Here is a 72089-nt window from a genome sequence, read left to right on the forward strand (position 1 = left end):
TTAACCAAACAAGAAAAATTCACAATTCTACAAAATAAAATTATATCATTCTCTCATTCAAACACAGGGTAAGTTTTTATCACCATTTGTATATTTTTTATTTTTCATTGCTTACTATTTACCTCTTGGGCTTCTACAATTTTTTATGATTCTTTCTATTGTGTAGTGTTTTAAAAAATTAGCCTCGAGGCATGACTAAGACTGCCTTGGAGGCAGGGCAGCTGAGTTTTCACCTCTATTTTGTGGGGTTGGCGTAAGGCAGTGTCGGGAAATGCCTAGGCGGCTGAGGCTACCCAGGCGTTCACTTGGGCCTTTTTTTTCTTTAAAATCCAAGTCTGTTTCTGCCTTTCCTCTGTTTGTGCGGTTCTAGTTTCAACGAAGAAGAAAGAGAATTTATCTCTCCAAATCCTATTGGCAAAGTCTAAGCCTAAATCTTTTTTATTGTTTTTGTTTTTTTTTAATTAATTATTGCCCATTCATATTCTGCCACTTAGCATTTCGATTAGCAAAGATGAAATTCCCTATAAATGCTCCACTCAACCTTTTTCCTTTAAATTTCCTATAATAATTGCTCCACTCAATCTTTATTTCATTTAAATTCCTTATAATTACTCCACTTAGCCTTTATTTCCTTTTGAATTGCCTATAATTGGGAGATTCAGCCTTTATTTCTCTTGAAACTTCCTATAACTGTGGCCACTCAACCTTATTTCTCTTGAAGTTCACTATAATTACTTACAATAAAATAAATAAATAATTACAACATTTTAAGACTATATGACATAGTTTACAAGTACAACTAGACTTAGTAATGAAAAAGAAGATATTATCTTTGATTTAGTTATAATTATATTTGTTTTACAAAGTATTATAGTTTATAAATATAAATATATAATATATATATATATATATATATATTAAAACTTTAGGTCCCATGAGTAGGGATGTGCAACGGTTATGGCAGGCGGATAACCGCGGTTATTTACCCATAACCGTTTATGCTCATACCCACATAACCGTTTACCCGTTGGGTAATTGCCTAAACGGTTATACCCATACCCATAACCGTTTATAAACGGTTAACCATACCTATAATTGCATACCTATTTAACCGTAACCGTTTAATACCCATTTACCCATTTATCCTTTTTAACCCGTTTACCTTTTTTTTTTTTTACCATTATCCCTTTTTCACCCGTCTACATGTTTTTTAACAACTTGAAAATTAAAAAAAATTATGATAATTTTTTTTTAACAATTAAACACCGTTACAAGTACATTCATCATACATTTCCATATTTTAATTTTTTTTATGTCCTTATACCATTCCAATAATTGAAACAATAGTTTACAGACAATATTTTTAACTGTTACCAATGAAGGTAAATATAATATTTGCTAAGTATTATTGGGTTACAAAAATTGTTTAGAAGACATTTTTTTCAAAGTATTTTTGTCAATTTCACTGTTACCCGCAAGAAATTTAAATTAATTTGGCCAATTCCTTGATGATGAGAATCATCATTTATGTAGCAGTGTCATTGAGAGAATGACCGATGAATTCCTTGCTAATTTATTGGGTGCTAAGTATTATTAGAACGAGAACATGGTTTGTGTTAGTTTTACATATATAAAATAAATGGATAAACGGTTACTCATTTATAACCACGGTTAATACCCATAACCGCTTATTTAAATTTAGTGGGTAAACGGTTATACTCATAATTGTTTATTTATCTAAATGATTACCCATAACCGTAACCGTTTAATTTAAATGAGCGGCTAACCGCAGTTACCTATAACCAATGGGTATTTGCCCATCCCTACCCATGAGGCTTTTCCTCATGCGTCAAGGCTTTCGCCTAGGCAAGGTTATCCATGAAGTGCCTTGCCTACGCCTTGTGTAGAGAGTTAAGGTAGCTTGCGTAGAGTAAAGCCTTGTTTTGTTTATTTTTGCATATATTGAGTAAGAGTTTTTTATGACGATGACAAGATTATTATGCCATGATTTAAAAGTTAAAAAATATTAAACTCGTATAAATTTAAATTTAATATATACTAAAACTCAAAACTAACTGATTCACTGTTCATAAGCATAGCGTGCTTCCTGTTTTGTCCCTGTTAAGTTTGTGTTATTACTTCTCTGCCACTGTCTGAGAAAGTGTATATATGGTTTTTTTTTCCTTTTCTCTTCCCCCTCTCGCTCTAAGCCCCGACTTCACCTCAGCGTTCGAATGAGAAACCCAAAAATCACCACCTTTAGACGTTTTCCGGTTGCGGCTGGCCTGCAACCACAACTATTCGACTCATGAGAGTCCCAAATACAACATTCAAGCTTTGCATGATCAAAACTACCCCTCAATTTAAGAGTTCCATAAGCCCAGCTTGAGGTGTTGCTTCTTTCGATGAAGATCTAAGTTTTTTTTCCGTCCAATTTCAGGCCTTTCTGACCTTTTTTGGGTCCAGAGAAGGTAATATTTTTACCATCCAATTTTTTTACAAATACCACTTTTCTCAATTCTTTTCTTGGTTTCTTGATTTTTGCATACCCCTTTGGCAATTGAACTGAAGCATAGCATTAGAAAAAAATATGTAATTATTAGGTTGTTTTGGGTAATTTTTCCTATTTTGGGATGGTGTTTGTGTACCGTTGCAGGTGATTACCAAAGAATCTCTTCTAACTGCACAGGTATGGAAATAATTGTCCTGACATCATTGATATAAATCCTCACTAATTTGTCGTCACGATTAAGTTAATGTTTCAATTGGGTTGTGTTTTTCGCATAAGAAGGGATTTCCGGGAGGAATTGGCATAAATTCATTAAACCAATCTTTGGTGGAATTGGATGTTAGGAGCAAAACTATTTTTCATTGGAGTGAACAATGTTGAATGCTATCATTTTTCATATGTTGTCATTGTCTTCATCAAGGTTCTAAAAAACGCTAGGCGCTAGTCGGGCGGCGGGTTAACGCCTAATGCCTAGGCGGTTAGGCGGGGGTCTAGGCAGATTTTGGTAAATTTCTTGTGTACCTTGTAAATAAGTGCATATTGTCACTTACAAAAAATTATACTTGTATGAAATCCATGGATAAGATAATAATAGAATGATAAAATGTAAAAAGAGTATCCAACAAGTCCAAAATTTAAAAACACATTAAGCATTTATGCCATATAACCATAGTGAGGAGTATTGTAATGTAGGAATACACATGTACAACAAGTTCACAATTTAAAACAACATTAAATGCAAAATAGGAGGAAAATAAGAAAATATAGTAATGTAAGTTACTTAATCTAGTGAGGAGTATTTTTTATTTTTTAAATTTCAAAAAAAAAAAAAAGGCCCAGCCGCCTAGCACCGCCTAGAGCCACCCCAATTTTTCCAGCCCTTTTGAACGAAATCGCCTCAGTTCCAACCCACACAGCGCCTGGGCCGTTTTTTAGAACATTGGTCTTCATTACCTCGGTTTAGGAATGGAAGTACAAGAGAGAATAGTGTTGATTTCTGTTAATTAGCAATTCTTTCATCCAAACACAATGTTAATCTTTTGTCACGCCACGACCCGCGAATAAAGACTATTCACGAGCCAGGGTGTGAGCCATATCTTAGCTATAGTAATAAATTCTACAACCAAGATATGGTGGAAAAATAAAATTATATTATAACGATTACACCATACATCATATAACAAACCTTACATAATAAAAGCTTGAGTTTACTACATAAGATTTATTGAATACACAGCATAAATAAAATATTTGTATACAAAATTAATTCATAACAAAAGTACCAACTAAAATAATAATTGAAATGAGTAGCTCTTGCAAATACATAAAATGTCTGCAATGAGATGCATGAATGTACTCACTCCCTTCGATCCAAGCCTACAGGTCCCATACCATACTTATACCATTTGGCTCCTTAGAATATGAGTTCACTCCTGTTCATCCCTTAAACCCAATTTCTGTAATTAAACTCTCAATGGAACACAGGCACTTCCCTTGATGCCTAATTATATATTCAAGCCCTTCCCCCGACGCCTAACGTATACAAGGTTCATTATTTTATATTCAAGGCAAACTTCAGCCCTTGAATATTCTCACAACTCAAACACTTTACACCAGTGAGCACTTGACACAACACAACTATTTTTCTTGCTTTGCAATGTATATGTATGTGTCATGTTCACATAGATATTAATAATCACATTTTCTTTAACAAGCTTGTAAGCTTCAACATAAATCAAATTAATTAGTAACAATAGTAATATAATCATAATATTAACAACAAAGTAATAATCTTTAACATCAACATAAATGATAAACAATACGTTACCATTTCCTCATTTTTTTAATTGATTCAATTTCATTTCCTCCCTCTTGTTCTGTTTCTTCCTTCACTACTTCCCCTTCCTCTTCTTTAATATAGCTGAAATTCTACATATGTAATAGGAGTCCGATTGCTGAAAAAACTACCATGAAAGTGAGCGAAAGAGACTAGAGATGTTGACCATGCAAAGAGGTTGGCAGAGAAGGCTAGCTCAACCGAACATCAGCTGTTCAAACTAGGGTACAAGTCAGCACATAGATTGGATTGTCGTAGTTTTTTTATATGTTATAGAGGAGATGATAAGGAACAACTTTTGTGAAGGAAGTGTTTGATCGGAGATACGAAAAATGGGGTTTTGGTACTCATAACATGGCTGTCCAGTTTTCTGTGGGATTAGAGACTGAGTTGGTATTTCAAACATATTGGACGATCGCACCGTTGGATTTTCCTAAAATTTGGATATATCATGGTAGAGAGACAGATGAACAATCTCATGAAGAAAGTACTATGATTTAATCTATGGATGTTGGTGATTTGGTCTGTTAGATAGGAGGGACGAATTTCTAGTTTTTGGATATCTTTCTTTTGCTAGATTAAAATGACCATGAGTTTGGTTTGTTGGGTAAGATCTCATGTATTTTTCTGGGATTTGTCTCACACTTTTTGTACATCATTCTCAAGGGAAATAAATGGAGATTTTCGATGGTTTGGTGGAAGTGCTTCTCATGGCAATGATCTAAAAATGTAAATGCATAAACAACACAAGATTTAAGTGGTTCGCCAAATTGACTACATCCATTGGGGTTTGCTTTCATTGTATTTCACTATATATGAGAGACTTACAAATACAATGAAAGATGGCTTAAAGCCTTAACAATATGTAAAAGAAAGATAAGAGGTAATATGAAAGGGAGAATGGTTTTTTTGTTGGAGTTGTTCTCTTTTTCTTTCTTTTTTTCTTCTTCTTCCTCTCTCTTTTCTCCATGTTCCTTCCGTTGGTTCTTACGTCTTCCTTTATAAGGATTGAATAACCTCTTTGTTCCCATCTAGTTTGAGGAGAAAGCTTCCAAGTGTGCCAATAGAAAGAAACCAAGTATTTTGATAATCATTACCATGAAATGTGTTCCAATAACAAGGAAACAAGTGTTGTCCTAATCATTAAGAATGATATGTGTTCCAATGGAAAAACAACAAGTGTTAAGTTAATCATGAACTAATGAATATAATGCAAGATGTTCCTTGCATCAAAGGTCACGTGAAATGTTCTAACCACAATAAGTTCTCATCTTCCTCTCCAAAAACCTCCACAAGTGTGCCAATAGAAAGAAAACAAATGTTAAGCTAATCATTAGCCCTAATATGTGTTCCAATAGAAACACACCAAATGTGAAGTTAATCATTGACAATAGGATGTGTTGATATGACAAAGCAACATGTGTTAAGTTAGTCATAAACAAAAATTATCATGCAAAGTGGACAAATACCCAAAGGCCACATCCATACTCTATAAGATATAGAATCCCACCTCAACCTATCTAGAGTAGTGACTAACCCCTCCTCTTTATTCTCTAATGGTTGGCAAAACGCTACTTAGCCTTTGTGAGAAAAATAAAGCCAAACTCATCATAATCTCCTTCTCCAAGTCAAACTAAAAATATCTCTAAGTACACATGAAATCATACTAATTAGTTTTTGAAATAATCTTGTAGCAAAAATGAACTTACGTTGACACTAGTGTACATATCAAAAGTTTAAGTTCTTGTACACATAGCGTATAAAAAGAAATCAATTAAAATTATGACATAAAAATAACTTCGCACATACAAACACACATATATAATATTTTTTTTTTTAAATACGGGGTATTACATCTTTCTTTTTCAATTGTTTGAGTTTTAGTCCAACTATACCTAGAGCATGAGTTCAGTCATAGTAATAGACTTTGTCTTTTGTATTTACCAAAATAGATGATGATGGGTGGTAATGGATGGGTTTATGGAACACGATAAAATGGATTATTGGGAATTGGTCGTCTTACTTATCACCCTACGCACCATATACTAAAACTAATTTGAATGATTTGTTCAATTGTCTGTCCACTCCCAATTAATCCATAACACTTATATTTTTTTGCAATTTTACAATTTATTTCTTTGAAATATAGTTCAGCTAAAGATTTTCTTAGAATGCTCTCATGACATGAAAACATAAATATTGACGAGAATTGCGTGTATGAAAATTTGGCCATTTGTATGGAATTTGAATTGTGTGATTGAAAATTTATTATATTTTGTTCAATTTCCAACTTTGAATTCACAGAAACAAGTAGTTGTCATCATTAAAATTCAATTTCAAATTGTATTTCTGAGCCCATTGTTTCGTCGTGGTCAGGTATGGCTCAAGATAATAGTAATATCAGTTTTTAAATAACCCCTTTTGTTCAATTTGATTATTTGCATATTTGATTTTGGTATTGTATAAATTTAGGATTTTTAACTTTGGTCTTGAGTAGGACTTTGATTGATTGTGCATTATGGGAGGAAATGTAGATTGAAGGTGTCTGCTTACTGTGTAAAAACCATGATAACTTTTTCGACATTTGAAGTAGAATACTTTAGGAAAGCAACATGTTTATGAGAATGGCAATAAATTAAAACATGCAAGTCTATCATTAGTAATGCTTTTATGGTTTTCTTTTATGTTGAGAAAATTGGGACTCCTTTTAACAGACTTTATTGCTCATATGATTAGGGAATACTTACAGAAACTACAGCAAAGCTGGCAACTTCGCTTTCTTTATCAGTCACTAGAAGAATAATGGAAGCAGATGAATTTATGAGGGCTAGCATATAGATGGATGGCTTGCTAATATGTATGACTATCATGTTTACTGATACTATTCAGGTTAGTCCAAAACTTGCTAAAAAAGCAGATTGTCAATGATTTAAGCTAGTTGTAAACAATATCACCTCTTTGTAAATAACACTTTAAAATCATCTCTCTCAATGTAAACATATTATATGTAAAATAATATCATCCTAAACGGTCTTAAAACCCACAACATTGCACGGGAGGCTCAATTGCTAGTGGGATCATATTTATGAGAAATCTCATATGAACAACGTTGGTCGGCACCTGTACACAAGTTTATTTCAAGAAGAGCACAACAAAAGAGAACAAAACTTTATCTCAATATTCACCTTTTGCATTATAAGCATAGGGAATCTCATATGGGACTCCAAACTTCCTATAATTAGAAAGAAAAATACACTCTCAATGAGTGTACAATGAGATTTTTGTAGTGCCAATAATAGTTTCCTAAGCATATTAGCAAACGCTTTAGCTACTCTGTAGAGGTTAATAAATTCTACCCCAAGCAAAGCTGGTTAATAAATTCTGAAGATTTTGTTAGAATAAGGTTGAGAATTTGATAGAAAAATGACTTTGAGGCACGTTAATACGTTTTCCTTAAAGTGATATTTGCCCCCACTCTAATATGAGTTTGCTAACGGGTCTAAAGCAAATCACTTCCAGGATACAACAAAGTTTGGAATTTTAGTTTAGCAAGAACTGAAATTCCTTTAAAATCTTCTAAAAGGAAAATGTATGATTTTGATGGAGAGAAAGAGGATAAGAAACTATTGTTTTAAGAATTGTATATCCAAATATACAACCAACATGGGCTATTTATAGATATTATGGAACCCTTTGAAGATGGATCAAAGTGTGCATATAAAAGGTCATGATTTCCTGCATCATTGCCACCGAATGGATGCATCTTTTAATCAAAAACACAACCTGCTGATAGGAACATATTTATGCGACTTAGTTAGCTTGTTCTTATGCATTTGTGTTGTTATTTCTTAGTTAATTATGTATTTTAAGCTATTTTCGTGTGTTTGTAGGTCATAATAACAAAGTTGGCAAGAAAGTGCATTTTGGAGCATTTTAGAGCATTTTTGAGCCAAGATTGGATAGTGCAAGCATGGAGACATGAGGATGGACGTTTTTGAAGATTTGAAGACTAGAAATCAACATATGTGTGTGCAAGTGTGTTGACCTACAACTCCAAACATCCATCCACTACACCCATTACATCCACTCATTACCAAACATCCACCCACTACACCCATTACATCACCAAACATCCACCCACTACACCCATTACATCCACTCATTACCAAACATCCACCCACTACACCCATTACATCCACCCACTACACCCATTACATCCACTCATTACCACAACACTCACCCATTACACCCATTACATCCACTCAATACAACTCCATACACTCCTCTCCCTAGCCTATAAATACATTCACCCTTCACCATAATTTAAGGGGCCATCATCCAAAGACACCACATCATCTACACAACTCTCCACCCTTCACCATAACTCACCTATATCCATCCACCACCACAAGAGACCATCCATTCACCACTCACACCTTGGTGCCGCATATTTGCAAGGAAGGAGGATTGCTTGGAGTTGTGCTAGTCATTCAATTTGGAATGCTGGAGCATTCTAGGTGTATTCTACTTTGGTTTTCAATGTTTAATTTCAATTGTTTCTGTTTAATTGCAAGTATGAGGAACTAAACCTCTTTTGGCTAGAGGAGAATTCGAAACCATGAATATATTTGCAATATGAATTGATTTCTTCCAATTGTGATTTGATAAGTTGTGATTGCAATTCAATTATCTATTTTATTCATAACGGATTTGTGTATGTTTATTAAGGATGCATACTTAGTTTTCATGCATGAATTTGATGCTAGGATATAAATAAGTTTCACCTAATCGTTACAAGTTTATATTCATGAGTAGTGAAGGTTGCTTGTCACAATCGCGTTAATTGAATTCTTGACAAACGTATCATGCATTCATAGTTACAATTGCCTCGTCAACGCTTATGATTTTCATGGAACTTAATGATCTTTAATTGTATCTCTATTATGCAGTCATATAGGGGACTTTTAGAGAATGATTTGGGTTGTCGCATGCATTCATCCAATTCAATGAGTAAAGGAAAATCTGAGGGTTAATTTGTGCATCACGGTTAATCTGGGGTGTTGAGCATCATAGTTTATTGAAAAGCAATTGGAGATTGATTTGTATGCAAGTGTGTCATATGTGGAGAAAGACCTTCTAGCTTGCCCATCATCCATCCAAAACAACCAATTTCGTGCAAATCTGTTTAGTTCTAGTTTCTATTTTGTTTTACTTTATTTTCGTCCAAAACCCAATGCCCCTTTACTTTAGTGTGTCTAATTAGTTAGAATCTGTTTTAGTTTGTGTTTTTAAGTGTTTTGAGTCTATAGAGTCTAGTTAAGTGTTTTTAAGTTTCTTTTTGTAAGTCAGTTTAGTTTAGATTAGCAATCCCTCATAATCCCCGGTCCAGAACGATCTCTACTTATACATATACTACAATTGTCAAAAGAGGGTTTAATTTGAGTGCTTAACTCTCATTGCATCAAATTTTGGCGCCGTTGCTGGGGATTAGCAACTTTGCTAATCCCCCATTGTTTCTTTTTCATGTCTTTTGTTTTAGTTACTGACTTTGTTTCTGTTTGTGTCTTTTATTTTTACTTATGATATTTGATTTAGTTTTGTTTCCTTGATTTTAGGGACTAGAGAAGTAAGACATGGATTTTGCTACCATTCAAGCTTAATTGGCAAAACTTACTTCTCAATTGTCACAATATGCCGAAAGGACCACAATGCAAAGTGTCCCTACATGTGGTGTGTCCTATGGGCAAGGATATCCAACTCATCAATATTCTCAATTCACTGCGAATGAAGATGCTTGGGGTTATCAAAGCCATAGCCAATCATGTGACAACATATTTTCCAACGCTTACAATTTGGATTGGAGAGATTATTCAGATTACATGTGTGGAGAACCGCAACAATTCCAACAAGATGGATATTGGCAGCAAGAAGAGGAGTTCTATCACTAGCCATATGAACCATCACAGCCACCACAAAAATCTGCCAAATTCAATTCAGGTACATCTTTAGATAATGATATGTTTAATAAGTTACTCACCTCTTTGAACCAGGATGTAGAAAACCGAAACAAAGATGTGCAAATTCAAGCCAAGAAGACGGGCGAATTGGAAAAGCAATTTGGGCAGATTATGGAGTTCACGGCACAAATTCAAGAGCAAAGTGAATTCTCCAACTCAACCGTTGAAAATTTGAAGGAAGATTTTGAAATCCATGATGCTATCACTTTGGGAAGTGTTATGGAGGTTGGAGGTGAACCCAAGACATCCAAACCAAGCCAAAACATGGATGAACAGCTGTTGCTCGAAGAAGAGGAGAATAACAAGGCCACGGTAAGGGAAGAACCACCTTTTCCGCAACCCCATATGCCTTCTATGTCGTCCACTACAACCAAGGTAAGCCTAAATTCAATTTGTCCTGACCCCGTTTCACCAAATGTCCTTATTCCTTGCAGGATCATGCAATCCAAGGAAGAAGAGGGTGAGAAAGACATCTTCGAAACCTTTCCAAAGAATCAAGAGCAAGAAGTGGATGGGGAATGTCTAGAATTCATCAAAGAAGATACATTTGAGATGAAAATTCCCAAAGAAGTTGGATTTTATGACACAGGACAAGTCATAACTCTCAAAACACCAAATCTGGCCAAGTCCCATATCCCTGCAACCTTCAAAGATATGGTGTTCGTAATTGAGTTTGTGTTGGAGCAAGCAAGTAAGCCATCTTCTCCAACTTCGATTTTATTATATACTAACTTGCTGATTTTGATGATTCAGACACCTACACTAGAATTTAAACTATTGCCGGATCACGTCAAGTATCATCGTCCATTCAAGAATCAATTCCATGCTATGGGCCCTATCCAAGTTTAGAAGAAAGTTTTGTCTGGCTAGAAGACATTAAAGCAAGCGCTTCTTGGGAGGCAACCCATGTATTCAAATAAGGAAGATTTTTGAATCGCTCCACAATCAGTTTTGCGTTTCTAAAAACCTTCCCTTTTCTGCAGTTGTATTTTGCCAAGATTGTAATTTTTTTTATTGCTTGTTTAATTGTTTTTGGTGTGGGTTTATTTTTGAAACACTGACAGATATGCAAGGTATTTTTACATTCATTTTCATGAAAAAAATGAACATTAAGCAGAAAAATACAAAAGGGAGCCTTCACAAAGGCTGCTTAGGAGAAGTCTCAGTAGTCGGTGGAGCCTCAGCAGTCGACGGAGCCCCAGAAGGAGGCTGCATCAGAGGTTGATCATTTGGAGCTTCATTACGCGGTACAACCCCAGAAGATGAAGGCAAATGTTGTTGGAACAAACCCACAAACCTCTGATGATCAAGTAAAATCTGACCATCAGAATCCTGCATCTGGTCAATCTTCCTCTTCATGTTTGTAGCATAGTTATGTGCGAGCCTGTGCAACTGTTTATTCTTATGTTTGAGCCATCTAATCTCCTGTTTGAGACTCATCACTTCAGCCGCCAATGATTCAACTTGACGGGTTTAGGCAAATAGGTGTTGGGCCATATTAGACACGGAACCTGCGCACTGCACACTGAGAGCCAGAGAATCTTTAACAGCCAACTCATCAGACCGTTTGGCAAGTAGTCTGTTATCTTTGGGAGTGACAAGGTTCCTGGCCACCACCGCAGCTGTCATATCATCCTTCATCACCGAATCCCTAACGGTAAGGGGACCAGTAGGGGATATGAAGGATGGGAGCCATATGTTGTCTGGAGAAGGCGGGACTGCCTCTTCACCAAGGTTCAAGTCAAAACGACGGTCGGAAGGGCCAGACATTTTCAGAGGTGTTAAAGAAAGAAGAGGTCAGACAAGTCAAGATCATAGAAGTGCAAGAAGGGAGTTTTTACAGGCAGAAATTCAAGTGTGGTTTGAACGTCTTGCGTACCTCTATAAAAATCAGCACTCGATGGGATTTCAGAGATCGAAGAGGCGAGCTCAGAAATCGAAGAGGCCAACTCAAAATCAAAGAGGTGCTAACTTTCTCAAAAGCTGGGCTTGCTCAGAAACCACGACCAATATTCTTTTCCAGATTTGTCCGCACTTGTCACATGCAACCTCTGCACTCGACGGGATTTCAGAGATCGAAGAGGCAAGCTCAGAAATCAGAGAGGCATTTGCTTTTCCAGACGTGTCAACATCTGTCACATGCAGAGTCAGCTTTGCGAAAATCACGGGTAGTTTGTCGAAGCATTTTTCCAGACGTATCAGCATCTGTCACATGCAAAGTCAGCTTTGCGGAAATCACGGGCAGTTTGTTGAAGCGCCGATTCTAGATATCGAAGAGGCACTTGTTTTTTCAGATTTGTCCGCACTTGTCACATGCACACTCAGCCATGCGAAAATTACGGGCAATCTGTTGAAGATCTCTTGTAAAGTAGAAAGCACATGAAGTTTACTATTAAATCATCCAACGGTTGCTGACAAGAATGAAAGAACATACATAACCCTTCTTCTTCTCCGAGAATGTCTTTCCAACAAACCCTCTCGAGTCACTCAGTGTTCCTTATTCCTTGGGGTACTTCTGCAAACAACTCATCCAAAGCAAAAATATTTCATATCATGAAGGTTGAAAGCAAGAGTATCTCATATCATGCTTTCTCCCTGTCTTTCTCCTTGTCGTTGTTTTGGGACAAGAAGAAAGAGATCAATCAGCCGACACTTAGTATCAATCTTCCGATCTGAAACCGACTGCCTGGAACCCCTTCCTGATTACTTACCTAGCCTTGCTCTCGAGTACTCATCTTCATCATTTTATGCTTCCTCTTCGTCTACCATATCTGCCTGGGGAACAGATAAAGGAAGTGAAAATGATACCTCGAAGCATGTGGAGACAATTTGCCTATTCATCCTCAGCTAGAGACAAGGAGAAAGAAAGCAAGAGGTGGGCACTTGGAAAGATTAAAGAAAGAAACAGACCAACACCTCTACCTCGTGCCTGCCTGCCGTGCAGAAGAAACAAGCAGAGAAGAATGCAGACTGCACAATCAAATCAACCCGGCAGAAGGAGTCTGATTTCAAACCAAGGAACTCTCATATTCCTCGCTCAGAATTCCGAACCAGTTCGAGATCAAAGCTGTGGAAAGATAACAAGATCATCTATCTCCAAAACCAGATTTGCGTTCTTAAACTCTACTCTGTCTAATTTTTACTTTGCCATACTTGTCATGTTTATTCGTTGTTTGTTTATTTGCTTGTTTTTGTGTGAGTATATGCTTGAAACATTGAGGACAATGTTTGATTTAAGTGTGAGGGGGTAACCAAGTTGTTTTGTGTGAGTATATGCTTGAAACATTGAGGACAATGTTTGATTCGTAGGAGTTTATCACCCATTACTTCTAGTGTTGTTCCTTGCTGTTTTAAAGTGTTTTTAAGCTGTTTTGGAGTGTTTTAGTGTGTGTTGACATAAAAATCCGAAAATCTCATAAAAATTTGAAAAATTGTTTTGAAAAAAAAACCCAAAAAGAGTTGTTTTTGTGTGTTTATTTGTGTCTTAGGGTACCTTCCAACACAATCATGAGGATTTGGTTTTTAATTACATGACTATTAAAGAGAGTTATAAACATGGATGAAAATTTGATTTACTCTTTGATGTATGCTTGGTTGTGGTTATAATTTAAGAATTCACATGCAATCATAAAAGGAAAAATCAGTTTTTTTTGTAACATGCTTGAAAGAAGGAACTCAAACTAACGTTACATCATTGAGAGACTTGGGCCTAAACGTTTATTCGGAGAGTTATTAATCTGTGCAATTTTTTTGTTTTCTAAAGTCGTTGCATGATCTCATTATTCTTTGCTTGGTTGCTACTTAGAAGGCGTTTCATCATTTAGTTCCAAATGCTAGAACTGATGCTTATTTCATTCAAAGCATGTTATTGATTTGCATAACACATATTCAAGATGAAGTTGTTTAGTGAGCCAAGAGCCAAAAAGCCTATCCCGTTCATTATGTGTTTAAGTTTAACCCCGTTGAGTCTTGTGTTGCCTATGTTCTTTGTTACCCACACTATCCTCACCTAGCCTAGATTAGGACCATCCATACCCTTGTTCTTGAAGCATAGTAAAGCATAATTTAGAAGGAATTCCTTTTGTTGAACTCTTACAGAAAAACAAGTGTGGGGGAAGTGATTCTTGTGTGTGTGTGTGCCAAAGTCCTTCATAAGGCATGGGTAGAAAAGGAAAAGAAAAAGAAAAATTCGTGGAAAATAGAATGAAAAGAAGAAAAGTTGTGAAAAGAGTTGAAAAATTTATGAGAAAGAGCTCTAAAGTGTTGTTTGTTGAAGAAAGGGTCCAAAGCATTGAATTCGACCCTAAGTGTTGCATGAATCTTCCCTTTATGTTTAAAAGTTGATTTTTGCATTCTAAAGTAAATTTCAAGTGTCGATTCCATTACTTTGCTTGCTATCGCTTTAAGAACGTTTGTTATTCCTATCCTTTCTTTGTTAGCCATTACCCCCAAGCCTTGTTACAACCCTTGACTTCAATCTTGAGTGTTGTGTGTTTCAATTTGTGGAGTTTGAAATTGATATGAGCATATGGTGTCACTGGTTCTCGCATCTAAGTAGTAGCATTCCTTTCATGAAATCATATATATACATGAATTAATAATTCCAGAAATTGCTTCTTTGTTGAAAAACATATGTGAGTACTAGTTTTCATGTTTACATCAATCTTCTCACATATACCTAATATTGGGAGTGTAGTCAGAAATTCTTGTGTGAAAATAAGAGTGTATCTAGTAAGGAATTGAGGAAATTCTCTAAGGCATGTTACTATATTCAAAATGTTGTTTTAATTGATTAAATGTGAGCTAGTGAATGGTGACTATGATTAAGTATGCTCGAGGGTAAGGAATGCTTAAATCTAAGTAAGTGGTGATCTTTGGCATGTCATGTTTCATTGAAAATCCCTGACGCAAATGTTGGAAGGTTAGGTTGTGTTTTGTTTGTTTTGTTTGTTTTGTTTCGTTCTGTTTCTTTTGTTTTGCTCGAGGACTAGCAAAAGCTAAGTGTGGGGGAATTTGATAGGAACATATTTATGCGACTTAGTTAGCTTGTTCTTATGCATTTGTGTTGTTATTTCTTAGTTAATTATGTATTTTAAGCTATTTTCGTGTGTTTGTAGGTCATAATAACAAAGTTGGCAAGAAAGTGCATTTTAGAGCATTTTTGAGCCAAGATTGGATAGTGCAAGCATGGAGACATGAGGATGGACGTTTTTGAAGATTTAAAGGTTAGAAATCAACATGTGTGTGTGCAAGTGTGTTGACCTACAACTCCAAACATCCATCCACTACACCCATTACATCCACTCATTACCAAACACTCATCCACTACACCTATTACATCCACTCATTACCAAACATCCACCCACTACACCCATTACATCCACTCATTACCACAACACTCACCCATTACATCCACTCATTACCACAACACTCACCCATTACATCCACTCATTACCAAACACTCATCCACTACACCCATTACATCTACTCATTACTAAACATCCACCCACTACACCCATTACATCCACTCATTACCACAACACTCACCCATTACACCCATTACATCCACTCATTACAACTCCATACACTCCTCTCCCTAGCCTATAAATACATCCACCCTTCACCATAATTTAAGGGGCCATCATCCAAAGATACCACATCATCTACACAACTCTCCACCCTTCACCATAACTCACCTATATCCATCCACCACCACAAGAGACCATCCATTCACCACTCACACCTTGGTGCCGCATATTTGCAAGGAAGGAGGATTGCTTGGAGTTGTGCTAGTCATTCAATTTGGAATGCTGGAGCATTCTAGGTGTATTCTACTTTGGTTTTCAATGTTTAATTTCAATTGTTTCTGTTTAATTGCAAGTATGAGGAACTAAACCTCTTTTGGCTAGAGGAGAATTCGAAACCATGAATATATTTGCAATATGAATTGATTTCTTCCAATTGTGATTTGATAAGTTGCGATTGCAATTCAATTATCTATTTTATTCATAATGGATTTGTGTATGTTTATTAAGGATGCATACTTAGTTTTCATGCATGAATTTGATGCTAGGATATAAATAAGTTTCACCTAATCGTTACAAGTTTATATTCATGAGTAGTGAAGGTTGCTTGTCACAATCGCGTTAATTGAATTCTTGGCAAACGTATCATGCATTCATAGTTACAATTGCCTCGTCAACGCTTATGATTTTCATGGAACTTAATGATCTTTAATTATATCTCTATTATGCATTCATATAGGGGACTTTTAGAGAATGATTTGGGTTGTCGCATGCATTCATCCAATTCAATGAGTAAAGGAAAATCTGAGGGTTAATTTGTGCATCACGGTTAATCTGGGGTGTTGAGCATCATAGTTTATTGAAAAACAATTGGAGATTGATTTGTATGCAAGTGTGTCATGTGTGGAGAAAGACCTTCTAGCTATCCCATCATCCATCCAAAACAACCAATTTCGTGCAAATCTGTTTAGTTCTAGTTTCTGTTTTGTTTTACTTTATTTTCGTCCAAAACCCAATCTCCCTTTACTTTAGTGTGTCTAATTAGTTAGAATCTGTTTTAGTTTGTGTTTTTAAGTGTTTTGAGTCTATAGAGTCTAGTTAAGTGCTTTTAAGTTTCTTTTTGTAAGTCAGTTTAGTTTAGATTAGGAATCCCTCCTAATCCCCGGTCCAGAACGATCTCTACTTATACATATACTACAATTGTCAAAAGAGGGTTTAATTTGAGTGCTTAACTCTCATCGCATCACTTGCTGCATCTTTTCATTTTCTGAAAAGAGAACCTGCTGCATCCTTTCATTTTTTTCAAAAAGATGCAATCCTATTGCTACACAACAACTGCAGTCATGCTTCTTCAATCTAAGAGACACGCCAAATGGAAAAAAAAGGCACAACATCGCAACCAAAAGGCACATCACTGCAACCTCCCATTATACACGCAAGCAAAACCTTATATATATATATATATATATATTAATGAAATACACCTACAATCCTTCCCTCTTTCAGTAATATATATGCTCATATACTTGGAAACATCTAACAATTCTCTTCTATCTCAAAATATATAAAACTAGAAATATTATAATGAATCAATCTTTCTATCATGAATTTTAATCATACTTATATGTTCATGCATACAAAAAGGTATCTTTCGATTTTAACCTTCAATTAGTGTATCTCAAGGTTCTTACATATACAATAGTGGCCTTTCCATACCTTAAACTATGTATTTATCAGTCAAAACTGGAAAATGCTACACATATGATCATATTATAGCTTCCTTGGAGAAAATTTTGTATCTAGTTAGCACTATTATGGCCCTATGCTACATCCTGGTTTCATAAACATTTACAAGAGAAAACCCAAAAAACCCTTGGTAGAAGTGGCACCACTCCTTATGTTTATATAGGTGAGGTTACTTGTATATGTTCCTGCTATTCGAACATCTTATATTATTATACCTCCTTAAGAATTTAAATTTCATCCTCTATATCATAGCAGTATGCACTGACATTCAGGAATAGGCTATATAAATTATTCAGTGCTTATTCAATCCACTTATCAGTAACTTGTTATTACCCATTGAACTTTGGTCTAGTGATGTTCTAGGCAAAGTTGGGTTACCATTACTAGTGATTTATAGTAAAGGGTTTTAGCCTCATTCTACTAGATGTACTTTGTACCATATGTCTTAAGAGTCCCTTAGTAAAAGGATCTGCCAAATTTTTATTTGACCTTATATAAGTTATGTTAACAACTCCTTGTGTTATTATCTATTTGACAAATTCATGTCTAAAGCTAATATGTCTATATTTGCCATTATATACTTTGCTATAAGCTCTAGACAATGTAGCTTCACTATCACAATACAAAGAAATAGATGACATTGGTTGTGGCTACAACTCTATGTCAAACAATAAATCTCTCAACCATTTTGCTTCTTTGCATGCGGCTGCTAATGCTATAAACTCAGATTCCATAGTGGAGTGTGATATAACAGTTTGTTCCCTTGATACCCAAGAAACAACACCTCCCCCAATAGTGAATATCCATCTTGTTGTGGATTTATTATCGCTTGCGCTAGTAATCCAACTAGCATCTGAGTACCCTTCTAGTACCGCTAGAAATCTTAAATAAAATGGACCCAAATTAGTAGTCTTTTTAAGATAACCAAAAACTCTACAAATTGCTTTCCAATGTAAAGTGCTAGGGTTGCTAGTATATCTTGAAAGCTTACAAATAGCAAATGCTATATATGGCCTTGTGCTATGTGAAGCATACATCAATCCTCTAATTGCACTAGCATAATCAAGTTGAGCCACTGATTTGCTAGAATTTACTAGCATGTTGATCTTAGAGTCATAAGGGGTCGGTGCTTCTTTTATTTGCAAATGATTATGCTTCTGCAATATTTTTCAATATAATGTGACTGGCACAATGCAAAACCCTCATCATGTCTCTTTACTTTTATCCCTAAGATAGTATCCACTTCATTTAAATCATTCATTTTGAAATTTAAATTTAAATCATTCATTTTGAAATTTAAATTTAGATACTTCTTAGTTTCGGATATAGCTTTCATGTTGGTCCCAAATATTAGTAAATCATCAACATATAAGCATATGACAACACCATATTCATTAGTGAATTTAGAATAAATACACTTATTGGCATTATTATGTCTAAAACCATTTGACAAAATGACAAAGTCAAATTTTTCATGCCATTGTTTTGGCGCTTGTTTTAGACCATATAGTGATTTCACTAATTTACAAACCTTCTTTTCAATACTAGGAAGAACAAATCCTTCTAGCTGGTCCATATATGCCTCTTCATCCAAATCCCCATTTAAAAAGGCTGTTTTCACGTCCATTTGATGTACATATAGATTATATACGAATGACAAAGCAAACAACACTCTAATGGAGGTGATTCTTGCAACTGGTGCATAGGTGTCAAAGTAGTCAACTTCTTTTTTTTGTTTAAAACCTTTGGCTACCAATAGGGCTTTGAAGGTTTGCAGAGAACCATCAGTATTGTATTTCCTTCCCACTTACAACCAATTGGTTTAGATCCATGTGGTAAGTTAACCAAAGTCCATGTTTGGTTGGATAACAATTAGTTCATCTCATCATCTACAGCTTCTTTCCAAAAAACAGCATCTCTAGAAGTCATTGCTTCTTTTAAAGTTACAAGATCTCCTTCTATATTTAAAATGAAGGGTATTTTATGTAGAACTTTTTCTCTATTTCCTTTGACCAAAAATAAATGGCTTCTGAAGATATAAAATAAGGACCTAAATTCTTTTCTTTTTTGACCCTTTGACTTTTCCTACGTTCTTGAACCTCTTCCAATTCCTGTCTCTTTTTGGTGCTGGAAACTGAACGGGGATTTTCTTTCAACTTTGATTGTTGATTATGTTCTTCCATTGAACTAGGACTAGGGTCATTATAGAATTTATCCTCAAAGAACTCTACATCTCTTAACTCAACAATGATATTTAAGTTCACATCAAGCAATCCGTATGCTTTAGAGTTCTGGGCATATCCCACAAAAATACTTTTTATGCCTCTAGGACCTAATTTGGATCTTTAAGGGTCGTGAGACCTATGAAAAGACAAACACCCCCAAACTCTTAAATATTCCAAATTTGGCTTTCTGCCCTTCCATACTTCATATGGTGACACATGAGTTTTGTTAGAAGTAATTCTGTTTTGTATATGGCATGCTGCAAGAAGAGCTTCACCCCATAAATATGTAGGAACATTTTCACTTATGATCATTGAATTAATCATATCAGTGAATGTCCTATTCTTTCTTTCTACTAAGTCATTTTGTTGTGGAGTGTAAAGTGCAGTTTTCTGATGAATGATTCCATGTTCTTCACAAAACAAAGAGAATTCATTTGAAAAATATTCACCACCTTTATCACTTCGAAGGATTTTAATTTTGCTTTGCTTTTGATTTTCTACCTCAGCCTTATATCATTTGAAAAATTCAAAGGCTTCATCTTTAGTAGACATTAAATAAACATAAGTAAATCTAAAACAGTCATCAATGAAAGTAATAAAATAGCATTTTCCTACTATAGTTAAAACACCATTAAACTCACATATATCAGAATGAACTAAATCTAATATTTCAGTATTTCTTTATACTTTTTGAAAATGTTCTTTGTAATTTTAGCTTGTGTGCAGATTTCACAATTTTTAAATGTAACATTTTTACAAGAAATTAAATCATGTTTAGACAAATATTTTAAAGATCTATAATTCAAATGTGCTAAGCGAGAATGCCATAAAGTAGAAGAAGAGTCAACAAAATAAACAGAAGAATTCACTTTATTGATACTAAGTTTGAACATTCCATCCAATGAATAACTCTTGCCAACAAATACACCATTCTTTGAGAGTATAAATTTGTTGGCTTCCAACACCACTTTAATACCATTTTTACACAGTAGATTTGCACATACAAGATTCTTCTTAATGTCTAGGACATGAAAAACATTTGTCAGAGTCATTGTTTTTCCAGAAGTGAATTGTAGTTCAACAGTCCATTTTCCGAGAACCTTAGCACCATTGTGATTGCCCATTAGTACTTCTCGACCATCCTCTTCGGTTTTGTAGATCTTGAATTGTGCTCTATCATTGCAAACATGTATGGTAGCACCAGAATCCAGCCACCAGTCAGAAGATTTAACGGCTGCAGCCATGTTCAATTCAATAATCATGCCAATTTGCATTTCAAACACCATAGCAATTATATCTTTAGTATGAGTTTCCTCTACCATATTTGCTTTGTTTAATTTGGCGTCCTCATTTTTCTTGAATCTACAATCACGAATAAAGTGGCATTTCTTTCCACAATGGTGGCAAGTTGCATTTTTCTTGCCACTGTTGGTGCCAAAAGATGTCTTTTTGAACTTTCCTAGGTTATTTGCTTTCAAGTTCTTTTTGAACTTACTATTGTTTCTTTCAACATAATTAATCTTAGTGAAGTCTTGTGAGGAAAAATATTTTTCTCGTTTCCGAGTCTCCCCTTCAATTTGGATCCCCTTCATGAGATCTTGGAGACTTATATCTTCTGCCATATGCAAAAGCTTCTTTCTATAATTGTTCCAACCAGGGGGTAATTTTGACATGATAGCCCCTACTTGTAATGCATCCGGAACAATTATTTTGACTTCACGAAGCTTTGTGACCAAAAGTTATAAATCTTGAACTTGGTTCACAATGGATTTGCCATCAGTTATAGTGAATTCATAGAACTTAAACATGATAAATTTCTAGGTACCTTTTTTCTCCGATGTATACTTCTCATCAAGAGCATTCCATATTTCCCTTGGAGATTGAGTTGTAGAAAATAAATTGTAGAGCCGATTTGACAAAGTATTCAGGATATGTCCTCTGCACATCAATTCATCGTCTTCACTCTTCTTTCTGTTGGCAATAATTTGTTCATTATCTGCAGCATTAGGTTCAAGAATAGGTTGTAGATTTGGATCAAGAATAGACCTGGAAATTTCTTACACGACCCGTTAACACGACACGTAAATGACATGAAAATAACGGGTTTTAGGTCCACACGATAACTAATCGGGTCACATGATAATAACCCGTTAATAACGGGTCCTTAACAAGTTTACACAAGAGTGACATGCGGGTAACCTGTTTCGACACGATAAGAAAAAGTTATATTGGTGATTTTAATTTTTTAAACTACTAAAAAACGCTTACTATAAAATACAATAGATATAATGAATATGTATATATTGTTTATTGATTATTATTCTATTATTATTCTATATAAATTTTAAAATTGAAGTTTTATTTATTTATTCATTTTTATAGTATATTATAGGCAAAGATTGAGATTAAAAATCATAAAACACATTAAAATAAAAATATCAAGTAATTTAAAAATACTAAACACATTAAAAAATTATAATAATTAATTTACATATGCGAAAAATATGAAAAAATATGCAAACGCTACTAGTCGCATCCTCTACGCTTTGAGGATGAGTATATGATTGTGTGAATTTTTAAAACCATATGAACTCTCATGAATAGTATTTTTAATGGTGTTCAAAATAAACAAAATTCATAATCATTAATGTATAAGTCTGAAAGATGTGAAAGTATAAAAACATTCATAATTACATCCTCAATGCTTAGACGATGGTTACATGGTCGTTTAGATTTTTAAAACCCTCCAAATCTCATGAACAATGTTTTTTATTTGAGTGGAAAATTAATAATAATTATTGCAGCCAACATGGGCTATTTATAGATACTATGGAACCCTTTGAAGATGGATCAAAGTGTGTATATAAAAGGTCATGATTTCTGATAGGAGCATATTTATGCGACTTAGTTAGCTTGTTTCTTGGCATTTATGTTGTTAGTTCATAGTTATTTTAGTATTTTAAGTTATTTTCGTGTGTTTGTAGGTCCAAAGGGTTAATGTGGCAAAGAAGTGGATTTTGGAGCATTTTGGAGCATTTTTAGGCATGGAATGGATTGCATATGCTTGGAGCAAAAGGAATGGACGAAATTTGAAGTTTGTGCATCATCTCCCTATAAATAACCATTTTAGCACACTCATTTCACCCAACACACACATTCACCTACCACTACATCCACTCATTGCACCCAACACATCCATTCTCCAAACATCCATCCACTACACCCATTACATCCACTCATTACCAAACACTCATCCACTACACCCATTACATCCACCCACTACACCCATTACATCCACTCATTACCAAATATCCACCCACTACACCCATTATATCCACTCATTACCACAACCCACTACACCCATTACATCCACTCATTACAACTCCATACACTCCTCTCCTTAGCCTATAAATACATCCACCCTTCACCATAATTTGGGGGCCATCATCCAAAGACACTACATTTCACATCTCACAACTTCATTCACAAACACAATTTCCTTCCTGTGACCTCCATCCATTCATCTAGCCATACTACATCTCACCAATCCATACACTTTCATCTCTTAGCCGTGCAAATCCATTCCATCCATATATCCATACACATCCTAGACACTTGTGCTACAACAAGGTGGTGAAAACAAAGGTCATTGGCGTTTCAAGCTTGGAACTTTGGAGTGTTTTAAGTGTACTTCGTTCTTGCTTTCAATGTCTACCTTGTTATTTTCTAATTTTGTTGCAATTATGAGTGGCTAAGCCCCTATTTAGTTAGGGGGAAGTTTGAAGCCATGCACATGCTTGAGATTTGAATTGATTTCTTCCAATTGTGATTTGATAAGTTGTGATTGCAATTCAATTATCTATTTTATTCATAACTAATTCTTGTATGTTTATTAAGGATGCATACTTAGTTTTCATGCATGAATTAGATGCTAGAATATAAATGAGTTTCACCTAATCGTTACAAGTTTATATTGATGAGTAGTGAAGGTTGTTTATCACAATCGCATTAATTGAATTCTTGACAATTGTATCATGCATTCATAGTTATAATTGCCTCGTCAACACTTATGATTTTCATTGAACGTAATGATCTCTGATTGTATCTCTATTATGCATTCATATAGGGGATTTTTAGAGAATGATTTGGGTTGTCGCATGCATTCATCCAATTCAATGAGTAAAGGAAAATTTGAGGGTTAATTTGTGCATCACAGTTAATCTGGGGTGTTGAGCATCATAGTTTATTGAAAATGAATTGGAAATCAATTCATGTACAAGTGTGTCATGTGCGAAGAACGGACCTCTAACTAATCCATCCATCATCTCATTTCTTAAATTCGCTTTACAATCTGGCTAATTTTATAAGTTGTTTGTTTGTTTCGAATTCATCAAAACCAAAATCCCCCTTTTACTTTGTTGTTTCAAATTGTTAAATTTCTATTTCGTTAGTGTTTTTGAGTGTTTTGATTCAAACCAAAACACTAAATTCATCCAAAGTTGTGTTAGAGTCAAATCTGCACAGTAAGTGTTTTTATGCAATTTTGAGTGTTTTTAAGTTGTTTTGCGTCTTTAGAATCTGTTTTGAGTCCTTTGAGTCTATTCAAATGTTTTTAACTTTGTTTTTATGTTTTTGAGTTAGTTTAGAGGTTTTAGCAAGCCCTCCTAATCCCCGGTTTAGAACGATCCCTACTTGCATTTTTACTACAATTTGACAACAAGAGGGTTTAATTTGAGTGCTTAACTTTCATCGCATCAATTTCCTGCATCATTGCCACCGACTGGATGCATCTTTTAATCAAAAACACAACGTGTTGCATCCTTTCATTTTCTAAAAAGACAACCTGCTGCATCCTTTCATTTTTCCGAAAAGATGCAATCTTATTGCTACATAGCAACTGTAGTCATGCTTCTTCAATCTAAGAGACACGTCAAATGGAAAGAAAAAAAGGCACGTCACTGCAGCCTTTCTCCCATTATACACGTAAGCAACACATTATATATATAAATATATATATATATATATTCAATTCCAAGAGACATGGCATTGCAGCCAGTCTCTCATGCAACACCATATATATATATATATATATATATTAATGAAATACACCAACAGATTTTGCACCATTGCACTAGAATTCATCAACACTAACAAGGGAATTTCAAAATTTCTTAGCAATAGTGTCCTTAGTCACTTGACCATCTAAGACGAGAAAGGCAAAAGAGACGCGAACAAACTTAAATACATCAAAATCTCCGAAAGCTTTAGAGTCGAACTTCAAAGTAAAGGTATTTCCATCAATCCCATGTGATGTGACTGAAGATTGTCGAAACGTCAAGTAAGAATCTATGTTTGCACTAAATCCAGGCGCCAACACCTGTACTTTGGCGTTGATATTTCATAAAGATCGTTCACTACCATCTCCTCAAGTTTGGTGGTTTTCAATGCCTCAAAACTTTCCAGAAGCAACTGATGCCCGATTCCCTCTCTCTCATGATCTAGTGCACTGAATCTTTTGTATAGTCTCATCACTGACACACAATCCACATATAGCTCATGTGAACCTGACTGTATCTCATACCTATAAAGTCTCCTCATTACATTTTTCATTCACTGGAACATGGAAGAAAATGCCGATAATATCGGCGAAATATCGCCGATATTATCGGTTTTTCGGGGGAGCGATATTATAAGTGGTATCCGAATGGTTTTCGGCCAAATATCGCGATATTATCGATAATATCGATAATATCGCGATATTTTGGAAATATCGGCGAAATTTCCATGGGTTGGTGGAATCGGAATCCGAGGCGACGTCGGAGAAGAACGCCGGAGACGGTGTGCCTATTCCCGGGCCTGTTTCGTCCCAAAAACCTTGCAAAAACACGAATTTTAACATCAATTTCACATATATACTTCAGATTTCACGCATGCATAAACGATTCAAGGCAGGGTGAAGTCGGTTTAGGGTTTAGGGTTTCAATGGAATCTCACCTGACGAAGACGAAGACGAACGATCCTTGCTCAGCGGCGCACCGCCACAGACGACTGAGACAACTCTGACTTCGCCAGAGCCACGATCAACGGCGAAGGGAGAAGAGAGATCGAGAGATCTGTGTGTGTGTGTGTGTGTTTGGGAGAAGAGAGATCGGAGATCTCTCTTTGTATGTGGGTGTTTGGGAGAAGAGAGATTGGAGAAGGGAGAAGAGAGATCGGAGAATGGAGAAGAGAGATCGAGAGATCTCTGTGTGCGTGTGTGTGTTTGGGAGAAGAGAGATCGGAGATCTCTGTGTGTCCGATCTCTGTGTGTGCGTGTGTTGGATCCGATGTCAACCTGTGGAGCTCTCTGTGTGAGTGTGTGTGTGGGAGAAGAGAGATCGAGAAGGATGATCGAGAGAGAGAGAGACTGATGAGCTCTCTGTGTGAGTGTGTGTGTGGAAGAAGAGAAGGGAGAAGAGAGATCGAGAAGGATCGAGAGAGAGAGAGACTGAGGTCGTGTCTGCGTGCGTGCGTTGTGTGCGTGCGATGTGTCATTTGTGTGTGTGTGTGTGTGGGTTCCTCCTGTGAGGAGGATACAACTCACTCAATATTCCCGACAAGTTTTACAATTATTTGGACAATTTCATGCAGCTTTTACAATTATAATTTGTATTCTTTTCAGACCATGAATGGTGGTCATTTGTGTGTGTGTGTGTGTGGGTTCCTCCTGTCAGGAGGACACATGACTCACTCCATATTCTCGACAAGTTTTACAATTATTTGGACAATTTCATGCAGCTTTTACAATTATAATTTGTAGTCTTTTCAAACCATGGACGGTGGTTTCATTCAAAACCGTGTGCCGATATTGTTTTAAAAGGTGGAGTATCAGAGCTATTGTGATATTCTTTCAAAGTTGTCATTGTGAAAAAATTTCAAGAGGTGGAGTATCAGAGGAGCCTTTTCGATTATTTTATTTCCCTTACCCTTTTCAAAGTCATTCCAGATCCAGAGCTTAAACACAAAGGGTTCCATATTTAAAGTAAGTTTACAAACTTATATTTATATTCTTATAATTTATACAACAACAAAAAAATTTGTGTGAACTCGTATGTTAAATTTTTAAGTAATTAATACTTGCATGTTAGTTTTTGTAAGTAATTAAGTAATGTTAACAATTGCATGTTAATTTTTTTAAGTAATTAAGTAATGTTAATACTTGCATGTTAGTTTTTGTAAGTAATTAAGTAATGTTAACAATTACATGTTAATTTTTTTTAAGTAATTATACTTGCATGTTAGTTTTTGTAAGTAATTAAGTAATGTTAACAATTACATGTTAATTTTTTTAAGTAATTAATACTTGCATGTTAGTTTTTGTAAGTAATTAAGTAATGTTAATACTTGCATGTTAGTTTTTGTAAGTAATTAAGTAATGTTAACAATTGCATGTTAATTTTTTTAAGTAATTAAGTAATGTTAATTGACACACCCCGTCCCGAAGGAGGGCATGCTGGCCGTCACGTGAGAGTGACGTAACCATTTGCACAGTACGGAAGCTTTAATTATACAATTTATAAGTTGATACACCCGAAGGTGAGTCCTAATTTTGTCCAATCTGTCAGAACACCGTCGAATTCCTCGTAGTCACCACACCTTTGTGATTCCTGAACCTGGAGGGGCGCAAAACCAAAATTGAGTGGGTCAGTAAAACAATTCTTTTCCAAATCCAAACATTTCTCAAAACGTTGTAACCCCTCTCCGTAAAACCTGTATACTTTCCCAGAAATGTAAAATATAAATATACATATATATTCTCAAAACTTCATTTTTACTATCTCAACATTATCTCTTTATCAATCATGCCATGCCATGTCATCTCAACATTTCTCATATTAATTATGCCATGCCACATCATCTCAACAGTAATAAGGTATGAATGCATCAACATAATCATATCAGGTGCAAGAAAGTAATCAACCGTAGGCCCTCTAATAGCCCTATACGGTTGAACCTAGAGCTCAAAATCTATCATTATCACTCTACCGGAGTCACCTCTGTGACCCGTCCGGCCTTCTGCACACAAGTTACGCTCTAGTGCTTCTCATAAATCATCTGTGCACATAATCTAAGGTCACCCACCAGTCGGAATCTCACTAACACTCTCGCGACTGGTCTGTCGTACCCACTCCGCGTGGACTGTACGACTAGCATCTACTTGGATCCAAGGCGAGCGTGCGATGCGGTGAATACTATAAGCACTAAACCATGGTGCAGGATTTGAGCTCAATATATATCATCATCATCATAACAGTAATTAAATACTCATCTGTGCGTCCACCGCACCATTTCATACATATGCATCATAAATCAATTCTTACCTGTGCGTCCACCGCACCAATTCATACATATGCATCATATATTAATTCATGCATGGCATTTCAACTCACATTTCTATATACTTTTCATATCAATTCTATGCATGGTATTTCACTTCCCGTTTTTCCACATAACTCATATGCATTTCATTTTAAACATAATTTCATGCATTTTCAATTTCTGGGAAAACGTTAAGTATATATATATATACGGAAAACAAAACTGCCCACTCACCTGGAGTTCGTCCAACAACTCCCTAGCACCACACATCAAGGCGTCACGACGATCGCCGCCTAGAATAGTAATCAAATCCAACCTCAGAATTCATATCGATAGAATATATAACTTATATAAAATACGTCACTACGTAGTTCGATCCGGAAGATCTGCCACTCAGATTTTAAATCCATAACTTCCAGAGGTCCACAATATATCTCTAGGATAACATCCTAAAATTTCATTACCATCCAACGGTCGGATCTCCGTCAATTTCCAAAACTAAGTGACGGTTAACATTTTATATTATGGACTTACAATTCCAATTCCGGAAGATCCGTAACTCGGATTCCCAATCCGTAAGTTCCAATAATCCTCAAATATTACGTACTATAACGTATCAAAGTTTGGTGATGATCCAACGGTCGGATCATCAATTCACATTTTCACCTAAATGTGAAAACTATAAAACGTTATTTGAACACCTAACCAACAATCTTCAATAACTTTCTCATACGGTGTTCAATTTAGGTATATGAATATACCACAGTGATCTACTCGACGTCACGGACGTCGACATATTTTTAAAATAATTTTATTTTTATTTTTTTATTTTTACTGTAGCACCTTCTTCTTCCTTGGGTCGCCGGACTGGTTTTTCCGGCGGCCGTTTTCTGAACAGTTTTTCAAATTGCCATAACTTTGTCATTTCTCAACGAAATCAAGTGATTCAAAAACGAAAGTTGTAGCCCTTGAAGAGACAAAGAGAATGGTACCTTGAACAACACCTAGTTCGCCGTGTTTTGGCCGGAAACGGCCTCGAAAGCCTCGGAGGTCGCCGGAAACTGGGTATTTTTCAAATGAGTATAACTTCTTCAATACTCAACGAAATTGAGTGAAACAAAAAGGAAAGTTGTATTACTTGACGAGACGAAGAGATTGATACCTACCTCGACTCCTAACTCGCCGGCGATTCGCCGGAAAACGCCTCGAAAGCTCCGGCCAAACTTTGAACTTGTCGATCTCCGTGTTCTTACGTCCAAAAACTTCCAACGAAGCACTCCGAGCTTCCTTGGGACCTCACTAAGCTCACTATGAGCTTGGATTGTCCTAAAAATCAACCAATTCAAAGCTCATGAACAGTACACTTTCATGGGGAGTTTAGAATCTAGGTTTTCCGAAGTAAAACTTACCTGAAATGGATACCAACGTGATCGTGAAGTCCTCAGGATTCCAATGGTGGTCTCAAACTTGACGTTGGTATAGATTTAGGGTGGTTTTGGTGGTGGTCCGTGTGAGTTCGAAGGAGAGAGACAGAGAGAGTGAGAAATCGTGAAGGAGGAGAGAGAAAGACAGTGAACGGGAAATGAGGAGGGTTTTGAGGGATGTGGGGATCCCACGTGGTCCTTATTCCAATCTCCAAACACCAAACTTTAACATTTTAACCTAAAAATCTAAGTTCCATCCTTATTAAATTCCATTTTATTTTCAAACTTAGGAACCTAGATAATTAGCAACCTGAGCTTCACAAATTTAGTATTTCTTAAGGGCAATTTCGTTCATTCACAGCCACGAATATAATAATTTGGAACGGGCTGTGACAATCTTCCCTCCTTATAGAATTTCGTCCCCGAAATTCCAGCAACCAACCAATTCATCAACACTTATACCAACCTCGGTAAGTTTCTTTCATCCGATTCTTTTTCTCCCACGTAATTTTCTTCCACTGAATGATTCCTTCACAAAACTTTTACCATTTACTCTATCTTAACTCTCAGGACCTTCTTTTTCCAATCCAAATTCTACTTTTCTAAGGTGAACACTTCTAAAATATAAAACCATTTACCTTATATACTCGATTAGTGGCATATCCATCTGTTGATGTCTTTTGCCATTCCTGGTTACTTCAGGTTAACTTAATCACCTGAATACTTTGAGGAAACTCATCCATAGTCTCAGGGTCTACTAAAACTCTTTCTTGATCGAATCCTTCTCTACCCAGAAACATTCCATTCACAAGTCATCAAAAACCGACTCACATGACACATTTCATGATCCTTATGGCGTTACTTCGGAAACTGCACAACCAACATACTTAAGAAACTCAGCAGTTCCTTAAACCAATTCTCTTTTCCATAAAACAAATAAGTAATGTTGCACTGTCTGGGAAAGGTTGTTACTCAACACTGGAGTAAATGTACTAACTTGTTACTTAACAAGTATAACTTCTTCTCGATCTTCCATTCTTAACTTTACTTTAGTTGATTTCCAATCCACAAGAAGATAATCTTGGCAAGCGTACTAGATATTAATTCTTACTGCAGTCTTCTTATCAAGTGCTTCAGCTAGAACAAACTTTACGATCACCCTGATCGTACAATCATGTTCATTAAGCAATACAATTCACTTTCGCTGCCTCATATCAAAATCCTTCCAAGTAATGGATATTGAAGACTCTTTTGATTTGTAAAATCTTGCATTCTCACTAAAATATAATGTCTCCATAACTTCACAGCAAGGATGGTAATCGTGACTTCCAAATCACTAGTAGGGTAATTCATCTCATGAGATTCCATTTGTCGTGAAACGTATGCAATCACCCTAACATTTGCATTAGTACATATCCAAGAACATTTAATGTAACATCACCATATACCGATAATTATCGCTATCTTCTGGGAATATTAAAATACGTGCATGAGTGAGGAAATACTTCAGTTGTTGAATCCTTTGCTTACAATTCCTTCCCACTCATACATAACCTCTTTTCTCATCAGTCTCGTTAATGACAACGCAATGACTAAAAATTCTTTCACAACCATCCAAAATAGCCTGGTAAGCTAAGAAATTCCAAATCTCAATTACGACTCGTGGTTGTTCCAAATTCTCAATTTCTGCTATCTTTTAAGGATTCACTTGAATACCTTAAGAATATATAACAAATCTCAGAATGCCACCTGATTCATCTAACTTTAGCATTTGCTACTTAGCATACAACCGACATTCTTCCAATCTTTATTCCACCGACTTAATACGTTTACATGCTCTGCTCTGGCTCAGAATATGCCAGAATATCTTCAATGAAAATGATATCTATTTATCAAGGCATTATTGGAATACTTCATCCAATAACTCATAAAACAGCATGAGTATCCATATAGCATCACCATAGTTCATAAAACAATCTTAAGAACAACGTCGCTCATAATCTTTAATTGGTAATAACCAGACCTCAATTCAATCTTTGAATCTTCGCAATTACTTCTGAGCTGGTTAAATAAACATCAGTACATCACCATGGATAACGGTTCTCAATCGTTACCCGACTCCATTGTCTATAATCAATGAACAGTCTCAAGATCCATTTTCTTCCTCACCAACAAACTGGGGCTCCTCAAAAGTGTTGTACTAGGTTGAATGAAACTTTTATCAACCAATTCTTTCAACTGAATTTCCAATTCCCTTAACTCATCCTGAACCAATCTCCAATATAAATTTATACCTGGCAACAAATCAATAATGAACCTCATATCTCTGCCTGAAGGCAATCCAGGTATACTTTCAAGGAAGACATCAAGAAAAGTCTAACTCTTTCGACATTATTCACACTACTCCAAACAACATCATTTAGCACCACATGAGCTAAGTATTTTTGACAGTCTTTCGAAAACAATCTCTTTGCTCTCACAGCATAAATAACAGCCTGACTCAATCCATTTTGCATACTTACAAAAGTAATCTCTGTTCATCCAGATCGATGGAAAGTACTGGTTTCCCATAACATTTCGTCTTGTCACAATTATAACCAACCAATCTAATGGAACAGAATTAACTGATACAATATATATTTTATTATTATTAAGCATTCCAAATAAGTACAATACTAACATAAAATAATCTACCGGGTTGCTTGCTTAACGAATCCACGAATGAGTTATTAATATTACGGTCTGCAGCCCGCAATACTGATAAATCATCGTTGTCTCGATAAGTAGGCAACCACTCTCAAAGATATAACATTACTATTTTGTCACTCAATGCAAAATACATACACTCATCTCAACTACATTTATTTACTACTCTCAAGGTAATAACATACATAATAAGAAATATATCAGCCGAAGTCAACTAGAATGACCAATACGGCTGATTCAACTCTTATCTCAATAATACGTCGGCCGGATCCACTCCGCGTGGTCGGTACGGCTGAGCCTATAACTCACAAATTTCGCATGTGTCAATCGAATCCACTTCTCGTGGCCTGTACGGCTGAACATATAACTCATCAAATCTCTCTGTACTCACGGTCAATCCGACCAAACTACTAAGTCCATAACTCTGCTGAATCGACACTATGATATCATGGAAAATTATTGAGTACAACGGATTCTAGGGACGATTCACAATTCTGTGTCCCCTCTGTTCACATAAACACATTCATTAATTTCACATTTCCCAAAGTGTTAATTTTGTACCTGCTGCACAAGGTACATTTCTTTTACTCGAGACACCTTGTCTCAAATATCTGGGATTACCAGTATATCCATCACTTTTACTCTGACCAACGACACTAAAACCTCAGCTGGAAGAATTAACTCTAGCTTCACTTCTTTCGAAGCTCTGAATCCTTCGATATTCTTGATATGACGAATCATTAACTTTATCGTCTTCTTTTATTTCCCATTCTTTTCTTATTCCTCTTCACTCTAGCTGATCATATTCTCAGAGTCCTCAAGACTCAACAGCATCTCGTATATTCTTGGTAAGAAGTACAATGGATAGTGGTCACCCAAAATACCACTTCCCTTTTTTGCCACCCAGCTTAAAACAATATAACACCTCCACCAAATTAACAACAATATCTGGATGGAACGAGGCAAGTCTGAAAACTTTCTATAATATCCCTCGATCATCACCTTCCTTGTCTCATATTTGTAAACTCTTGTTTACTACCATCGATAAATGCCGGAGGGATAAACTTTTCCTTTAAACAAGTCCTTAAACAATTCTCAATCGACTGATTCCTCTGGTGACAACAATTCATACTCCTGTTTCCACCAGGATACAAATTCATAACCAAAACCAGGTAGTCGTCTCGACCCCTTGTCAGAAGGAAGATTCCTTTGACTTGCATATTCCGAAACATCTTTTCCAATTGGTTAATCCGTCACTTTGTTCCCTCAGGTTCATCATTTCTCTTAAGTGATTCAAATTCAACTCATAACCCGTCTTAAAATGTCCATTTTTCTAATATACTGAATCACCATAAGAATAGTTTCCCCTAACCCGCTAAATCAGGGAGACTAAGTTCCTCTAACTACGTGGTTTGCTACGAGGCGGTGTAGTTCTGACAGAATTCACTAGAAACTTCTCAAGATGTCCAAGATTGCAACCATGCTCTGATACCAACTGACACACCCCGTCCCGAAGGAGGGCATGCTGGCCGTCACGTGAGAGTGACGTAACCATTTGCACAGTACGGAAGCTTTAATTATACAATTTATAAGTTGATACACCCGAAGGTGAGTCCTAATTTTGTCAAATCTGTCAGAACACCGTCGAATTCCTCGTAGTCACCACACCTTTGTGATTCCTGAACCTGGAGGGGCGCAAAACCAAAATTGAGTGGGTCAGTAAAACAATTCTTTTCCAAATCCAAACATTTCTCAAAACGTTGTAACCCCTCTCCGTAAAACCTGTATACTTTCCCAGAAATGTAAAATATAAATATACATATATATTCTCAAAACTTCATTTTTACTATCTCAACATTATCTCTTTATCAATCATGCCATGCCATGTCATCTCAACATTTCTCATATTAATTATGCCATGCCACATCATCTCAACAGTAATAAGGTATGAATGCATCAACATAATCATATCAGGTGCAAGAAAGTAATCAACCGTAGGCCCTCTAATAGCCCTATACGGTTGAACCTAGAGCTCAAAATCTATCATTATCACTCTACCGGAGTCACCTCTGTGACCCGTCCGGCCTTCTGCACACAAGTTACGCTCTAGTGCTTCTCATAAATCATCTGTGCACATAATCTAAGGTCACCCACCAGTCGGAATCTCACTAACACTCTCGCGACTGGTCTGTCGTACCCACTCCGCGTGGACTGTACGACTAGCATCTACTTGGATCCAAGGCGAGCGTGCGATGCGGTGAATACTATAAGCACTAAACCATGGTGCAGGATTTGAGCTCAATATATATCATCATCATCATAACAGTAATTAAATACTCATCTGTGCGTCCACCGCACCATTTCATACATATGCATCATAAATCAATTCTTACCTGTGCGTCCACCGCACCAATTCATACATATGCATCATATATTAATTCATGCATGGCATTTCAACTCACATTTCTATATACTTTTCATATCAATTCTATGCATGGTATTTCACTTCCCGTTTTTCCACATAACTCATATGCATTTCATTTTAAACATAATTTCATGCATTTTCAATTTCTGGGAAAACGTTAAGTATATATATATATACGGAAAACAAAACTGCCCACTCACCTGGAGTTCGTCCAACAACTCCCTAGCACCACACATCAAGGCGTCACGACGATCGCCGCCTAGAATAGTAATCAAATCCAACCTCAGAATTCATATCGATAGAATATATAACTTATATAAAATACGTCACTACGTAGTTCGATCCGGAAGATCTGCCACTCAGATTTTAAATCCATAACTTCCAGAGGTCCACAATATATCTCTAGGATAACATCCTAAAATTTCATTACCATCCAACGGTCGGATCTCCGTCAATTTCCAAAACTAAGTGACGGTTAACATTTTATATTATGGACTTACAATTCCAATTCCGGAAGATCCGTAACTCGGATTCCCAATCCGTAAGTTCCAATAATCCTCAAATATTACGTACTATAACGTATCAAAGTTTGGTGATGATCCAACGGTCGGATCATCAATTCACATTTTCACCTAAATGTGAAAACTATAAAACGTTATTTGAACACCTAACCAACAATCTTCAATAACTTTCTCATACGGTGTTCAATTTAGGTATATGAATATACCACAGTGATCTACTCGACGTCACGGACGTCGACATATTTTTAAAATAATTTTATTTTTATTTTTTTATTTTTACTGTAGCACCTTCTTCTTCCTTGGGTCGCCGGACTGGTTTTTCCGGCGGCCGTTTTCTGAACAGTTTTTCAAATTGCCATAACTTTGTCATTTCTCAACGAAATCAAGTGATTCAAAAACGAAAGTTGTAGCCCTTGAAGAGACAAAGAGAATGGTACCTTGAACAACACCTAGTTCGCCGTGGTTTGGCCGGAAACGGCCTCGAAAGCCTCGGAGGTCGCCGGAAACTGGGTATTTTTCAAATGAGTATAACTTCTTCAATACTCAACGAAATTGAGTGAAACAAAAAGGAAAGTTGTATTACTTGACGAGACGAAGAGATTGATACCTACCTCGACTCCTAACTCGCCGGCGATTCGCCGGAAAACGCCTCGAAAGCTCCGGCCAAACTTTGAACTTGTCGATCTCCGTGTTCTTACGTCCAAAAACTTCCAACGAAGCACTCCGAGCTTCCTTGGGACCTCACTAAGCTCACTATGAGCTTGGATTGTCCTAAAAATCAACCAATTCAAAGCTCATGAACAGTACACTTTCATGGGGAGTTTAGAATCTAGGTTTTCCGAAGTAAAACTTACCTGAAATGGATACCAACGTGATCGTGAAGTCCTCAGGATTCCAATGGTGGTCTCAAACTTGACGTTGGTATAGATTTAGGGTGGTTTTGGTGGTGGTCCGTGTGAGTTCGAAGGAGAGAGACAGAGAGAGTGAGAAATCGTGAAGGAGGAGAGAGAAAGACAGTGAACGGGAAATGAGGAGGGTTTTGAGGGATGTGGGGATCCCACGTGGTCCTTATTCCAATCTCCAAACACCAAACTTTAACATTTTAACCTAAAAATCTAAGTTCCATCCTTATTAAATTCCATTTTATTTTCAAACTTAGGAACCTAGATAATTAGCAACCTGAGCTTCACAAATTTAGTATTTCTTAAGGGCAATTTCGTTCATTCACAGCCACGAATATAATAATTTGGAACGGGCTGTGACAATAATACTTGCATGTTAGTTTTTGTAAGTAATTAAGTATTGTTAACAATTACATGTTAATTTTTTTTAAGTAATTAAGTAATGTTGTATAATTATTCCCTAGGATAATTTTAATATGTTTAATGTTATTTATTATTTTATTTCCCTTACCATTTTCAAAGCCATTCCAGATCCATTCCAAAGCTTGAACACAAAGGGTTCCATATTTAAGTTAAGTTTACAAACTTATATTTATATTATTGTAATTTATACAACAACAAATAAATTTGTGTGGACTCGTATGTTAATTTTTTTAAGTAATTAATACTTGCATGTTAATTTTTGTAAGTAGTTAAGTAATGTTAACAATTACTTGTTAATTTTTGTAAGTAATTAAGTAATGTTGTATAATTATTCCCTAGGATAATTTTAATATGTTTAATGTTATTTATTATTTTATTAATATTAGGTTTTATTATCAAATAGGATTATTATTCATTAATATTAGGTTTTTTTATTATCAAATTGGATTATTATTCATTAAATTAGATTATTATAAAATTGGATTATTATTCATTAAATTGGCTTATTATCAAATTGGACTATTCATTAAAACCCACTCAATGTAGTCTCCAAACTTGACCTTAGGCCCAAATCTCAAACATAACCACACTTGAGTTGGGTTGGGTTGAACCAAAAGGTCCAAAACTTAGGGAAAAAAAAACGAATTATTCATTTTTATTCATTAATATTAGGTTTTTTTTATTATCAAATTGGATTATTCATTAATATTAGGTTTTTTTTATTATCAAATTGGATTATTCATTAAATTGGATTATTATTAAAGTGGATTATTATTAAATTGGATTATTATCAAAAAGGAATATTATTCATCACTATGTTTTATATTAGGATTATTTTCATGAAACATAATTATCATCATTTATAGTAGGATTATTTATATTAGGATTATTATCAAAAAGGAATATTATTCATCATTTATATTAGGATTATTTTTTATCAAATTGGATTATTATTCATTAATATTATGTTTTATTATTCCATATAATTTTTTTAATTACTTAAATTTTTACAATCATTTTCTTTACTTCATATTGTATTCTTCTGTACAATAACTTTATTATTTAGGTTCTCTTAAAAAACTTTATTATTTAATTCTTTTGTCTAATTTTCATGAAAAATAAATTTAGGTACGTTTAAGATGTCTAGTGGAGCTACTAAACGTGATCCAGCTTGGGAACATGGCGACCCAATAGACGGAAACAAACATGGCACAATTTGCAAATATTGTGGTCGGGTAATGAAGAGTGGTGGAGTGACACGACTTAAGTACCATCTTAGTGGATTAGATCCAGCAAAAAATGTCCAACGATGCGATAATGTCCCCCCAGAAGTGAAGGCATTCATCAGCACATTATTAAAAAATAAAAAACAGCAGAAGGAAAAGATGACACAAGGAATGGAAAATATTCGAGCTGGGCTACGGGGAGAAGTCTATGGCCAAGCGGTTGACAGTGATGATGATGACGATGAGGACGAATGTGATGATGACATGGGACCTGAAGAACGACGCAGTTTGAAACAAGCATTACGTGCCTCCAAACAGTCAGCATGGGAAAGAGAACACCTTCATAAAATTCCTAATAGGGGACAAGGTTCCGGGACAAGTGGTGGTGCACAAATGAGACGGGGAGGCAGTCTTAGAGAATCACAACCAACACCACCAATAGCCCCAAGTTTATATAAGTCATCCAACGCACGTCAAAAGAGTGTTTGGAGTTATTTCAAGGGAGGTAATGTGAAGGAGGGAATGGGGCGTCTAATTAGCAAGTTCTTTATCTATGAAAATGTCCCTGCTGCGAAGGCATCATCACATCATTTCAAAAATATGGTAGTGGGATGTCAACAGGCCGGTGTTGGAGTACAACCTCCCACTCCCTATGAGATAAGAAACAAATATTTGGATATGGAGTATAAAGACATTGGCGAGTATGTTAACAAGTTGAGGTCAAAGTGGGAAACTAATGGTTGCACAATCATGTGTGACGGATGGACCGGCCTGACCAGATTATCTATCATCAACTTCATGGTATACTCCAAGGGAAAGACAATTTTTTTGAAGTCTGTTGATGCTTCAGACCATATAAAGAATTACAAGTATATTTACAAATTATTAAGGGATGTAATCATGGAGGTGGGAGAGCATAATGTTGTCCAAGTCGTGACCGACAACGGTTCTGCATTTGTCAAAGCTGGAAAAAAGTTAATGAAGCATCATAATGTGTTTTGGACATCATGTGCAGCACATTGTATTGATCTCATGTTTGAGGCAATGGGGAAGAGAGAGAATGTTGCTACTGTGGTCAAAAGAGCTAGAACGATCACAAATTATATTTACAATCACGGTTGGTTGTTAGCAAAGATGCGTGAATTTTGCAGAGGAGAAATTATTCGTCCAGCTACCACTCGATTCGCCACCAACTATATTGCATTAAATAGCCTACTCAAGAAGAAAGCAGGGTTGAAGCAACTATTCACTAGTGACGATTGGGCCAACCACAATTTCAGCCGCTCAAATACAGGTCGTATGGTGGAAAGTATAGTGCTTGATCATGCTTTTTGGAGTCAAACAGAACATGTGTGTCAAGTGTTTGAACCTCTTTACAAAGTTTTACGGATCGTTGACACAGAAGTGTATCCTACTATGGGGGCAGTATATGAGTTGATGCGTGTAGTGAAGGATGAATTGGAAAGAAAACATGGTGCAAGGTGGGTCATAAAAATAATTGAAGACCGATGGTATAAAACATTATACCACGATTTACATGCAGCAGGTATAAATTATGTCATAATTTGCAATTCATTTCTTTAGTTGCATAAGTATTATTTATCTTATTAGAGTATGTGTTTCTTTGAACAACATATTATTTGAATCCCCGATACCAATATAGACCCGGTGTTGGAGATGATGGTAACCTTATACGTGCTGTACATAATGTATACTCTAAATTAGACCCTGCATCACCAGCAGTTGGCCAATTTGGAAATGAGGTACACAATTACTTAAATTATAATAATTACTTTGTTGGATTAAACTAACACAATTTATTGTATTCAGCTAACATGGTTTAAAGATGCAAGAAGAACATTTGGAGAACCAACATCAGTTGCTGCTCGAACAAATATGTCTCCTAGTGAGTATAAACATATTTCACTATAAGTTTATAATAGAATTTGTTGGAGTTATTAGGCTTATCAACATTATTTTTCATTGTAGCTGAATGGTGGATCATGTATGGGACCGATGCACCAACTGTGAGAAAGTTAGCAATAAAAGTATTATCACAAACAGCTTCCTCATCTGCTTGTGAAAGAAATTGGAGCACATTTGCACTCATACACACAAAGCAAAGAAATAAGTTGGCTCATAGTAGCTTGGAAAAATTAGTTTATTGCTACTACAACATGAAGCTTCAAATTCGAGATAAGGAAGCAGAAATCGATCATGTCGACCGTGGTGACCCACTAGATGTGTTTGATATTGTTGGTGAAGATGATGATACGGAGGGTAACCAACTTTTTCAATGGATTAGACCTCTTCATTTAGATGATGATGAAGGCAACCCAGCTCCCAGAGTTGCTGAAGAAGCACGTAATGAAGGGATAAATGTAGAAAGAGTATTAAAGGAGGAGGTGGGATCTAGCAGCTCTGACTCTTTCGAAGAAATTTTGTACCCAAGACCAAGCAACACTGGAATTCCACCTTCTTCCAATCCTACACAACCACAACATCGTGCTGGTACTAATGATAGCTCTAGTACAAGATCAGGAGACTCACCTACCACCGGAGGTGGGAATGATGAAGGACATAGTGGAGCTGGAGGTAGTGGTGGTGGATATGGAAACTATTATGGACCACCACCTCCCGGATATATGAGCCCCTTCACTGGTGAGGCAAACTTCACGCATGCAACACAGGATGATGACCATGGCAGTAGGCGGGCAGGACCAGGAATTGGTGCCATAGGGAAGGACTATACTCGCAGAGAAAGAGGCAAAGGGATTTTGTCAAGTCAAGAAGATGACTCGTTATCTAGAACTTCAGACTCTGTTGGATTGGGAAGTAGTAACTATGGTTATACTCATCACCAACCATTTCCCTACCTTTCATATCCCATTCCTGTTGGGATGGAATCGAGCGACTCATGGAAACAATCCCAGCCTCAATCTTCAAATGATTTTTCTTATGGACAACCTCAACCAATCTCGGATCCATATGGGTGGCATATTAACAATTACATGCAAAACTATTTTGGGGATTTATCATTTGATAACTACTCTTCACAATATACTCATTCTACACATAGAGATGATGAAGATAGTGACAAATTTGAACCTCATAGGAACGCTATGTGGTACTAAAGTGTAAAATATTGTACTAATTCATTATATATAAATGATTATGGCGTGTTTAGACTTCTTTCATTAATTACTACATATTTTCTACACTCATAATGTTTGTCAGATCGCTATATAATCAACTTGATAATGTTAAATCCATCATGCAATGCATTTCCTTCCAATTTTTTGTGATAAACTAATAGATAATTGACTAAATAAACATCCTACAAAGTTTCAATAAAAATTTCCAAGTTTTTCTTACAATTTCCGTGGTTTCCATGTAATTTTTATCGATATCGATATTTTACCGATATTTCCATCGATATTTCCGTGTTTTCGGACTACCGATATTTCCGATATCACCGATATTTTCTTCCTTGCTAAAAACTAGAGGTGGCTTCTACGATAACCAAACACTACAAAGTACCTAAGAGTCTATAGTAGTTGCTAAAAAAGTGTGAACTAGAGTACTTATTAACTTCTGCAGAATTACTCAAATGAACTAGAATTGAATATGATTGGAACTCTTAAAAAGATTATATCGAACATCTGATATTTACTAGGACAACCATATCGAGAGAGAGAGAGAAAGAGAGAGAGAGAGAGTGAGTGAGTGAGAGAGCAGACTTCTTCGTGATCAGTTGACACTTGGCAGCATTAGATTGTGACACCTGTTAATATTAACTAGTTGTGGAAAACTGATGTGTTTGTTGCTTAAATTCTCTAGATGGAAATGAGCCAATTTTGTGATTTCAACTTGCCATTGTATACCTAATAATAATATGAACAGAGCTTCTAACAGAGAACGTGAATTATGTATCTATGCCCCAACAAAGTTAAAATGAGAATCAAATAATTTGGGTACTTTTACAAACACAGAACTTAAAATACCCGAAATCGTAATAGAGTTCAATAAAACAAACTAAAATCAGCATAAACCAAAAGAAAAAAGTTAAGTATGAGAAAGAGAAAAACTTGCCCTAGATATGTTTGTGTGAGGTACTTGAGCGAGTGACTGACCAAATTTGTTTTCATCAGCAGATGGTAGTTTGCAGTGTCCCTGCATATAGAATCTGTAACCGTCAAACATAGAGAGGCTTCAGAGAACATATTTCTTTTCTCCAAGCTAAGCTTTTAGGAAACCATGTCAAATAATTGTCATATTAAAATTAGTCGGTTATACATAATTTCACCATGACTAAGGCCATACTCATCTTGGCTGGCATGAATGAAAAAAAGTACAGCCATAAATGCAAAAGTCTTAAGAAACAGCAATACCACCAATTTCGCAGATAAATAAGGCAGCTCGGCGGCACAAGTATATGTCCTAGAATAATAAGAGTGCAGATAACTTGTCTGCAGAATTATTAAATGATTTATTTTTATTAAACTTTCTACAAAATTCTTATGTTTATATGTTAGGATGGGGGTTTTAGTGTATGGTAAACTAAGTGCATTGGTGCCATATAAGAAGAGGAACATATACCTCAGCTAGTAATCAGGATAATTCAATCTCAAGCAATCCACACCCAGTCCAAATTATGCCCCACAAGAACCTTGGTCTTTCCACTGTACAAAATTTGCAAAATTTTCTCTTGCACATTTTCATATGGCATGGCATTTCTAAGATGCTCTTCTATTAACCCAGTAACTTCATATCTGGAATATAAACATTCAACACATCTGAGGCTTACTTTGAAATTTCTTGAAAGAAATCAAAATGAGAAACATTCACCTGTAATTATTGACAGTAACTTTTGACTACACATTAGTGTGGAAGAGGATATTCTCATATTCATCAATCAGGCACTCTTGCACATAGGTCCAGTGATCCATCACTTCCACCCCAAACCATTTCACATTCCAGAGCAACTGCTTCAAGACCCTCTCCAACGTGATCTTCATTGCTCAAGTTTATATTAGATTTAGATTCTGTACACGGCATCATTGTGTACCCTGCAAACAGGTAAACTTGAAAATATAAGTAATGTAGGCGTACATCTATGTATAATTGCAACTAAGAGTCTGTTTGATGAGTCAAAAGGCTAAAACATTCTGAGTACTAGAAGATGATAAGTTTCCCAATTCTATCCTGGACACTCGATATTCAACTAATCAACGTACCATAGGAGCAGGTGCAGATAGGCAACAGGTGTTTTTATGCTCGCTCTGAAAAGTAAAGCTATCAAAAAGCTTCAGACATAGAAGACAACCTTGTTCAGTGAAAATTGTCTTGCAAAATGCTTTTGCCAATGAGCCTAAATCGTAGGAACCATTGAAAAGAAATCAAACAACAAGCAATCTTATAAACAAATCAAAACGAATACTCAATGATCTGATCATATCAAATGGACAAGGAATTAAATCTCATCAGTGAGATGTTCCCTCAGTGATTGAAAATACATGAAGTGCTTTTTACATAATTCACATCTCGGCTGATGAACCAAGTGGAAAGAGCCCTTAATGTGCTCGAAAAGATGTTCTTTTTATTGTACTGCTTGTAACATGCAGCACATTCCTCCATGGATAGCTGATTGTCTCGGAAATTTTATGCCTTGTTAAATGGTATTCTGGCACTTCTAAAGTTCTAAATATTCATTGAAGAGGTATTAGACCCTTTCTCCTTTTCTTTGACAGATAATAGATGGTGCTGACGCCAACTCGACTTTTATAGGAGTGACTGTAACAACTCGAACCATTTATTTCTTCATGCTTTAACTAGCTTACAAATCAACTTCTTGCTTAATGCCTAAGCAATCTCCTTTTTCATCCTAAGTCAATGTGGAATAGTCGGACTTGAAAATTAGCTAACTAAGTTCCCTGATGATTTGTAGGTAACGTCACATCAATACTTGTGAGTTGTAACTGAAATAGGATAAACGGCTAAGTCGTCCATGTGCTTTTCTGCTGAGGTCGTCAATAACTACGTTTACACAACCAAGGTAGTACACGATTGTGCAATCGTAGACGTTGATTTTTTTTCCAATTGCTGTTGTATGCAGTTAAACTTCTTCCAAGTGAAGATGTATTTGAGGGGTTTAAGGGAATCGATGAAGATTTTGGCACGTTTCTCCATAAAGAAACTGCCATCAAGATTTCTAGCATAGAGGCAGTAGTTGTCAATTATAAGTCGTAGATAAGATAGTTCACTCCATGTGGCTCCAGCTATCGGAAGGCATAAGTGGTTGCCCTACCATGTTGCATCAGCTAGATCACTCAGTGAAATATTGTTGTAGATTTCAAAATTATTGTTGTCATCGAAAAGTGTAAGGACAATAGTCAGAAAGAGACAACACCTCAACTGTTAGAAACTTATTTACATTCACGTCTCAAATGAAACTGACTTCTTTAGTGGTCAACTTTGTAAGGAATACGACTATGGTAGAGAAATTTAGCACAAACCGTCAATGGTAAATGACAAGGCCAAAGATAACTTGTATTTCGCAAAACCTTGTACGGTTTCCGATTTTCTACAACCACAACAATATTTAGGATTGACAAGAATGTCATCAGTTGAGCTCACGTCTCCCAAAAAGACACATTATCTAAACAAAATAGGCATTTGGGAAATTCACTTTGAAATTGCTCAGATCAAATCATCGGTGTTTAGAAAGTTTGAGTTTATTATTGGAGTAAACAAAGAAGTTCTAGATAAGGTTATCATAAATCTTTTGGGATATGGGCGGAATGCATGGTCCGTCAGGTTCATGAACAATATTGGAGCATTCGTCAACCCGCATGACATCACAAGGAACTGATAATGAACATGTCAAGTCTTGAACGCAGTTTTAGGAACATCATCATTTCAGATCTTCAGCTGGTCACAACCAAACTTCAGATCAATCTCGAAGAAAGCTCGGGTTCCATAAAGTTAGTCAAAGAGATCATCGATTTGAGACAAGATTAATGGTTTTTAATCGTCACCCAATTGAATTACTAGTAAACAATATACACTCTTAAGGTTTGGTCTTTGCTTTCGCGAATAGGTTTGAGGTTACCTAGATAAGGTGTTTGGTTGGATAAATTCCTAATTGGTAAGTTCTCTCAACGATGTAGGAGTTGTTCGAAAAGACGCAAGGAAAACCAGTGTAGTACGAGAAAGTGGATCGATGGTGTACTTCACTTCACCATTTGGTGATATCCCAGGTAAAATACTACTTCCTTTCAATATGCCATGTAATAAAAGGTCTTCAAAATTTTCTCAATGCTCATTTCGCTCTTATAGCAGGAAAAAACTCGTGCCTCAATTCTAATATTTGTTTGTGGAAGTGATCGGAAAAATGATTGGTCGAAGGGGTTTTAGTTATCGAGATAGGTGATAAGGTTAAAACAACTACGAGTTTACTGTCCTTCTACAAGGCTTACTCCTAATTTCCACGATTTTATATCTTCAGCTCAGGTAATCACTGTTAATCAGTATGATAATCGTGCCACTAATTAACGCATTTATGTTATTTGATATTGTTCGCTACCCTGAAACTATGAATCGGCGTTCTGGCATAAAGGTATCACTCCCAGATCCTAGTACATGTTTCTGGTAATAGAAATCATACCACCTGAATACTAGTTGACAATTCCTGGATATTGGAGAGTATCGTCAATTAGTAGCACCACTGTAGGCTGATTACAAGTTAGAGCCCGCTTGGGTAGATGGTTTCGGATGATTGGTAAGGAACTGGTCCAATGAGGTAGTTTCGTTGATTCTAGGAGAAATTGATTACTGCTTTTGGGATTTCTACTACCCGAAGGTATAACAACTCATATTTACAAGCCTATACCCATCGAAAGGAAATCTAGAAACTAGTGTTAGTTGACATATCCTAAGGCAGGAAAAAGGAATTTGCTAATAATCTACTTTAGATCAGACTTAAACGGAAGTCGATCTTCCTCTTGAAGATCCTGATGGGGAGCATATTTATGCGGCTTTGTTATCTTATTTCTTTGCATTTACTTAGTTAATTTCTATTTATTGTAGTAATTTAAGTTATTTTCATATTATTGTAGGTCTAGTTGGTAAAGATGACAATAAATGGCAAAATGGAGCAATTTGGAGCAATTTTGGACTTAGATTGGATAGCAAGCATGAATAGCATATGGGCTGGATGTTTTTGGTGTTTAAAAGGTGTTAGAAATGTGCTAAAATCTGGAGAAATTAAAGTTGAGGCTTGGAAGGCAAGAAATTACACAAGAAAGAGGAATCATAGTTAGAGAGGAACATTATATTATCCTATCTTATCCTATCTTATCCAACATTATCTTATCTCCAACTGCAAAGAGGAAACCTAATCACATTCCAACACTTTCCACCTGTTTCTTAGAGTCCTAAAATAACTCAAAACACCTAATCCCTTTTCTCCTTCGATTCAGCTATTCCCCCTATATATATGAAATTCCTACAGCGATTTAGAGTGCGCTGTGCCTACCATTCATCCATTGAAGCTGCTGGAATTTTCAGAGTTCTTTCTATCTTTGTTTTAAGTTTCAATGTTTATTTTATATTGCTTTTCAGTTATGATGAACATGTGTAACTAAGTTTCTTTTTACCTAGAGGTGAATTCGAAGCCATGATCATATGTTTTTATATAAATTGATTACATCCAGTTATTGTTCCATAAGACATAAATGCGATGTACTTATCTGCTTTATAGAGAACTTATTCTTGTATGTTTATTAAGGATGCATACGTAGTTTGCATGCATGGATTTGATGTTAGAATATAAGGCAATTTCACCTAATCGTTATGAACTTATATTTGTAAGTAATAAAAATTACTAGGCATGATTTAGTTAAGTAAATTCTTGGCAGTAGTATCAGGTTTTCATAGTTACAAATGTTTTGTCAATGCTTATGGTTTTTGTTTGTACCATACTTGACCAATCTTGAAACTCCTGAGCACCGGTCAACGTTATACCGTCAAGGACCCAGAAGAGTTTCCCTACAACTAGGAGGCCAATCACAGCGCGACACGTGTCGACATCAGAAGCTAATCATAGCGCGACATGTGTCAACATCAGAAGCCAATCACAACACGACACGTGTCAATGTCAGAATGAAACTAGAAACTCTCTTCTATAAATACAGATCATTCTCTCACAATATTTCCTAATGTCATTTGTACTAAATCATTCACTAGTACTCACTAAAAGAGAGCTTGAACCTATGTACTTGTGTAAACCCTTCACAATTAATGAGAACTCCTCTACTCCGTGAACGTAGCCAATCTGGGTGAACCACGTACATCTTGTGTTTGCTTCCCTGTCCCTATCCATTTACTTACTTATCCACACTAGTGATTGGAGCAATCTAGTGAAGGTCACAAACTTAACACTTTCTGTTGTGCCAAAGTCCTCACTGATTTTGTGCATCAACATTTGGCGCCGTCCGTGGGAACGACACTTATTCCCACTCTCTTCAACTTTGTCCAGCTGGTTTCCACCATTCGTAGACTCTCTTTTGACCAGGCATCCCTCTCCAACATGGGGAGCGAAGGAAGCCACAGCACACAGAATGACAACCATCTTGCACCTAGTGCGAAGCAACGAAAGAAGGAAGGAAATAGGGTTGCTTTTCAAGCTAAAGTCGATGAGCTAGAAGCTCAAAACAACAAGATAACAATGAAGAATGAGGTCCTCCAGAAGCAGTATGAGAAGCTATTTGAGATGCTCCATGAAACTAGGCATACTCAAACACGCGAGCTCGTTGCCCCTATGGACATCAACCATCATCTAGGTGCCCTCCAACACTGAGGGTCACCTTCCTTCGAAATGGGTATCCCTGATGAAGAACGAGCTAATCATCAAAACATTGATCAACATGAGACATCTTTCAACCCAACTATTTCGACCCGAAGCAGGAGAAGTGGAGGAAGACACATCCTTGCAGAAGGGTTAGAAGGGTCGAAAGTTGTTTATCGTGACTGCCGAGAGTTCCTAAAGCAACGTCGAGAGAATCCCATCCACATATGCTCGAAGATCAATGACCCAAGGGTTTCTGAAAGACTTGGTCCCCTCCCACGACCCAGGCCAGCTGCCAATCTAGGGAAGGAACGACAGGTCCTAGAGGAACATGAAGGTACAGGGGACTCTGAGGTATTCTGACAGACTCGCCCTAGAAGTTAATACGGCGAGTCCAAGGAAAAATCACACGCCCTTGCTCAAACTTTCCTACTTCTAAGAGGCGATGGAGACTTACGAAAGAAAATCCCAGTGGTACATGACTCCACTCATGACCCCCTTATCCTACAGCTCATTGAGGAAGTAAATAAGTTGAAGGCCGAACGTCAGGCCGAGATACCTGACTGAAACCGACCCAGGCCTGGCCCTCTAACAAGGAGGATCCTCGACACCCCCTTCAAGCAAAGACAAAATAAAAGCTTGGTTTACAACTCTATACTGGAAGGGAAGACCCAATTGAACACCTTAACCTCTTTGAGTCCACCATAGCATATCAGATGCACACTGACGAAGAGCGATGTCTTCTCTTCCCCTCCACCCTCTCTGGTGGAGCTCTAAACTGGTATTGTCGTCTTCTACCTGAAAAAGTAGACTTATTTGAGGAACTGAAGAAATTGTTTATCTCTCAACACATCTTCCAGACCGATCGCTTGCATTATGCAGATGACTTGTACACTATTCGCTAGAAGCCAGACGAGTCATTATGAGAGTATGCCGGTCGTTTCAGCCATGAGTATTCTCGCTAGGCTGAGGCAGATGACAAGACCGCCCTCAAGGCCTTCACGGCAAGCCTATGTGATTGTTTCTTCAAGTACATGATCAATGCCAACACTTGGAAGACTTACTCTGGCACAGGCTTACAACCATGCCTCCGCCGAGGCAAGGACATATCAAGGGAAACCCCCTACAACCACCCCTTATCAGCAAGTAGGGAGTGGAAACCAGATCCAACCAAATGAGAAGACCTCGACCTTCCAAACGGCAGCGGTGCCTCCCCCTACCTTACTTAATACTTTGCCAAGTTAACAGACATATCGATCTTAGGGCAAAAGGAAAGATTTCCATCATCACTATTCTCATTTTAGTAAAAGGAGTAAGGGACACTACCGCGATAACCAAGGGTATCGCCATGATAATCCTCAACCCCAGGCAGTCAACACAGTGAGTCAAGCACGTGTCAAGACAACCCCTACCCCAAGGTATGAGGCATACACACCTTTGAACGCCACATGCGTCGCCATTTACCCCAGCATAGCACACCTAATACCAAAGCCAAAGCCAAGGCACCCGGATTACAAGCCCACGAAGAACATTGGCACGTTTTGCTGCTACCACGAGCATAACGACCATGACGACGAGAAGTGTATCACCCTTCGTGATCATATTGAAGTTCTGGCACGTGAAGGAAAAATTGATCAATTCCTTCTTCACCCTCCAAGGGGTAACCGTAACCAACGCTAGGTGAATGTGATATATTCCATAAGTGGTGGCACACCCATATCTAAATCTTCCAACAGGGCCATGAAAAATAGTGAACGAGTTTTAAGGTCTGGCCACCAAGTGTTTCACGTGGAAGACATTAGGGGAGGTAAGTATCAAAAGCCATACTGGGATCCAATATGTTTCTACCCTAAAGAAGAAAGAGGTATCATCTACCCTCACAACGACCCACTGATTGTGGAAGCTCACATAGCCAACTTTGAAGTACGACGAATCCTGGTAGACATGGGGGCTTCGATCAATATCATGTTTGCTGAAGCTTTCAGGGCACTTAATGCAGCTGAACACTTGCTCGATCGCTCAATTTCCCCTCTGATAAGCTTCTCCAGTGATATCGTGCAACCTTTGGGAAGCATACACTTACCTTTCACCATTGGTACAGGCCCTTACACAGTTACTATTACCACTAACTTCCTAGTGGTTGATTGCCCAACGGCATACAATGTCATCTTCGAACGCACAAGCATCAATGATCTCAAGGCCATGGTATCCACACATATGTTGTTGATGAAATTTCTAACCCCCTATGGCAATGGTTACATCAGAGGAGATCAACTTAGTGCACGATCATGTTACAACATTTCGGTTAAGCAACAGCACTTGCCTGTGCCCAAGGAAACCCTTTCTATACATGACCAAGTCATAAAGACCAGCCCAGACGAAGCCAACTTGGATTTTCACGGTGGCAACAGTCAACTCGACGATCCTCGAGATGACTCTTTCACCCAACAAGCACAACCCGCTGAAGAGTTGGAGAAGGTCTCTATCTCAAAAGATTATCCGGATCGCATAGTGAAGATTGGCACCACCTTATCACCACCTATTCGGTTGTCATTGATCTCTTTTTTGCAAGAGAACACTGAGGTCTTCGCTTGGTCATACTAGGACATATCAGGCATCTCTCCTGATATCATCTGTCATCGCTTAAGTATTGACCCCAAGACCAAGCTAGTGAGATAGAAGCGAAGATCTTATGACACTGAATGGTACGAGGCAATGAAGGCAGAAATTGAAAAACTCAAAGGCATAAGCTTCGTTCGTGAAGTCAATTATCCGACGTGGGTAGCAAATGTTGTCCTTGTTAAGAAGAATTCGACCAAGGAAAATCTCCTGCTCCAAAAGGTCTTGTGGAGAATTGGTGTCAATTACACTGACCTAAACAAGGGATACCCGAATGATAGCTTTCCTCTTCCTCTCGTAGACAGACTTATAGACTTTACAGTAGGGTGTGAACTTTTGAGCTTCATGGATGCTTACTCAGGATACAACCAAATCCTCATAAACCCTCCGGACCAAGAACACATGACCTTCACTACTAACAGTGAACTATATTGCTATAAAGTCATGCCCTTCGGCCTAAAGAATACAGGAGCAACTTATCAGAGACTAGTCAATTCAATGTTTGCCGAACAGATTGGGAAAAGCATGAAAGTTTACGTTGATGATATGCTAGTCAAGAGCAAACATGCTGACCAACACATCACCAACCTATCTGAAACTTTCACCATTATGAAGAGGTATCGAATGAGGTTGAACCCCAACAAATGTGCCTTCGGCGTAGGCTCTGGAAAATTCTTATGCTTCATGATAAGTCAACGAGGCATTGAGGCTAATCCCGAGAAGATCAAAGTAATCCTCGACATGAAGGAATCGGTAACTTCAAAAGACATCCAAAGCCTTACTGGCAAGGTGGCAGCCTTAATTAGGTTCATCTCTAAGGCCACAGACAGATGTGCTCCTTTTTTCAAAACACTTAAGGGAAGTAAGAAGTACATTACATGGACTGATGAATGTGCTGAGGCATTCAAAAACCTCAAAGACTACATGAGAAAAACCCATTTGCTCTCCAAACCTGAGGTTTGTGACACTCTCATTATCTATCTGTCCGTATCGACTTCAGCAGTAAGTTCCTTTCTCATTCGAAAAGATGGTAATGTCGAACGGCCTGTCTACTACGCTAGCAAGGCCTTACAAGATGCGGAGACACGATACTCCAACATTGAGAAATTGGCTCTAGCATTGGTCATGTCTGCTCGAAAACTTCGCCCTTACTTCCAAGCACACTCCATCATCGTGCTTACCAATCACCCTCTTCGACAGATACTCCAAAGTCCTGACACTTCTGGACGAATGATCAAATGGGCGATAGCATTGGGTGAGTTTGACATCTCCTACCAACCAAAGCCAGCTGAGAATGGCCAAGCAGTGGCAGACTTCATCGCCGACTTCACATATCCTGTTGACATTGTTTCTACGCCTAAAGAAGTGGTTTTATTACCCTCGGAAGCTCAAAAAATAGAACCAACAGCCCCAGCATGGAATCTATATGTTAATGGCTCGTCCAACCAACAGGGTTGTGGAGCAGGACTAATCCTTACAACCCTTAACAAAATGGCGATGGAGTATGTTCTTCGTTTCAAATTCAAGGCGTCAAACAATGAGGCTGAATATGAAGCCCTCCTAGCAGGCTTACGTTTGGCCAAACACCTTGGGGTTAAACGAATTGATATCTTCAGTGACTCCCAATTGGTGGTTAACTAGGTCACCAATAACTTTGACGCTAAGGATAGCTCCATAGCAGCATATCTGGCATAAATACAATTGTTACTCAAGCACTTCCACTACCAGATCACCCAAATTCCTCGAGCGGCAAATAGTCATGCAGATGCTTTGGCTCGCCTCGCCTCAGCGGCGGAAGACAAGATTGGGAGAAAAATTTAGGTCGAATTGTTAGCAGCACCAAGCACCATGGCTGCGGAAGTGTGCAACTTACAACAATGAGATAGTTGGATTATCCCGATTTATAGATTCCTTGCTCATGGCACCCTTCCAAATGACAAAGTCCAAGCTAAGCAGAATCGATACAAGGCTACCCGTTACTTGATCATTAATGACCAACTCTACAAGCGGGGTTTAACCTACCATACCTAAGATGCCTTACGCCCGCAGAGGCGGAAACTGTCATTCGGGAAATACATGAAGGACTCTACAAAGATCATGCTGGATCTCGATCCCTAGCACACAAGGCTTTCGCCAAGGATATTATTGGCCAACACTCCACCAAGATGCCATCAGAATATCCCGCTCATGTGACAAGTGTCAACGCTACGCAACTATTCCTCACTCATTTCCCGAGCTGCTCACTCCTATGATCAGCCCTTGGCCCTTCGCCCAATGGGGACTTGATTTAATCGGCCCAATGCCTGCAGGGAAGGGCAAGGTTCGCTATGCAATCGTTGCAGTTGACTACTTCACAAAGTGGGCCGAAGTAGAACCCTTGGCAACCATTACTGAGGTAAAAATAGAAGACTTCGTATGGAAGAACATCCTTTACAGATTCGACATTCCTAATGCGATAGTCGCGGACAACGTGTGACAGTTCGACAACAATAAGTTCAGGATGTTCTACTCTAAGTTCAACATCAACTTATGTTTTGCCTCTCCAGCTCATCCCCAGTCTAATGGACAAATTGAAGCCATCAACAAAATAATCATGCGAACTTTGAAAACCAGCTTGGACAAGGATAAAGGTTGTTGGCCAAAATTTGTACCCCAAGTTCTTTGGTCATACCGCACTTCGTATCGGACATCAACAAGAAAAACCCCATTCTCACTTGACTTTGGTACAGAGGCAATTGTCCCAGTTGAGCTTGAGCAAGCAACATTCTGAGTCCAGAACTACGTGCAAAGTGAAAATGACAAACAACTTACCCTCAACTTAAATCTAGTCGAGGAACACAGAAACCAGGCACATTTGAGGAATGTCGCCTATAAGCAGCGCATCTCCAACTACTATGACTCAAGGGTCAAACCTCATTCTTTTAAAGTGGGGGACTAGGTATTGAAGAAAAGATTACTCTACGATAGAGTCCCGAGTGAAGGAACACTTATCCCAAACTGGGATGGACTGTTTGAAGTTGTTAGCATCAATCGCCCTGACTCCTACAAGCTTAGAAGCTCCGATGGCAAGACCCTTGGCCATCCATGGAACGCTGATCACTTAAACTACTATTACAAGTAAACTCACATTGTACAAGTGTTAAGCTTCAGCCGTTCGGCATCTTATGTAACGAAGACTATTTGGCATGAATTCAATATAGAGGTGATTTAGACAACTCGATCCTAATCCTCTTACATTCCTAGCAATAAAACACTCAAGTTCAAAGCTTCAACATGAATGCTTCCAACATGAAACAAAGTCTAAGTATATGTCAACAAGACTATACAAATAAACGAACAGCTTCACAGTATACTCGTTCAATCATACATTCCAACACATTCATACATAAGCCAACTGTGCTTTGAAAGGGTTCAACATATTTTGTGTCATTCGACACTTGCTACAATGTGCCTAGACACCTTGCCCTTATTCTCACCAACCTGGTGATGAAATGTACAACATGTACTCTCCTTCATGCTACCAACCAGGTGATGAAATGTACAACCCATACTCTAATATCATTTGGCAACTTACCACTCATGCCACCAACCAGGTGAAGAATGAACTCATCTTCATGCCACCAACCAGGTAATGAAAAGTACAACCCGTACTCTCCTTCATGTCACCAACCAGGTGATGAAATGTACAACCCGTACTTTAATATCATTTAGCAACTTGCCATTCAAGCCACCAACCAGGTGATGAAATGTACAACCCGTACTTTCTTTCATGCCACCAACCAGGTGATGAAATGTACAACCCGTACTCTAATATCATTTGGCAACTTGCCACTCATGCCACCAACCAGGTGATGAAATGTAATACCTGTATTCTCCTTTATGCCACCAACTAGGTGATGAAATGTACAACCCGTACTCTAATATCATTTGGCAACTTGCCATTCATGCCACCAACCAGGGGAAGAAGGAACTCACCTTCGTACCACCAACCAAGTGATTAAAGCAACTCACCAGTCATTCCACCTACCAGAAGACAAGTGGTACAACTTGTACATGTGAACTCCTAACATTCATAAATAATCAAAAACCCTCAAGCTTGACAACTTAACTAGGGGAGCACTTATGCCCAACAAGAGTTATAGTCACCAACAAAGTCTTATTGCAAGCCAACAATAACTTCAATGCATGGCATACGAAGATCAAGCTATTCAGCCCTCTTGCATCTGCTTCAAACATTTCCCCTCTGTAACAATGCAAACACTACACCTCGTAGAAAGCTTCACACACTCTTTATCAAGACAGTGTGGAGCAACACCAATTTATGGTGCCAACAAAAGCTTCATCAATGGAGGGCAACCACAATTTTCAAAAGCTTCACACACTCTTGATCAAGACAGTGTGAAGCAAAACCAATTTATGGTGCCAACAAGAGCTTCATCAAAGGAGTTCAACCACAATTCTCAAAAGCTTCACACACTCTTGATCAAGACAGTGTGAAGCAAAACCAATTTATGGTGCCAACAAGAGCTTCATCAATAGAGGGCAACCATAATTCTCAAAAGCTTCATACACTCTTGATCAAGACAGTGTGAAGCAAAACTAATTTGTGGTGCCAACAACAAGAGCTTCATCAATGGAGGGCAACCATAATTCTCAAAAGCTTCACACACTTTTGATCAAGACAGTGTGAAGCAAAACCAATTTATGGTGCCAACAAGAGCTTCATCAAAGGAGTTCAACCACAATTCTCAAAAGCTTCACACATTTTTGATCAAGACAGTGTGAAGCAAAACCAATTTATGGTGCCAACAAGAGCTTCATCAATAGAGGGCAACCACAATTCTCAAAAGCTTCACACACTCTTGATCAAGACAGTGTGAAGCAAAACCAATTTATGGTGCCAACAAAAACTTCATCAATGGAGGGCAACTACAATTCTCAAACCTTCGAAGCAAATTCAATTTATATGGTTCATCCAAACCTTCGACTATTACAAGGTGTGGCTTGCATCACAATCTCTTGGAGGACAACTACAAATTCTCAAAAGCTTCACACTATCTTGATCAAGATAGTGTGAAGCAAAATCAATTCATGGTACCCAACAAAAGCTTCAACTCCAAAGTTTCACCTACAAAGCTTCAACTCCAAAGCTTCACCTACAAAACTTCAACTCTAAAGCTTCACCAACAAAAGCTTCATCAATGAAGGACAACTACAAATTCTCAAAAGCTTCACACTATCTTGATCAAGATAGTGTGAAGCAAAATCAATTCATGGTACCCAACAAAAGCTTCAACTTCAAAGCTTCACCTACAAAGCTTCAACTCCAAAGCTTCACCTATAAAAGCTTCAACACAAAAGCTTCACCCACAAAAGCTTCAACACAAAAGCTTCACCCACAAAAGCTTCAACACAAAAGCTTGACCCACAAAAGCTTGACCCACAAAAGCTTGACCTACAAAAGCTTGACCCACAAAAGCTTCACCTACAAAAGCTTCACCCACAAAAGCTTCACCTACAAAAGCTTCACCCACAAAAGCTTGACCCACAAAAGCTTGACCTACAAAAGCTTGACCTACAAAAGCTTGACCTACAAAAGCTTCACATACAAAAGCTTTACCCAAAAAAGTTTCACCCACAAAAGCTTGACCCACAAAAGCTTGACCCACAAAAGCTTCACCTACAAAAGCTTGAACCACAAGAGCTTCACCTACAAAAGCTTGACCCACAAAAGCTTCACCTACAAAGCTTCAACACAAAAGCTTCACCTACAAAAGCTTCACACTATCTTGATCAAGATAGTGTGAAGCAAAATCAATTCATGGTGCCCAACAAAGCTTCAACCTCAAAGCTTCACCTACAAAGCTTCAACACCAAAGCTTCACCTACAAAGCTTTAAAATATATATATATATATATATATATATATATATATATATATATTCAAAAATTCGAAAATTCAAAAAATTCAAAAATTCGGAAATTCAAAAATTCGAAAAAAAAATTTCGAAAAAAAAAAAATTGCCTAGGCCTCCTCTTCTTTGGGCCTAACAACTTTCATAAAAAATATATATGAAGAAGAAGTTTTGGGCTACCACTTAGAAAGGAAATGCCTCATTCGTCAACTCCCTCGACCGGAGACTTGGGGGACTCCTACCATATGCTACTGCACCTTTATACTCGGAAGTCTCACGATCACTCAGTGACTTGGATTTTTCAAGTCTCCAATTTCCTCACTTAGGAAATTAAGGGAGCACTACCTCAACCTACATGCTTCACTCACAAAGCTTCAACATATAAGCTTCAACAAAAGGAAAAATTCAAAGAACTTAGTGAAGAAAGCCTTGGTGTATTTAAAACAATACGTTGAAATGAAGCAAAGTTTGTTTATTGATATCTTTGATAAGTTACAAATATGTACATATATATGAATCAAAATAAACAAACAAGAGGGAGCCTTCACAAAGGTTGCTCAGGAGAAGTCTCAGCAATCAGCAGAGCCCCAGAAAGATGAGGCACCAGAGGGTGATTATTCGGAGCCTTAGTCCTAGGCAGAACCCCAGAAGGAGGAGGCACCAAAGGTTGATCATTTGGAGCTTCATTACGCGGTACAACCCCAGAAGACGAAGGCAATAAATGCCTTTGGAACAAACCCACAAACCTCTGATGATTAAGTAAAATCTGACCATCAGATTCTTGCAGCTAGTCGAGCTTCCTCTTCATGTTTGTAGCATAGTCATGTGCAAGCCTATGCAACTGTTTATTCTCATGCTTGAGCCCTCTGATCTCCTGTTTGAGACTTATCACTTCAGCCGCCAATGATTCAACTTGGCGGGTTCGAGCAAATAGGCGTTGGGCCATATTAGACACAGAACCTGTACACTGGACACTGAGAGCCAGAGAATCCTTAACAACCAACTCATCAGACCGCTTGGAAAGTAGTCTGTTATCTTTGGGAGTGAGAAGGTTCATGGCCACCACCGCAGTGGTCATATCATTCTTCATCACAGAGTCCCCAACGGTAAGAGGACCAGTAGGGGATAAGAATGATGGGCGCCATATGTTGTCTTGAGAAGGCATGGCTGCCTCTTCACCAAAGTTCAAGTCAAAACGACGGTCAGATGGGCCAGACATTCTCAGAAATGATCAAGGAGAAATGAGGTGCAATAAATCTCTGAAGTAAGGGGAAAATTCCTACAAGCAATAACTTTCTGAATGTACTCTTTGCACACAATTGATGCCCTTATAAAAGAAAAGGCAACAGGGCCATTGGTTCAAAAATCGAAGAGGCACCACTCTCCGAATTCCGAAGAGGCACCACTCTCCGGATTTCAAAGAGGCACCACTTTCCACACGCAACATCAGCTCCTCGAGTACCACAGATAACTTTGCCAAAGATCTCTGACAAAGTTTGGACACATAAATTTTGAAGCTCTAACTACCTTACTATTACCCACAAGGGTAAAGGAACAACACCACTGCTTGATACTAGAAAGTCCTAATGTGTGTCAACCTCCGTGCTCCGTGGCAAGGCAGACTGGCAAAAATGCCCAACCTTTACTCACATTCAAGAAAACACTCCCAACAAGATTGCTTGCTCAAAAATCAAAAAGGCACCGCCCTCCGAATCTCGAGAGCCAGACTTCCAACAGGATTGCTTTCTCAAAAATCGAAGAGACACTGTTCTCCGAATCTCAAGAGTCAGACTCCCAACATGATTGCTTTCTCAAAAATCAAAGAGGCACCGCTCTTCGAATCTCGAAAGCCAGACTCCCAACATGATTATTTTCTCAAAAATCAAAGAGACACTGCTCTCTGAATCTCGAGAGCCAGCCTCCCAACAATATTGCTTTCTCAAAAATGGAAGAGGCACAGTTCTCTGGATCTCGAGAGCCAGATCACCGACAGGATTACTTATTTGAAAACTGAAGAAGCACCGCTCTCCGAACTTCAAGAGCCAGATTTCCTTAGATAAAGCTTATCTACAATCTTCACACGCAACATTAGCTTTCCAGATACCACATACCATTTTTTCAAAGTGCTCTGACAAAGTTAAAACACGTGAAGCTTGCAGCTCCCATTACATTGCTATGACCAAGAAGGGTAAAGGAATAACACTACTACTTTTTGTTAGGGAGACTCCTATATATGTCGACCTTCATCCTCCACAGCCAGGCAAACCTGCAAATAAAAAAAATGCTCAACTTTTCTTCACATCCGAGAGGGCACTCTCAGTAGAGTCTCTCAAAATACTCAGTTTCTTTTCCTTCCGATAATACCTCTACAAACAAGCCACACCAGAGCAAGAGTATCTCTTATCATCAGGGTTAAAAGCAAGAGTATCCCATATCATGCTTTTTCCCTGTCTTTTCCTTTGTCATTATTCTTACCAGCAAGACAAGAAGAAAGAGAGCAATCAGTCAGCACTTGGAATCAAGCTTCTAGTCAGGAACTGACTGCCTAGAACCCCTTGCCTGATTACTTACCTGGCATTGCTCTCAAGTACCCATCTTCAACATTTTATGCTTCCAGAGAATATACCACATATGCCTGAGGAACAGATAGGGCAAGTGAGAAGGATACAAGGAAGCATGTGGAGACAAGGGTAACAGAACACGTGCCGATACATCCACTACTTTGTAAAAAATAAAAGTATCCCATATCATCAAGGTCGAACATACTCTAGATTTGATGGACTTGTTTTGACCCTCAAATTCTTGAGTCGGCCTTATACTCTGGAGGAAACCAGAAAACCCTTAAGCCTAGTTCAAGAATAAGCCTATGGAAAGTTACTTCTTCAAAAGCAAAAGTATCTCATATCATCTCTTCTCCATTTGCTTCTCCTTATCCTTGGTGCTATTTATGACAGAAGAAGAATGAGAACAATCAACCGAAAGTCGAAGTCAAACCTCTGATCCAGGTTGCTTGCTTGGAAGTCTGATTGCTTACCTTGTCTGTTACCTCCTTCGGCAAATCTCCTAGCTCGGCGACTTGGGGGACTCCTACTATAGGGTTTGTATCGCACTTGACCAAGCCTGAAACTACAAGTAAGCTTCAAGTGAAATTGATACATTACCTTTACCTTGTGCATCTTCATCGGTTAAAGATACCACCCCTGGATGGAGAAAAAGTACTTCCAGAGAAGATGCCACATCTACATATGAGACAGATAAGGCAAGTGAAAATGATACCACACTTCGGTACTTAGAAGTTTTATGATTACTCAATGGCTTGGATCCTGCAAGTCCCCAATCGAGGAGCTTCCCTCACTCAGGAACTTAGGGGAGCACTATTTGCACCATACTTGACCAATCCCGAAACTACTGAGCACCAGTCAACGTTATACTGTCAAGGACCCAGAAGAGTTTCCCTACAACTAGGAGGCCAATCACAGCGCGACACGTGTCGACATCAGAAGCCAATCATAACGCGACACGTGTCAACATCAGAAGCTAATCACAACACGACACTTGTCAATGTCAGAATGAAACTAGAAACTCTCTTCTATAAATAGAGATAATTCTCTCACAATATTTCCTAATGTCATTTGTACTAAATCATTCACTAGTACTCACTAAAGGAGAGCTTGAACCTATGTACTTGTATAAACCCTTCACAATTAATGAGAACTCCTTTACTCCGTGGACGTAGCCAATCTGGGTGAACCACGTACATCTTGTGTTTGCTTCCCTGTCCCTATCCATTTACTTACTTATCCACACTAGTGACCGGAGCAATCTAGCAAAGGTCACAAACTTAACACTTTCTATTGTACCAAAGTCCTCACTGATTTTGTGCATCAACAGTTTCACATAATTTAATGATCTTTGAGATGTATCTCTATCATGCTTTTCATAGTTAGGGAACTTGAAAAGAATAATTTGGTTGCGTCGCTAAGTCCAATTCAATGAACTTAGGAAAATCTAAGAGTTAATTAGTGTTGTTCACAGTTAATTTGGGGCATTGTCATTCATGGTTTATAGGAAGAATAACTGGAAATCGATTTGTATTAGGGGTGGGCACGGGCCGGGCTGGGCCCAAATTTGAAAGGATCGAACCGGACCTGTTTTAAAATGGAACGGGGTGGGCCGAACCGGGCATAAGAAATTTGAACTTTGGAACCGGACCTAACCCGGCCTATTAATAATGGGCCGGTTCGGGACGGGTCCACGAGTCTTTTTTTTTTTTTGAAAAACAGTTTAACAATTACAGAACTTTAAGCCTTGTAAACAATCTCTAAATTACAGAACTTGCAAACAATTTCCATTATCAATAAAATACTCAACGGTCTTTCCAAGTTTGTGGATTCAACTCAAAGATTGCACAGGTTGCTGAAATGCCCAATAGGTTCAACGCAAAGCTTGTAGATTCAAGCAAGTCTGCAAATTTGGACAATACATAAATAATAAATTCCCATTTCAAATTTCAAACAATATGAAATGCCCAATAGAGTGAACATTTGAATCCTAATCTCTAAATCCCAAATTCCCAATTCCTATAAAGGTAAATTTATGAACTAGGTTTGGGGTATTACGAACTGCTCAATAGAGTGAGAGATTGCAGAAAACCCTAACTCCCAAATCTGGAAAATTAATCAGAGAGAATCAGAGATTGAGGGAACCCTAAATCCCTAAATCCAGAAAATTAACAAGAGTTAAAAAATTAAGAGTTCATAAATTATATTACCTTAAATTGGGAGGAGATGAGAAGATGGTTGCTGATTTCAATTCGCAATATGGTGGTGTTCTCGACGACGGTGATGGGGTGGTCGCAATCTGGAGAGATGATGGTGATGATGGTTGTTGATGGTGGTCGCCTCTCATGATTCGCCAGAAAGAGGGAGACAAAGACGAAGTCGAGGGTTGTGGTTAGAGATGGTGGTTGTTGATGGATAACTGTGGTTGAGGACTCGACTGGGCTCGAGTCGTGAATGAATGGGAGAATAGGTCTGAAACTCAGACTCTGAGTCTGAGAATGAAAACTTCCAATCATAAAATCCCATCCAATTACCTCAAGTTAGAAACGGGCCGGCCCGGGGCCAGTTCCCTCCTATTTTTAGATCCGCCCCACCCCATTTTGTGTTTTGAAATTTTAGACCCACCCCGATCCGGGAGTACCCGCCCCGACCCGTGGGTATAGGACCTGTTTGCCCACCCCTAATTTGTATGCATATGATTCATGTATGAAGAAGAATCCTTTAGCTATCCTTTCATCTATATTTCATTCACAACTTAATTTACTTGCTGCCATTTACTTTTGTTTTAATTAAATTCGTCCAAAATCCCCCCAGTCATTGTTTTGTTGTTAGTTTAACTTAGTTTTCAGTTTTATAAGAGTTTGTGTTGATTAGCATCCCTTCTAATCCCCGGAATAGAATGATCCCTACTTACTCGTACTACGATTGCATAATTTATAAGGTTTAATTTGTGTGTTAGTTTCTACCACATCAAATTTTGGCATCGTTGCCGGGGATTAGTAAAATTGCTAATCACTCTGTTTTTTTTTTTATTTAGTTTTATTTCTTTGATTTCAGGTACTAAAGAGGCAAGACATGGCAATTGCTAATCTTCAAGCTCAAATGGCGAATCTTACTTCTCTTATGTCGCATTATATCGAAAGGTCCACAATGCAAAGTGTCCCTACATTTGGTATGTCCTATAGGCAAGGATAGCAAACTAATCAACATCCTTAATTAATTGAGAATGGAGGTTGGGAGAGTGTCAATGCTTGGGGTTATCAAGGCCATAATCAATCAAGGTACAACTTGTTTTCCAACACTTACAATCTAGGTTGGAGAGATCATTCAAATTTTATGTGGAGAGAACCTCAACAATTTCAACAAGAAGGATATTAGTAGCCATCTCAAGAGTTTTATTCAAGATCTTTCCAGCCACCACAAATTCCCCCAGAACAATTCCAACCAAATTCAAGCATGTCCATGGATCATGTTCTTTTGAATCTGGTGAAGTAGTGCTTATGTTTTATGCTTCAAAAAAAAAACGTTGAAAAAAAGTTGAAAAGAAGTGAGAATGAGTTCATAAGTGATGATTGTTGAAGAAGGGTCAAAAAATGTGAATCTGACCCTAAAGTTGTACGAAACTCCCCTTTGTGTTTAAAGTTGGGTGTTGCAATCAAAAGTTGAATTCTAAGTGTTGATTTCATTACTTTGCTTACTGTCACTTTAAGAACCTTTGTTTATCCTTAACCTTCTTTGTTAGCCATACCTTAGCCCCATTACAACCCTTAGACTTTTATCTTAATTGTTATGTGATTCAATATATGGAGTTTGAAATTTGTATGAGCATATGGAATCCCTGGTTCTCACTTCTAAGTAGTGGCATCCGTTCATGAGATCATACACATGTTTGTATTAATAATTCAAGAATGTGCCGTCTTTGATATGTGAGTGCTAGTCTAATTGTTTACATCAATCTTCTCACATATACTTAGTATAGGAAGTGTAGTCAGAAAATCTGTTTGAAAATAGAAAGTATATCCGGTGAGGAATTGAGTGAATTCTCTAAGGCATGTTACTACTTTCAAATGCTGTTTTAATTGATTAAATGAGAGCTAGTGAGTGGTTATTGCGGTTAAGTATAAGCTCAAGAGTAAGGATGGCTAAAATCTATGTGAGTAGTGATTTTTAACTTGTCATGTCTCATTGGAAATCCCTGAGGCAATTGTTGGAAGGTTTAGGTTTTGTTTTGTTTTCTTTGTTTTGCTCAGGGACTAGAAAAACTTAAGTGTGAGGGAATTTGATGGCAGCATATTTATGCGACTTTGTTATCTTATTTCTTTGCATACTTAGTTAATTTCTATTTATTGTAGTAATTTAAGTTATTTTCGTATTATTGTAGGTCCAGTTGGTAAAGATGACACTAAATGGAAAAATAGAGCAATTTGGAGCAGTTTTGGACTTAGATTGGATAGCATATGGGCTGGACGTTTTTTGTGTTTAAAAGGTGTTAGATATGTGCTAAAATCTGGACAAATTAAAATTGAGGCTTAGAAGGCAAGGAATTACACAAGAAAGAGGAATCCTAGTTAGAGAGGAATATTATCCTATCTTATCTTATCTTATCCTATCTTATCCAACATTATCTTATCTTATCTCCAGCTGCAAGGAGGAATCCTAATCACATTCCAACATTTTCCACCTATTTCTCAGAGTCCTAAAATAACTCAAAACACCTAATCCTTTTTCTCCTTCGATTCAGCCATTCCCCATATATATATATATATCAAATTCCTGCAGCGATTTGGGGTGTGCCGGGCCTACCATTCATCCATTGAAGCTGCTGGAATTTTCAAAGTTCTTTCTATCTTTGTTTTAAGTTTCAATGTTTATTTTGGATTGCTTTTCAGTTATGATAACATGTGTAACTAAGTTTCTTGTTAGCTAGAGGTGAATTTGAAGTCATGATCATATGTTTTATATAAACTGATTACATCCAGTTATTGTTCTATAAGACATGAATGCGATTTACTTATCTGCTTTATAGAGAACTTATTCTTGTATGTTTATTAAGGATGCATACTTAGTTTGCATGCAGGGATTTGATGCTAGAATATAAGGGAATTTCACCTAATCATTATGAACTTATATTTGTACCTAGTAAAAGTCACTAGTCATGATTGAGTTAAGTAAATTCTTGGCAGGAGTATCATTCTTTTCATAATTACAAATGTTTTGTCAATGCTTATGGATTTCACATAATTTAATGATCTTTGAGATGTATCTCTATCATGCTTTTTATAGTTAGGGAACTTGAGAAGAATAATTTGGTTGTGTCGCTGTGTCCAATTCAATGAACTTAGAAAAATCTAAGAGTTAATTGGTGATGTTCACAGTTAATTTGGGGCATTGTCATTCATGGTTTATAGGAAGAATAACGGGAAATCGATTTGTATGCTAATGATTCATATGTGGAGAAGAATCCTTTAGCTATCCTTTCATCTATATTTCTTTCACAACTTAATTTACTTGCTACCATTTACTTTTGTTTTAATTAAATTCGTCCAAAATCTCCCCAGTCATTGTTTTGTTGTTAGTTTAACTTAGGTTTCAGTTTTATAAGTTTAATTTGTGTTGATTAGCATCCATTCTAATCCCCCGAAATAGAATAATCCCTACTTACTCGTACTAAGATTGCATAATTTATAGGGTTTAATTTGTGTGTTAGTTTCTACCACATCAGATTCAGAATTATAACTAGCGCTTTTGAGAAGATTAGTACTATCGGGGATCAAAAGTGAATGTTCTTCCGTTATGCAACCACTTCTAACACTAACATAGTCATTCGAGACATTTTTGAAACTTCAAGGTGAAGTAAAACCTCAAGGAAATTTTGGGAGGTGGCACGTTAAATAAAGACTGTCAAGGATGAAAGCACTTGTGGTTTCCTAACAAATAAGGGTTGGTAACAATGGTTGGATTGTAGTTGGGATTGATCGGTAAATTTTAGGTGGTACACATTTATTGATATGGCTACCCTGCTTCAGGGTCAACAAAATGTCTTCATTTCAAGTATTTCTATGGCTAGGAGGTTCTTCACGTAAACTTTAGCGGTGGTCACCAAAGTGTTCTTCTAGAAGGTTGATAAGTCATCAGAAAGGTGTTAGCGATAGTCGTTACAAGTTGCCCAAAAGTCATGAAAAGCTAGCATATTTCGTGATCAACGAGGTGACATAATTATGATGTTAGAATTCAAGAACCGAGAATGCTTACATCACGTGTATGACAATTGCGATACTCCCTAACCTATGCTCTGATACCAAAATAACACACCCCAACTCGGAGTGTCCACCTGGACATCTGAATCATGATGTGCTGGCCGACACCTGGAAGGTGACGAAGTCATAAAGTAGGGGTGGGAAATTTTGCCATAAACTAATTTACTGACCAAACCATCTTGGTCAGCTCATAATGGTATGGTATAGTTTTGGTAGTTTTTCATAGTCGGTTGGCATTTTACCGAACCGACAATTAATGGCATGGCTTTGGTAATTGATTTTGTATGTCAACGGTATGCCATACCTACCAATATATATTTTTTTTTCTATTTAGATATTTTAGGTATTTTTTTACATGCTTGACTCTTCAATTTTAAGGTTTAGAAAATAAATGACTCCTTAGTTTTAGGGTTTAAAAAATATATGTTATACGTTTACACAATATAACATATATGTATATGTATATGGTTCATGCCATAATAAATATAGAAAATATTGTTAACAAAATTGATAGCATGATGATTACTAATACTATATATACACGTGCATATATATGATTTTGAATGTATATGCGTTGCTTATATTTAGGATGATGGAGTCTAGCCAATCAACCGCTAGTGCACAACATAGATTAACCCAAAATGAACCACATAATGCAAACGAACAAGCACCCCAATCTGAAAATCAAATTGAGATAGCGAGGAAGAAGTGGAAAATCAAATGTATATGCTTTTCTGGTTTGTTGTTTATGGGTCGGTGCATGGTCTTGAGCTGTTGTTTTTGTAGCTTATTTGCAAACCACCGGTTGTGCCATTTACCAACTGAACCAGCCAATAATTTTGGCTAAACAGATTTTTGGCAACCGCAAGAAGATGGTTGGCTAGTGATAACTGATTTTCAGTAATTATATATATGTGGCTGCCAGGTGGCATAAGGAATTTGGCACAGTTTGCCAATCGAACCCAGCTTTTACCATAAAGTGTAGTGATGTGGAAAATGTGATAAATTAAGACCTTAAAATGACTAATTTAGAGTGCGCATGTGAGCGAGATTGAACCCATATCACAAAAGTGATGTCAGAGCATAGATAAATTACAGTAAAAGAAGAGTAAGGACATTTATACCAAAAGAATGAGTCTCCTACATAACAGCTTTTACCAACAATCTTCGTCGTCACGAAACCTTTATCACTAAAATCCTGGAGGGGTGAAAAATAAGGGTGAGTGGGCCTGAAAATAAAGTTTTGTAAAACTTTTTCGAAAAGTGTAACCCCTCGCTGTAAAACAAGTATATGGTTTCCTAAAAATATTATAATAATAGTATGTAGTAGGTACCCTGCAGCAGAAGTGAGTCAAAGATGTAGGATACAACAACAAGGTATATCAACATTAAATCTCAAAACGTTATTATAAGAATTCAATACTCATTCATTTATGTAGGCACACAAGTCCACTACAGAGATATTCAAACAATGGAACAGGTTAGGTGTAGGTATTACATTCTAGTACTACATCACATGAGCTACACTAGTCGCATCACATACGAGTCCAAAACATCACACAAAATGACAGGCTGGCACCTAACTCTGGATCCAAAGCGAATGTAAACAGTGCATATGAACTACATGTGAAGCTAGTCCTTGGCCCTAGACAATACAAATAACTAAAAGACACAATGCAAACATGTAATAATGAGCAGGTAAAACGCAAGGATGTCATGCCATAAGTTAATGCACACAAATAATATTAAAAACATAAAGTGTACGAAAAGTTTATTTGTAAAGCTAAACATGGCATGTCACATCATAGTACATAAAAGCAGTTGTTGGGAAAAATCATACATATATATATATGTAAAAACGAAAAGACCCACGCACAGGTACTTGTGATGTCACATCCTTTTGAGCTAAGAAAGTCAGAGTCTCCCATAGTAATAGAGATAAGAAAGTCGAAGTCTCCCATAGTAATCGCACCTAAGCATAGTATTGGGTCCCGTCAGTGAAACTCAACTAAAATGATTAAATTTGGAAAAATGAAGAACGGATTCGGAATCAGTGTGTCGAAATACGCTAAGGAGGGTCCCAAGCAAAATTTTGTAAAAAGTCAACGAAAAGTCAACCGAGACGCTCTGGTGGTCAACTATGTTAAAACTTCATAATTATCCTAAATGGATGTTAAAAATGGACTCGGGACGTCAAAATTAGCCTATGAGGGTTTCCGAGAAAATTTCAAATTCCATTTGGAATTTGGGTTGGGCCGAATCCCAAATTCGAGTTTGAGGGTCATGGGTTTGGGCCAGTTCTATGTTTGGGTTTTGTGCCCCTTTTTTCAATCGGGCCAGGTTGACCCATTTGAACTCGTAGGTCGCCCTAAAGGTTTGGGCCAGGTTGGGCCAAAGGTTTGGTCTTAAGCCCCTTTTTTGTATCAGGTCGGGTTGACCCGTTTGGACTCACGGGTCGTCGAACCTAACAAAGAAGAAGGCCGGAAGTTTACAAGCTCCGTTCATCCCAAAAACTCAATTAAAACTAGCAACCCAATATATCAAATTGAAGCCCCAGAAACAAGGAATCGAAGTATACCATTGGAGTTCTAGTCCGTGGTCGCATTTGGCTAGAAAATGTCCTGCAAGGGCCGGGTTTCTTGCCGGAAACTGGAGAATCCTTTTCCTCCGAGGTCTCTGCGTCCAAAAGCCTCTAAACTTCTTAAAACTACTCCAAAAGTACACTGAAACGCGATCTACTAGGTTTTAAAAGGATTATCAAATGTTACCTTCACTGGTATTGACGAGATCTTCGTTGGAAAAACCACAGCTCCCCGCTAGAGTTTCTTGGCTCGACGGTAGTAGTTGGGTTCTCGGGGTGGTTGCCCGAACATGATGTTTGCAGTGCTTTTGTACTCATGTGGTTTGAAAATGAGGAGGGATGATGATCTGGGTGGTTCGCTAGAGTGGAGGTTGTGGTGGCTCGGTGTTCCGGTGATGGTAGTGGGAGGGAGAGAAGGATAAGAGCTAGCATGGGTTCGAGATCGTGACGTCCAAGTGGTGGTGACGGTGGTTCACTAGCATAGTTGTTTGTTCATGAGGGTCAGTGCCTTGGGGAGGAGAGGTTAGTGCATAGGTGAGAGGGAGAGAAAGGTGAGGTCCACGGGAAGAAGAAAGGGGAGAAAAGAGAGAGAAGGAGAACCGGGTGTGTGGAGAGAGGTGTGAGGGAGTGAATAGAGTGAAAAAGGAGAGTGAGAGATGTGTCGTGGGAGAGGGACAAAAGACTAATTGGGTGAAACGATGAGTCTGGTGGGTTTGATGGGTGGAGTGGGATTTTTTTTTTTTTTTTTAATCCATTAAAACTATTATTAAACTCCCACATGCAAATCACCTCAATTTCCACCAGAAACAAAAGCATGTCTTCCCACTGCACAAAGACTACTCAGACACTCAATAATATTCCAGCAAGGGTGCGCTGCCTGAGGGAAATTTCCAAGTTTAAGATTTGCCTTAGGTATTTTTACACATTTTCGAATATAGCTCGCTTGTTATAACTCCGAATTGAGTTCCGTTTGTAGTCACGTGTTCGTAAAAATAAGTACTATTCAAGAATAGTAAAATAAGAGTGGAAAAATGAAGGGGAAAATCGAGGTCCAGGTGGAAAGCTTACGTGGCATCTTAGGAGCATTTTTGATGATTTCACTACTACTAAGAATAAAATACGATAAATCTCGGGAGGGACGGGATGTCACATTCACATTTGCCAATAAATTTGAACACTCCACCGAAAATGAGTAGGTTATAACATATCATGTGCTGACCCAAAGGACGCACATGGTAAATGAACATATCCAGTACTCGTACTCCTAGTTATTTTTTATGGTCGAGATTACGGTTAGTTTAAGGGTTATAACTCAACTCCATAAGGGTTATAACACATGGCTTGATCCATTGCCAGCCTAGAATGATGTATCAATCATCCCTTCATTAAGACAGATCGTGTGGGACATAAGGAAAGAGGGGGAGGAGGAGAAGGCGAAGCAAAGAAAGAACGAAGTGTACCTAATACTTTCAGGTGAACAAAACCTATATATGGGGTTGGCACGATCCACCTTGAAGCCCATATTCTCATACATTTTTAGCTGCGGGGATCACATAGAAGAGTATATCAGAATGTAATGTCATTAAGTGTTATAAGACAGTCTTGCATCACCTGATCAAGAAAACCATCATTGGGGCAAACAAACTCACAAGAAACTATTTGGATTTCAAAAAAATACAGCAGCAGCAACCAGCTACATATGAAGACTAGCAAAACTTAAAACGGATTTGTCACACCTTCTTGTGATAGATGTTCTCTTCTCATCAGATATGCTGTAATGATAGCTGCACTGCAATGGTTTCCTTGGCCGCCTTTTTTTTCTTGTCAAAATTTGCATCCTCATGATCTTGGTCTTTCTCCTCAGGATCATTTCTCTAGGTTCGCTTCAGCTTTTTTTTTCCTTTTCTACTTCTTAGTCATGTCATTGTCATCTTTGATCAATCTCTTCTTTTTAGTAACTGGTAACCGGCATGAAAAAGCAACGTTTTGTTAGTCTTCTATCTTCCCGTGCATCCCAGCACTTATAGTTTGAGGGACAAACAATTTATACCTTCAACAGTGAAGAACTGCTCTGCTTCCAGGAGGTATAAAAAAGTGAATAAGAGGGCACGAAAGAAGATAGAAATGAGCTGATAAGAAGGAAAAAAAAAAGAAAAAACATAATTAACAAAGGTTTGGTTACATAACCTAGTTATTGGCAACAGCAGATTAACGTACAACTCTCCAGAAGGGGAAAAACAGAAATAATTATCTCAGCTCCAGCATACCAGCAAAGATAGATAGAACTGATCAACGCACAAGTATGACTGAAAAATGGCAATTTGGCCATATTGGGCATAATAAACAAATTATCTATATACTAAAACCCGGTGGAAAAGCACTGTTCACGAGCAGTGTTTTGGCGGAACTGCCCTTGAGCTGCTGCCCATTCACAGCTATTTTTTCCGTTTTTGTACAGTGAAGTTACAATTGTACCCTTTGTATACACGTGTTGGTCATCGTGGAAAAGAAACCTGCTTCTATGGGATCTCGACGCGTTGATGTGGTTCTAGAAATTCTGGTGCTTCTGGACTCTTCGTTCCATTTCGAAGCCAAGCTCTCAGACGTCTGCTTCTTTCTAAAAAAACTCTAGCCCTCTGCTTCCCTAACACACCTCCCGCAAACGTCTCTATTGTGTCTTCTGCGATTAACACTTTTGAAACAAGAAATTAAATCGATCTCCAAAAGTTCAACCCCCAAACTGGATCCAGATCCATCACCATCTCGCGGTGCCTTGCTCAGATCGGCTCTGCACTCATCATCGATGACTCTGCCTTCACGGAGGACTCCGCAAATCCCATCGCCGATAAAGGTAAAGCACGGCCACCTCTCCCTTTCTTCGTTTTCATGGCCGAATGTCAAATCAAGCGAATTTGACTCATGCATGTGTGTATTCTGTAAAGATGCTTCTCAATCTGTTGTCTGGACTAAAGAAAATGAGGATGGGGCTCTCGAGAATTTCAAATCCCAAAAAAGAGAAAGGTATAAATTTTGTTTAGTTTCTTTGTATCTATAAGAATAATTTTTATTTTAGGTTACTTCAAAACTGCTGGAGTTTGGATTTCATATGTTTTTTCAGGCGATTTATTTGTTAGATCTTATGGATATTTAGGTATGAATTGGCAGAAGATTGTGCAGATGATGATGAAGCAAAGTAGCTGATTTATAATAAGTGACTTTTTCTTTGTTCTTTATTGTACTATAGATTCGAATTTATCATTATAATTTTTTTTTTAATTTTTTTGTGCAGTTATATGGTCGGGTTTTTTGCAAAGTGTATGAAAATCATTTGAATGCTGAGAACCTATTATATTCGCGAAGTCCAGGCAATGCTGCTTTACATGATACAAGAGATCGACACCTTCATCCATATGTAAGTTTCTCTAATAAATACTTTGAACAAATGCTTTATGAATTTGAGTTTTTATCTTCTGATTATTTTTTATGCAGATGTGGTATTAATTTTCCTTTGACTAGAAATTTAGAGGTTTCTTAAGGTACAATGTTATCAAACTAAATTTTTCTAATTTTCTGATTTTGGGGTATTGCAGGGAGTGCTAATATACAGATTTTCTGGGATTTTTTGTTTTTGAATAGGTATGTGTTGTTTTTAACGTTTCGGTTCTCACGTGTTTTGTTCTCTTATCTGTTGTTTGCCTACTTTTGTGTTGCTTCTTAATTTTCATTTTTCAATGTTGGGTGATGGAAATTTGTAAAAATAGTTGTAGTTTTCTGAGAAAGTTGTGGATTTTAGTTATATTTTCTGTGTAATCCTAACTGTAAGACTGAAAAATAATTGAAAATTGATGGTTTTTATTTTCACTTTCTCTTAAATGTTTTTTCTTGAATTTAAAAGAATCTTTCCCGATTGGTTACTATGGTTCTGCTCTCTCTAATTAGTTATTTCATATTCTCTCCAACCTTTTTGTCTAATTTTATTTTTCATTTTTTTGGTGGCTTTCTGCAGAAGTTAGCATGAGGTTTTCACATGACATGGATGATGAGTAGAGAAACTCATCTAGAGAATGAACCTACCAAGGTATATGCAAAAATTGTCCTTTGGGTTCATATGAAAGTATGAATTTTCTTTTAGCGTATAACTTTGACGCAATAATTTATCTCATGGATTATAAGATATCTTTTGGATTTTACCTACTTGGCAGACAACGCCTGATGTTACTTTAAAGGAGCTGAGATCAGCATGTCACAACAGTCTCACAAGCAAATGCCCAAACTGTATACATCACAGTAGGCAAGTTTCAATCTTTTTAGCTTCCAATTAATATTTCGTGCTGATATTTGATTGTATTGTGTTTGGGTGTTTGGTTTCGGGATTTCTCAAGTTGAATTGCAACGTGGGTAATGAGAAAAAAAATGGATTTGGTCTCTGGTTACAAGGTGACTTCACCTCTCACTCTCTCTAAAAC

The 72089-nt window shown here is 37.4% G+C and overlaps 1 protein-coding gene, 2 long non-coding RNA genes and 1 pseudogene across 5 annotated transcripts in view; 2 read left to right on the forward strand and 2 right to left on the reverse strand.

The window, feature by feature from the left end:
• Nucleotides 1-21040: 21040 nt before the first annotated feature.
• LOC126598774 (RNA exonuclease 4-like) lies at nucleotides 21041-43602 on the reverse strand (annotated as a pseudogene).
• On the reverse strand, nucleotides 27295-36554 carry LOC126598775 (uncharacterized). The gene is made up of 9 exons (XR_007614962.1): nucleotides 36148-36554; nucleotides 35905-36064; nucleotides 35731-35799; nucleotides 34973-35031; nucleotides 29627-34032; nucleotides 29384-29543; nucleotides 29210-29278; nucleotides 28452-28510; nucleotides 27295-27511 (listed from the first exon to the last, which is right to left on the reverse strand). It is a non-coding gene; the product is annotated as an uncharacterized LOC126598775 (long non-coding RNA).
• On the forward strand, nucleotides 37748-40713 carry LOC126598770 (uncharacterized). 2 transcript variants are annotated; one of them, XM_050265129.1, is made up of 3 exons: nucleotides 37748-39607; nucleotides 39675-39750; nucleotides 39834-40713. In XM_050265129.1, exon 1 carries the CDS (start codon nucleotides 37758-37760, stop codon nucleotides 39426-39428), a length of 1671 nt encoding a protein of 556 aa, XP_050121086.1. In that variant the 5' UTR covers nucleotides 37748-37757; the 3' UTR covers nucleotides 39429-39607; nucleotides 39675-39750; nucleotides 39834-40713. The 2 variants fall into 2 exon arrangements, with proteins under 2 accessions (XP_050121086.1, XP_050121085.1); XM_050265128.1 differs by having other exon boundaries at nucleotides 37748-39750.
• A 26363-nt stretch (nucleotides 43603-69965) lies between the features above and the next one.
• LOC126598776 (uncharacterized) overlaps nucleotides 69966-72089 on the forward strand; it is a 3413-nt gene continuing 1289 nt past the window's right edge. Inside the window, exons 1-5 of one of the 2 annotated variants that reach the window (XR_007614963.1) lie at nucleotides 69966-70644; nucleotides 70913-71035; nucleotides 71214-71259; nucleotides 71630-71701; nucleotides 71826-72089. The exon at nucleotides 71826-72089 is cut by the window's right edge and continues 1289 nt beyond it. This is a non-coding gene — a long non-coding RNA (uncharacterized LOC126598776). The remainder of the gene's footprint in view (nucleotides 70645-70912; nucleotides 71036-71213; nucleotides 71260-71629; nucleotides 71702-71825) is intronic. The other variant, XR_007614964.1, reaches the window with a different exon arrangement.

Source organism: Malus sylvestris, chromosome 14, assembly GCF_916048215.2.
Source record: "Malus sylvestris chromosome 14, drMalSylv7.2, whole genome shotgun sequence".
In the NCBI taxonomy this organism is placed as follows: domain Eukaryota; kingdom Viridiplantae; phylum Streptophyta; class Magnoliopsida; order Rosales; family Rosaceae; genus Malus; species Malus sylvestris.

Coding starts and splice junctions, on each gene's coding strand:
- LOC126598770 (XM_050265128.1), top strand. CDS start 37,758: ATGTCTAGTGGAGCTACTAAACGTGATCCAGCTTGGGAACATGGCGAC.